At 36.9% G+C, this 72,089-nt stretch overlaps 1 protein-coding gene across 1 annotated transcript; it reads right to left on the bottom strand.

Annotated features, from left to right (window-relative positions):
- Positions 1 to 31,315: 31,315 nt before the first annotated feature.
- On the bottom strand, positions 31,316 to 32,265 carry LOC119815271 (S-methyl-5'-thioadenosine phosphorylase-like). The gene is given in 2 exon segments (XM_038331417.1): positions 31,316 to 31,471; positions 31,473 to 32,265. Coding segments are annotated over 2 exon segments (930 nt in total). The 5' UTR covers positions 32,247 to 32,265.
- Positions 32,266 to 72,089: the final 39,824 nt, after the last annotated feature.

The raw sequence follows: 72,089 nt of genomic DNA on the forward strand, positions 1-72,089 counted from the left end.
ACTTTCAGGGAAAGCAGTTTAAATAGACTGGGGAGTGGTCAAGATTTTGGCAGGCTTGTCTTGACCCTCCTCTGGGGAGGGGTCAAGGCTTGGTGGGCACAGGGATAGGGCCTCCAAAGATGGAGGTCAGAGACTGGCGCTTACATTCCAGACTATTTGTATAAGTGGTAACAGGAAGCTGAGGTGATATTTTGACTAACATTTAGGTTCTCTTGGGAAAAAGGGGCATTGACTCAAGTCTGGCTACTTCCTGTGGGCATAGGACAACATGGGGAAGGGAAGAGTTAGGTGTTGGTGGGTCCACACTCAACCAGAGGTGTGACTGGAAAGGCATCCCAGAGACATCAGGCATTTGTTCCTTGGGGGAAGGTGAGAAGGTAGGTGTCTAGGAAAAAATATTGTTATTACCAAAGATGAGTGTGTCAGAATGAGGAGCGTGTAGCCTCTTCGTTGTGGCATTCTGGAAAACCAGAGGGTGAAGGTCCTGTCTTCTAGACAGACCAAGTGTCCTAAGTAGGTGCCTGCTTGAGACTGGACCAACATGGCTATCCCAGGAACGTGGCAGCCGAGGGGGTGGTTTGGATGACTGGATGACTGTGTGATGTCCAATCCATGGAAGTTTAAGAAACCTAAGAGTTAGTTGTTTGAGGAGTACTCTGTGCCCTGGGGCAAGCGGGGCAGGTTTAGGAGCATTAGCATCCACTGGTGTGGGGGCAGGGAGGCAACTGTCAGTGCATGAATGGAGTAGGGACCTTAAAAGGGAAAAGCGGGGTAGGTACCCCTCCAGTGGAGGAGCTTAGACTGGGAGGTGATGGTTAAGGAGAAAGGGCCTGCCATAAAGCAGTGCAAAAGGGCTCAGGCTGGCAGGGAAACATGGGGTGGCCCTGAGGCGAGTAAGGGCAATGGGGAGAAGGGAGGGCCAAGATAACCTGAGTTCAATGGAGAGCTTGGTTAGTTGTTGTTTGGTGAGTCCATTGTCTGTCTGGATGGTTTGTGGGACACCAAACCAGGGAATTATTTGGTCCAGAAGTACTTGAGCCCCCACATCTGCCATTTCCCTGGAGGCTAGAAACACTTCTATCCATCCTGTAAAAGTGTCCACAAGTGTTAAGAGATAATGGAGTTTTTTTATGAGTAGTCATATGAGTGAAATCAGCCTGCCAATCTACACCCAGTTGGTGTCCATGAAGCTGGTGTAGAGACTGACGTCTGTGGAGAATCCCTTGTGGGTTGGCCTGGGCACACATCTGGCAGGAGGAGTGAACCTGTAAAATAGAATCTTGGAGATGGGTGGGGTCAAAAAGGGGCTTCAAAAAGCAGAACAAAGCTTTGGAGAAGCGGGTAAGACTATCTCTACCCAGTAAAGGTACAAGAAGGTATCACTAAGAAAGAATAAGAAAAACTGTTCTGCAAGAATGCAGGGCAGTGGCAAAGTCTTAAGTGGGGGAGGAATGAGTCCTGTCTACCACCATAACTGAAATTAGTGAGGGGAATATAAGGCCCGTGTGAGATGTTAGGACAGAATAGGTACATCCCATATCCAAAAGGTAATGGACTTAGCCACTACCTGCAGCTTTACCCTAGGCTCAGATAGGGTTATGGGGTATACCAGGTCTGGGTAGCATCAATTCTCTGCAAGGCTGAAAAGTTTGAAGGCTGGCATGGTTTCACTTGCTGTTTTTGGTGAGGCCTGACCTCCGTGGCATGGCATAGAGGACAAGCCCGCAAAGGGACATTGTGATTTCCAGTGTCCAGGTTACTGGCAGATAGGGCATAACGTCTAAGGAGGCATAGAGCAATATTGTGCCACATGACCATTTAGTTCACACTTGAAATAGCTTGCCTGTGAGGTCGACTTAAGCTGGGTTCTATCAGGACTGGCTTTTCTTGTCTCACTTCCTGTGACCTTAGGGCAGCTGCTAAAGCCTGGGTCTGTAGGGTAGCTGCCTGTTGTAGCCCTGCCTTTATGGGAAGACTCAGCTGATTCTCAGTCATTAAAAACTTTAAAGGCCATTCTCACCAATTTCCATATAGGAGTTTGGGGACCCTCCTCAACCTTCAACCTTTTTTTAATTTTAAGCAGGATTAGTAGAAAAGGAACTTAGTCACTTTTTTTATCTGAAAGAGATCTGGAAAAGAAAACGGGGCATGAACTTTTATAATGCCATCTACTCCTACCACTTCCCAGAGAGGACAGAGAAGGGTGATGCTTTGGTGGTATCTGGTATGGAAGGAGACTGGAGAGGATTGGGAGGGTCTAGCCCAGTGTGCAGAGGGGGTCCAAAAAGGGGAAGCGGAGTATGAAGGTGGGTAAACTGGAAGTTGACCTTGAACCTCCAGATTGGGAAGGGAGTGGGTAGACAAGAAAGGAGAGGAATGTGGAGAATATTGCTCCACAGGAGGGGGTTGGGTAGTGTGGGCTTAAGGGAGTCAGGGAGGGGCCAGTGCCTCTGGCTGCATGGTTCAGCTGGAATTGTCAGGGTTCCAATTCCCAGATGACCAAGATTTTGGAGGCGTTGCGGCCTTAGTGACCAAGATTGGTGCTGCGAGACTCTGGCTACTAAGGGAAAGGTGAGAGTGCGCAGCCCAAAAACCATGGATATATGTACAACCCCAATTTATAAAGATTTTGTAAGAGGCATCCCGGGGTGACAGCAGATCTGGCTTTGAACTGCAAGTGCCTATGTTAAAGTTTATGCCCAACCAAGTGACCTGAGTGTGTCTGCTAAAATAGCTCTTAGGCCTAACAGGGTCATGGAAATTGAATGCTAGGCGTCCCTGGAGCAAACAAAGCCCACCTCAGTCAGGCCTGGTCTTGCCAGTCAGGCTGCTGCTGAGAACAAACTCTTGCATGAGCTCTCAGCTTCAACAAGAGTCAATAATAGACAAAAGTAAGTGTGAATGGGTCCTCCCAAAACCCTATAACAGAGCCATGAATAGGGGACTCACCAAGACAGAGTCGTTGTAGACCAGGAGCTGGTTTTAGAGTGGTGTGGAGAGCTCAGATTGTGAACTAGGGGGCTGTCGACATGTGGCCTAGGGTCACAAGGAAAGGCTGCTCTACATAATAATAATAATAAGTGGGCCCTCCAAAATGTTAGGGATTTTTCCTAGCATGAGCTCTCTGCCGACGCAAAAATCCTAATGAAGCCAAATCACAACAAGCCAAATTAAAAAATATCCAGGATTAATGGTATCCCTGTGCTCTCAGGTGGCCCCAAGGGGGAATCAGGATGTCACTAATGCAACCACCAGGGGGAGGGGGGAGAGGAAAGAGTCCACGTGGGAACTTTCCAGGGAAGTAGTTTAAATAGACTGGGGAGTGGTCAAGATTTTAGCAGGCTTTTTTTTCTCTCCTCTGGGGAGGGACCAAGGCTTGGCAGAAACAGGAACAGGGCCTCCATCTTTGGAGGCCAGAGACCAAGGCTTACAGTTAGTAGTTGCCAAAACAAAGACTTCCTAGAATAAAGTTCCACAGCATTTTTTTCCGTTTTAGTGTTTCATCTTGAATTATGTGGTTCTCCTTACCTTGCTCTTGGATTCAGACAAAGAAATATCTTGTGCTGAGCAAAACCCACAACTCCCTTGAGTTTTCACCCCTTATTTCCAGCCTCAAAGCTTCTCTTGAATGCCCAGGCTACTCTTTTTTACTATTAGTGGAAGGTAGAGAGGTATTTTTTATTGCTTATGCAATCTAGTTTGAGGAATACAACATACAAAAACAGTGTATTGACACTGTTAACTCATTCATGTCTTTTATATGATTCTTATTTCTAGGTATTATTATACCCAAAACATCTTATTAGAGTTATAGCCAACAATTCTGTCTGGATCATATTGATTTCCAATGGTAGTGGAGACTATAAAGTGAGGAAAATATTTTAGCATTTTCACTGTGCTCAAAATTGATGTCTCTAAGGTATCCAAAGATACTGATCATTCAGTAAGTAGATAACTTTGTTACATTCACTTTACAGAAAAGAAATTAGCCAACTTTTTAAAGCCTCGCATAGTAAATATGGAATGACCGACATCCAAATCTTATCTAAAGACTCCTTCTAATAATTGATTGACATACATTAGGTTCTATCACAAGGACATAGGGACTAGGTAAGATTCAATAACAAAGATACAATAGAATATTAATACCCTATAACAAAAGACAGTCCTATAACTAGAATATAATTGGACATGAAAGAATCCAACTATGTTGTTGCAAAGGAAGGGCTATTTGCTGAATGGTGAAGGGTAGAGAGACAGTTCTGATTTTTATTAAATTTCTGAGGTTCATTGCTCATCATTCTAACAAAGAATCTGAGGCACTTATCTTATAAAAATGTTGATTTTATGTCAGAGATTTTGACGTCCCAGTCCATATTCTCTGAGATTGATTATGGTGGACATGTATGGAGGTGTTGCGTGCTTGAGTGAACAGTTGATAGAGAAAACCATTCAGCTCACATCTAAGGAACAAAGGAATGCAAAAAAAGCACTAAGTTATACACTTATTATTTTTGATACCTCTATTCCTATCCCTGTCTATTATCCTGGACACCAAACTTTTAACCCTTGACCCATTTAAGGGACATTAAAGGTCTATCTTATCTGTTGGTGAGTGATGCTAAAGTTATTTAGCCTTTTAAGGACTGTTTCCTTATGGAAACCTGATAGTTGATTATGTCACTCTTACAAGGATTCCATTGCTTTCTTTAAATTTAACTATCAAAATTGTGTCTTAAGTAGTAATTGAAGGATTATCATCTTCCATATAGTAAGAATTTGAGAACAATGCTCAGGAAAACTATACAATCTATTTTTATTTGTTGTAATTATATTAAAGATAAAAAAAATATACTTTAGATTTTAGCAGGGTGATTTTAGTGATTATTCTGATTCTTAAGGCTGGTGAGGCTAGAATTTAAGTAATTCTAATATTCTTTAAACTCAGCATCACTGGGTACAAGAATGATCATGTTTACTTTTCCATAGATCAAATATATGGGTTATTCAGAAAAGAATTTTTTTTCTCAAAATTACTTCTCAATGAAAAAAACAGACAGGTGCTATTAAAAATATTAAGGAAAACTTACTGTAATAAGTTTTCCATGTCTTCTGGCTTAGCATTCCTCAGCTGGTCAAAGAGAATGAGGCCAAAAGGAAATTAAAAGTGTTATTATGTGACTGGCACAATCTATACTAGTGAATAAACTAATTATGAAATTTTAGAATTTAAATAGTAACAAAAGTGTCTATACCCCTTTTGCACACACACTCTTCTAGATACACATTAAGACTCAAAAGGACAAGAAATATGAACAGTTATATTTTTAAAATGACTAAAATAATCCAAACTAATCCAAATATTCTGATTACATCATGATTTTGTATGTCTTGGTTATTATATCTGAAGACTACCCTTAGCATAACCACAAGAAAATTCAGCATTGTATGTGATATCTATTATTCTAAATACTTCTGCATTCATTTTTCTCAAACATAAACATCAACTGTAACAAAAGGCTGTAAAAGCCTAATTTAAAGACTTCTGTGGACACAGTTCCCTGTAAAAGAAAGGGTAGAATAGTTTCTCTTGCCACATTGTAGTGATACTGTAGGTAGGAGACTCAAAAATAGCGAGCAGATGTCATATCAGCTGCATCGACTTCACCTAGAATAGTTAAATATTGCACAGAGGTAGAAGGATGACAAGTGCATGAATAAAACTGTCCCAAATCAAAATGTTCAGTGCATTTTTATACATATTACATTTTGTCAAGTGATCTCTTTACCAGTGCCTCTAGTAGGTTGCTCTTGTCCCTGCCTCCTTCTAAATCAGACCATTAATTGGAAGTCTGTCACCCACACTAAAATAAGACACATCCTTTCTTATCCCCTGAAATACACATTTCCTATAGTGGACATAGCGATACTATCACTGTGTTACTTTAATCTTTCTGTTTAACTTATATAAAGTGAGTCTATCTTTCATTCATAATGTACTATTTATACACTTCTTGTTGGTTCATCAAATATTACAGAACACATGTTCCTTTATGACTAATTATTTTAACAGTATTTCAGTAATTTCAGAGAGATGGTGAGATCATCACATTTTTATTTCCATCACACATAGAAACTTCAATTCAAAGCAGGGCTGAAGATCAAAAGCCTTCCTCACCCAGTCACTATCTGATGACACCTCTGACATGACTAGCTATTATTAAAATAATTCTGTTTATTTCAAGCCTCTTAATGCCAGAAGGATATCTTTCTACCTTACTTTTCTCATGGAATTCAGTACCTTTGAAGGTTATTAAATAAATTTTGGAGATGGAGAGAGATAGAACAAAGTGGAGGGATTTTAAAAGAGGAAAATAAATACATCAGAAAACATTTCAAAATTACTAATGTGAGTCAGATTTGGAATCATCAGAGGACAACTTACAGGTGGTCAGAGAAAGAAGGTAGCATATCCATAACTACTAGTCAGTGATAAACGGTGAGTGTACTCACCTTACTGAAGTAGTAATCACCAAGATCCTCAAAGTGAGGCAGACTCTAAGAAATTCTCAGCTGAACTTATAGAAAATCGATTCTTATATATATTAAAGCTTATATTTGATTTTTCTTTCCAATGTTTTTAAATGGTAATTTATTTTTGAACTATTGGCTTGATAATGACTTAAAGAAAACTGGCCCTGAGTATAGCTAGGAGGGTAGTATTAGGAAGAATATGGAATATTTTCTCATTGAATCTTCATACTTAGCTATATATGCTTTTTTGAGAACTTGTTTTATGTCATTCACTCATGACATTTTGCAAGTTTCTATAATTTTTCCTTTATATCTTTTATATGCCAAGACATAAAACCAGGCTCAGTTCATATTTATTACTGGTAATTCCAATATTTCCACCTCTGTGAAATAAGTTAACTTTGTTATCCAATAGTATGGGTATCACATGGCATTGTTTAGAAACGTAGACTCTCAAGTTTCTCAAACAGAATGGGATTCATATCAGATCCCAGGTGATTTGCATGTACATTAGAGTTGGAGGTGCATAGCTCACTCTATTATGGAGACTGTCAAATATAAGGGAATTCACAGGGCTCTAAGAGTGATAACAACTATAGACATTATTGCCACAGCATTGCACTTCATTAGCCGGAGCTTCAGTTAACAAATAAAAATGCAAACACCACCTAAGACTTCAATTCAGTTTGATTCTTTTTTATTTAAATTTACTTTTTAAGTTTTATTTTAGATTCTATTCGCAGCTCTCCCCCACCCCTCCTCTTGCCACCCACCTCTACCAAGTCCACTCTCCATCCTCTCTGCCCAATGTGTAAGATGTCCCATGGGACGTTAACAAAGTCTGGCACAATAACTTGGAGCAGGACAAAGTCCTTCACCCTGAATTAAGTCTGAGCATGGTATTCCATCATAGTGAATGGACTCCAATAAGCTGTCTAGTGCACCAGGTATAGATCCTGGTCCTACTGCCAGGTGCCTCATAGATAGTCTAAGCTTTACCACTGTCCCTCACATATGGAGGATCTAGTTTGGTTCAATGTAGGCTCCACTATAAACAGAGACTGCTAGTTCAACTCCTGGCTGCTCAGATGTAAATACTTATGGAGAAAGTATATTAATTACAACACTTTTTGGTCTACTAGCTCAGGTTACTTACTAATTCTTACATCCTAAATTAACTCATTTCTATTCACTTATATTGTACCACAAGGCTTGTGTTTTGTTACCTTTTGCTTCTTGAGCTTCTATATAGTGTCTGCCTCCTTTGCCAGCTACATGGAATTTCCCTGACTCTGCCTACTCTCTCTCTAGTTCCTGCCTGGCTTTATTCCACTAAATCATTGGCCTAAACAGCTTTATTAATCAACCAATAAAAGCAGCACATATACAGAAGGAGATCCCACATCAGTTCCCCGTCTCTGTCTAATTAAGAAGGAAGGTTATAATTTTAACAAAACAGGTATCAAACAATAATTACAGTTATAATATTTATATCTACTTTATCTTTTAAGGTAACTAAGAAAAATTATATTTGTCTTCAACTCCATCAAAGACCCCACAGGGTCTTTAATACCCATGTAAACAGGAAGTATATTATAAGCAACTTCCAAAACTCTAGAATTCACTGAGACATCTATCTTCCTGGACAGCCTACAAAAGTTCTTCTGGAACACTGGGGCATCTATCTTCAGCCTACATGGCATTGTTGATTGGCTGTTATGATTAACCAGACTACCTTTAATATATAATATTCAGCTTTAATAAAGGAAAGAAAAGGGAACTTAAAAAAGCCAAGGTTCCAGCGAGGAGCGCAGGAAAACAAAGAGAAGGCGGGCTGCACATCCGCAAGATTTTATAAGTAAATTTTAGCCTAAGGGGGACACACCTTATAAACAAGGTGATTGGCTGGGCTGCCCCTTCAAACTAATATACTTTCTGTGTGATTATTTGAGTCTGGGCAGCCAGGAAATGAATGAGCAATCTCTACTTACAAATAGTGTCCAACATGGGGCTAACAAGCATAGCCTGAATCCACTTTCGATCTGGGTCCGTGTATGCCCTGCTCAGGATTAGGATGAAAGTAGGTAAGAGCACACCAGCACTCAGAACTCTCTGTCTGGGCAACCAGCCAGATCACATCTGGTAGGCATGCCCAGGCAGGAGAGCATGACTGATTGCCACCACCATATACAGAGATATTTCCAGTGCTGCAGGGCAGATTTAGATTTTACTTAGAAAAAAGGGGGGGGTTATGTGCTGCATGCTCCTTTCCAGAGTTGAGGTGGTGAGCACAGCCCCTACCCTTTTGTTCCAGAGCTGGCAGTAAGGTACCTATACCATATTGAAAGGCCAAGGGGGATGAAGTCAGAATCCAGGGTCTCTGTGACCACACTACTTACCACTTTTAAATGCTCCTTGTCAGAAAAGGATTTCAGATGTGTAATAGGACAGACTCAGACATAAAAGTCCAAATGTAAATCACCCTGGACTTTTTCAACTTAATAGAAACAGGCTCAGCTACCAAATATTAACCTCTGTCTCAGGCACATGGGAATTATGCCCAAAAAAATCTTCCTGATCAGTTTTCTTCTTAGTTGGTTAAAAGAATCAGACTATGGTTTAAAAAGCATGAATTGAGCATGCCTTTGAAGAATTCATAATCCCATATATCAACTGTAAGATACATTAAAAGACTGATCATTATTAACTTATTAATTCCGGAAGTATTATTTCTTCAAAAAAGGATTATAAGTTTAAAATGGATGGAGCTGTTTTTCTAAATATCAGTTCCTTAAATTTATCAAACAATAGTAATTCAACTCATGTCATCTATTTCTCTACATAAACTTGTCCTTGAATATGTTCTCATTGTAACTTTTCCCGTCTCCTAGACAGTCTATATAGATGAGCTAAATATCCCTAGTAACTTCTATAGAGAAGTAATATTTTATTGATTTTCTAGTTCTGCCACCTATCAGCTATGTACCACTGAACAATTTGTATATGTGTGCATATGTGACTTTATGAATGAATTCTACATTTATAGATAACAAAATTATATGATGATAAACCAATGGCAATGATAGCAAATGTTAGGTAAATTATACTTTTAATTATTGTGGAATTATGATATATACATGTATGATTGCATTTGTGTGTGAATACAATGTTTATTTGGCTGCAGTTTTGGCCTGCATGAATTCATTGCATCTAAATTACCTTTGACATGGACATTTATTGGAAATAATTGTAGAAATTACAGAATGGGGTATGTGAAATAATGATTTAATAAGTTATTTGGTCAAAGGAATAGATATTAGTTAATTGAAATATATTGGTAGAATATAATATACTCAGAATTATTATTAAGTATTTGAGGCAATATGTTTTCATATATGCTGTAATTGCTTTATCTGGCCACAAAACATTCTTTAATTACAACTTAACTGTCAGTTTCTTTCATTCTGAGAAGTCTTTTCTGAATATACCAGGCCATTTAAATTTTCTCCTCTATCAAAATCTACATAGTCCAATTCACAAATGACAATTCTACCATCATCTGAAGCATTGCATTTAGAGTACCCCTAGGCAAGTACATTGTAACATTTTTGAAAATAATCTGAAAGGCTAACAGATTTGTTTGGGAAAGTAGGGCTTGTGCTATGAATTAAGTATGTCTGTTATCTAAGTAAACATCAATAATATCTTGAGACTAAAGTATCCTAACATCATTATAGTCCAATTCTTGCCATTTTTATCTGACTTACAGGTACAGAAAAAATATGATAAGAGATACCAGGATTAGTGTCACCATTTCAACAGACTGTGGCTCTTTGAAATTAAGAAGCTCATAATATTATGCAATAGCATGAAATGGAAATATAAAAAAGTAGATATCAATTTTGAAGATAAGCTGCTAAGAGACAATGGAAAAGATAAAAAAGGCTTTTGGGAGTCAAAATCCTAACAACAAACTGCTAGTATGGAGAAACCAGGTAGTACAGAAGGAAGAGGAAGGCCTGAAAGCAAAGGAAGGAAGAACTGACACTCTCGTTAGGCACTGACAGCTTCGCTTTGCTCTTAAGCACTGATCTGAGTACCTATGCTGAGAAATCATGCTTGACTCAACTTAGCTACTCTCTAAAATATTGTGTTTTTATTTTGATGTTTGTTGGTGCTAATTACTGATTGTAATTCTTTCTGCTCTGAATTTCAGGATTTTATCAAATACTCTACCTCTACATCTTTCCCTTGTATTATGCTTCAATTAATTTTGAGTAATTGCTTTTAATGACCCGTTCTCACCTTATTACTTTTCCTTGACTAAAATGCTATAATAATTGATGGAGAAAATGTTCTTATAAGTCTTGAGATAGTGGAAAATTCACAGATAATTGCAAAGAGTTAGCTAGTAGACATGCTTTGTCTTCTTTGGAATTATAAGGATACTATCAAAGTACAAAAGCACCTATACCAATGTGATGGCTACTAGTCATTGTCAGCAACATGGTTTTGGAGTCAATTAGGACAAGAGAAACATCTCTGGACATAACTGTAAGTATGTTTCTGTTGTAGGAGGCTGCTTGTTCATTTTCCAGCTGCCCAGAGTTGAAATAACCACACAGAAACTGTATTAATTATATCAGTGTTTGGTCAATCATTATAGCATATTCCTAGCAAGCTCCTAAATATTAAATTAACCCATTTCTATTATTTTATATTTTACCATGAGGCTTGTGGCCTACTGGCAAGTTGCCAGCTGGTGGTTTGCATCTTTCTTCTCTGGCAGCTCCATGGTGTCTCTCCCTGGTGGCACTACATGACTTCTCCCTAAATCTAACTTATTTCTCCCAGCACTAAGTTTAGTATTACCTGCCTACCTCTATTCTGCCTTGTGCATGCCAAAGACAATTTCTTTATTAAACAATGGTATTCACAGCACACAGAGGGGAATCCCACATCATATTTCTCAGAGAAGTTTACCTGAGGACAGAATACCTTACCTGATTGTAGGCAGTACTACTTAATGGGATGAACTCATTGACTGAAGAAAATGGAAAAAAAATGACTAAATCAACAGACCACCAACCCACCTTTATTTATCTCTGCTTCTTGAGTGAGGATGAAAGCTGATCAGCTGTTTCAAATCCCTTCCATATTTTTTCCTGCCATGATGGAATGTATTGTTCTGAATCAGAGCCCAAGTTTCTTTCTGTCATGTATCTGGTCATAGCCAGGAAAAAAAGAAATAAACAAAGACACTGTATAAACAAATGAATATAACTATGTCACAATAAAACCACCTTTGTAAAACCATGAAGCCTTCAAGTTGGATTTGACCCAATGTTAAGGTTTACTGGCCCTGTAGTATATTCTACATGCTTAAAAAAGGCAAACATTTTATGAGCTGTAACTTGCCTCCTTTTGAAATGGTATTCTTTCTGCCTTGTCTCTAGGGATTGTCTAATCATCTTTACATTATTATTCTTATCTGTAGGACTACATAAATTTACACTATAATTTCTGTTGCTAGAGTCCCAAAATTAGTCCTATTTATTACAATTTTATGTCAGTTACAATGCAATGCCTTTAAAACATTGTTTTGTCAACCCTTCTCAGCATGCCATGTGGTTGTCATCATCAGGCCAATTTTCATAGATGAGCCAACAATTGTATAGAAAGATTTAGTAACTCAATAAACCCCACAGCTTGTCAATACTCTTTCACGTGACTTCTTCATGACAAATATGCATGTGCATGCATCCTATAAAAACAGTTCCAACCACTAATGGACAAAAAATATTTGCAAAATATATTTTCTTTAGCTTGGTAGTATTGTGAAGTGACAGATGCAATTTAAAGAAGGAAGATTTTATTTGAGCACATGATTAAGGTGGACAGTTCATCAAGGCATAGAAAACTTGCTAGCTACAGGATATTTTGTCTCAGCACCAGTGGCTGAGAGCTCTAACCAGAAGTGAGACCTAGATATAAGCTTCAAGTACCTATTCCCAATTGGGCCTATTTTTTCATCTGGGCTTCATCTCCCCAAGATCCTACTAGTTTCCAAAATATTTCAACTGGTGGAGAACCAAGTATCCAAACAGAGAACATTATGGAGGACGTTTAGTATCCAAACAAGATATCCAAAGAGTGTTACATTTATGAATAGTTTTAAATTATTGAATTTAAATAGAGGTAATGAGTAGTACTATTAGAATCAACCCTAGTCAGCATTGAACAAGGGAAAATTCTGTCCACGAGTTGTAAACCTGAAAGTTACAAGACTAAAAAATTGAAATAATGAAGTTGTCATTATATTCAGATTTTATAATAATCTACTCAAACAAAAGAAGATTTAAAACCATAAAAGTGGGTGTAATTACTTTCTCTTGATATTTCTTGATATGAAATCAATATCAAAAGTACAATACAGACTGACAAAGGGCATTCCAGTTTTGCTATAATTTATAATGATTATATCTCAGCCTTCTACTCACTGCAACTAAAACTCTGGTGAGAATTAAAACTAAGAAGTAGTAACTTTCTAGGACCATGAAATAAATAAGCACAGGCAAATAGACTACAGAGTGAGAATGTAAACCAATAGCTGGCATGATCTTAAATTTGATTTTTAATTATTTTTCTGCTAGCTTATTATTGAAAGTGGATTGCAATATGGAGTGTAATGTCACAGAATCTTAGTCACTTTAGTCATATTTTAAAATCCATATTATACACACAGGCCAGGGAATTAGGTAATCCATCTTCATGCTTCCTTATGTCCTTCAACTCAAATTCTCCTGCCTTATCTCCCACTTTATAGCAGAGCACCAGATTCTGCCTCTCCTTCGTCTTTACTCCCACTCCCAGAGACTATGCAGATCATCATGTTTAAAACAGCTTTCTGTCCTCCTGTGGACCCTCTCAGCAACCGCCTTTGATTCCATCCTCATTCCTTTGTGTTAGTTCCCACTATCTAGAAACATGTTCTTCATTCAAAGGGTCCCTACCTGGCAGGGTCTCAGAAGCACTTCTTGTAAACAACTCATAGTCACAACACTCTCCAAAGATCCAGAAGAGTAACAAAAAATGAAGAAAATGGGACATCCACCCATCAAAGACAAGGCCAGATATAAATCCCTAGAATCATAATAATTTCAAACCCAAATGCCTAAATAACAGCATATAAGCACAGTTACTAAAATCCAGGATAGGCATCCATTAAGTTAGGTCCTGAGAAGTGTAATATAGATGGGGCAAAAGACAAGGACTACAATATGACAATACTACTCAGCGGTAAAAAACAATGACATCTTGAATTTTGCAGGCAAATGGATGGAAATAGAAAACACTATTCTGAGTGAGATAACCCAGACCCAAAAAGATGAACATCGGATGTACTCACTCATAATCGGTTTCTAGCCATAATTAAAGAACATCGAACCTATAAATTTGGGATCCTTGAGAAGATAATAAGAAGGTGAACACCCAAAAAAAGATATAGTAATCCTCCTGGATACTGGAAGTAGACACGATCGCCAGGCAAAATTGGGAACTTGAGGGTTGGGCAAGACTGGGCCAAGGGAAGACGGGGAGAGAAAAGTGTGAAGGGGAGAATGGGGGGAGCTCGGAAGAATGGGGTGCTTGGGATATAGGAAGGGTGGATATGGGAGCAGGGAAGCATATATCTTAATTTAAGGAGCTACCTGAGGGTTGTCAAGAGACTTGACCCTAGAGGGGTTCCCAGGTTTTCAGGGAGACGCCCCCAGTTAGTTCCTTGGGCAGCTGAGGAGAGGGAGCCTGAAAAGGCCAGTTCCTATAGCCATACTGATGAGTTTCTTGCATATCACCATAGAACCTCCACCTGACGTTAGATGAAGAAAATGACGGAGCCCCACATTGGAGCGCCGGATTGAGCTCCCGGGGTCCTGTTGAGGAGCAGAAGGAGAGAGAACATGAGAAAGAAAGTCAGGACCGTGAGGGAACCTCCATCTGGCGACAGATGGGGAAGGTGACTGAGCCCCACATTGGAGCACTGGACTGAGCTCCCAAGGACCTGATGAGCATCAGAAGGGGCGAGAACATGAAGGAGAAAGTCAGGAACTAGAGGGGTGCGTTCACTCATGGAGACGGTGGGACAGAACTAATGGGAGATCACCAACCCCAGTTGGAATGGGACTGATGGATCATGCGACCAAAACCGTCTCTCTGAATGTGGCCAACAAAGGGGGCTGACTGAGAAGCAAAAGACAATGGTGCTGGGCTCTGGTTCTTCTGCATGGACGGGCTCTGTGGGAGCCTTCTCAGCTTGGTCGATCACCTTCCTGGACCGGGGGGGAGTTGGGAGGACCTTGGTCTTGGCATGGAGTGGGGAACTCTGATGGCTCCTTGGCCTTGAGGGGGAGGGAGGGGAGGTGTGGGTGGAGGGGAGGGGAGGGAAGGGGGAGAAGGGGGGGAGGGAAGGGGGAGGAAGAGGGGATGGAAGGGGGAGGAGGAGGGAAGGAGATGGAAATTTTTAAATGTGAAAAAAATAAAAAAAAAATCTACCAACAAATTAAATTCATGACTTCACGGTTAGAAACGAATTCTACCAGACTCCCAATGAATACTTAAACCAGTACTCCTAAAACTATCCAACAAAATAGGAACAGAAGGAACATTGCCAAATTCATCTTATAAGGCCAGAGTTACCCTAATACCTAAACCACATAAATACCCAAAAGAGAAAGAGAATAATAGACCAATTTCCCTTATGGACATAGACTCAAAAAATGTTTACTATTTAGTTGCAAGCTTAATACAATAACACATCAAAAAAGGTATACACCAGATTAAATAAGCTTCATCTCAGGGACCTCGGGATTCAGGGTTGGTTCAACATACAGTACACGATAAACTTAATATATCATATAAACCGACTGAAAGATGAACCACACATTATCATCTCATTAGATACAGAAATTGTCTTTGACAAAATCCAATGGCCTTTAAAGATTAAAGTCCTGGAAAGACTAGAGATACAAGAAACAGGCCTTAATACAATAAAGACAATTTAAAACATGCTGGCACATAGAGAACATTAACATATATGGGAGGAAAATCAAAGTATTTCCACTAAAGGACAAGAAAAGTTTGCCCACTCTCTCCACAAAAGAGTACTTCAAGTCCTAGCTATAGCAATAAGACAACTGAAGGAGATCAGGGATATAAATTGAATAGAAAGAAGTAAATGTTTCTTTATTAGCAAATGATATGATATGATATGATACAAAAGGAACCTTAAAATTGGACTAGAAAACTCCCACAAATGATAAGCACTTTTAATAAAGTACTAGGATATAAAATTAATATACAAAATCCAGTAGTTTCATATATATAATATTGACAATGGGATTAAGGAAGAAATCCGAGAAATAATACCTTTCACAATTGCCTCCAAAGCAAAACAAAACAAAACAAAACAAAATCTTTGGGAAAACTCTAACCAAGCAAGTGAAAGACTGTATAATAAAAGCATTAAGACATCGAAGAAATAAATTGAAGATAATATCATAAGATGGGAGAATCATCCAGACTCATGAATCAGTAAGATTAATATAGTAAGAATGGTCATCATACTAAAAGCAATCTACAGATTGAATAAATCCCCATCAAAATTTCAGCACAGTTCTTCACAGAACTTGAATGAAAATCTTACCTTTATGTGGAAACACAAAACTACCCAGAATAGATAAATAACCCAGAATAATAAAAGAATTGCTGGAAGCACCATCCTCCCCAAGCTCAAACTGTATTAGAGATCTATGAAAATAATCACTGCATGATACTGGCATAAAAACTAACATATTGACCAAGGGCACTGAGATCAATAATTATTAAATGAGATCTCATGAAACCGAGAAGCTTCTGCATGGCAAAGAACATCATCATTTAATAAAACAACAGCCTTCACAAGGTAAAAGGACTTTACGAACTATATCATCTGATGGGGTCTAATATCTAATATATAATGTTTATACAGAGAACTTCAAAAAATCAGCTTGACATCAAGACAATCAACAATCTAATTAAAATGGGAGATTATTCTCAAAATGGGAAACTCAAAGGTTAGAAAAGTATCTACAGAAATGTTCAACATCCTTAGTCATCCAGGAAATGCATATCAAAACAACTCTGAGATTATATTTTACATCTGTTTGAGTAACCAAGCTGAATAAAACAGATGATAGTGCATACTGGTAAGCATTCCACTGTTGGTGGGAGTACAAACTTTTACAGTCTCTAAGGAAATCAGTGTGAAGATTCCTATAACGTAATATACCTTATGACTCTCTATACCACTCTTGAGCATATACCCAAAGGACTCTATATATTACTACAAAAGACACTTTCTCAACCACATTCATTGCTGAACTAATCATAGTTTACAGAAATTGGAAACATCCTAGATATCTGTAAATAGATCAAAGAATAAAAAGCATTATACAGCAATGTAACAGCCAACATCAAACTAAATGGAGAGAAAAACAAAGCAATCCCCCTAAAATCAGGAACAAGACAAGGTTGTCCACTCTCTCCATATCTATTCAATACAGTACTTGAGTTTCTAACTAGAACAATAAGACAACAAAAGAAGATCAAGGGGATAGAGGTAGGAAAAGAGGTTAAACTCTCACTATTTGCTGATAATATGATAGTTTACATAAGTGGCCCCCAAATTCTACCAAGAAGCTTTAACAACTCGTAAACATCTTCAGTAATATAGCAGGATACAAGACTAACTTAAAAAAATTATTAGCTTCCCTTTATGCAGATGATAAATGGGCTGAGAAAGAAATCAGAGAGATATTACACATTACAATAGCCACAAATAACATAAACTATCTTGGAGTAACTCTAACCTTATCTAACAGAAAGACCTGTATAATAAGAACTTTAAAATTTTGAAGAGGGAAACTGAAGAAGGCATCAGAAAATAGAAAGATCTTCCATGCTCTTGGGTAGGTAGAATTAACATAGTAAAATTGCCAAGCTTACCAAAAGCAATCTACATATTCAATGCAATGCCCAGCAAAATCCCAGCAAAATTCTCTGCAGACCTTAAAAGAGCAATACTCAGCTTAATATGGAAAAGCAAAAAGCCCAGGATAGCCAAAACAATCCTGTACAATAAAGGAACTTCTGGAGGCATCGCAATCCCTGATTACTAACTCTACTATAGAGCTACATTACTGAAAACAGTTTGGTATTGGCATAAAAACATTCAAGAAGACTAATGGAACTGAATCAAAGACCCAGATAACAATCCAAACACCCTTGAAAACCTGATTTTTGACAAAAAATGCAAATGAAAAAGCATGGGATCAAACTAGTCCCTCTTAATGTGGTTGACAGTTGGGGCAGACAAAGGGGCCAATGACAAAGGCACTGAGATTTGTCTCTACTGCATGTACTGGCTTTTTGGGATCCTATTCTCTTTGGATGTATACCTTGCTCAACCTGAAAGTAGTAGGGAGAGCCTTAGACTTCCCACAGGGCAGGGTGTCTTGCCCTCTCTTGTGCATTGGAGGGTGCACATATGAAGGAGTGGTAGGGAAGTGGGAGGAGGGGAGGAGGGGAGAATTTGGATTGGTATTTTTAAAGTAATAAAATAAAATAATAAAAAAGAAAAAAGCATATTAAACAAATTGCTGGCATAACTGGATATTCGTATGTAGAAGAATGAAAATAGATCAATATTGATCACCATCCACAAAACTCAGGTCCAAATGGATCAAAGACCTCAATATAAAACCAATCACATTGAACCTCATAGAAGAGAAAGTGGGAAGTAGACTTGAATGCATTGGCACAGGATATCACTTTCTCAATATAACCCCAGTAGCATAGACACTGAGAGAAACAGTTAATAAATGGGACCTCCGGAAACTGAAAAGCTTCTGTAAGCAAAGGACACAGTCAACAAGGCAAAACAGCAGCCTACAGAATGGAAAATGATCTTTACTAACCCTATATCAGACAAAGGTCTGATATCCAAACTATACAAAGAACTCACGAAATTGGTCATCAAAAAAATAAATAATCCAATAAAAATGGTGTACAGATCCAAACAGAAAATTCTCAATAGTTAAATCTAAAATGGCTGAAAGACACTTAAGGAAATGTTCAACATCCTTAGCCATCAGAAAACTAGTTGCCTAACAACAGCAAGACTTGAACAACCAAATATAGATGAAGCAGAAAAAAAATGACTTAAAAATAACTTTAGGAGAATGTTTGGGACCCTTAAAGAGGAAACGAAAAATTCCCTCAAATACATGGAGGGAAAGACAAATAAAAAAAAAATGGAAGAAACCAACAAATCCCTTTAAGAAAACCAAGAAAAAGCAATCAAACATATGAAAGAAACTATTCAAGACTTGATAACTGAATTAGAGACAATAAAAACACAAACCAAGAAATTATAGAAATAGAAATTATGAGAAAATGATCAGAAGTCACAAATGCAAGTATAAACAGCACAATACAAAAGATGGAAGAGAGAATCTCAAGTGCTGAAGATACAATAGAGGAAATAACATCATCAGTCAAAGAAAACATTAAATATAATAAAAGATTAATACAAAATATCCAGGAAATATGGGACGCCATGAAAAGATCAAACCTAAGAATAATAGGTATATAGGTATAGAGAAAGGAGAAGTCCAACTCAAAAGCACAGAAAATATATTTAACAAAATTATAGAAATAAACTTTCCCTATATAAAGAAAGATCATACCTATGAAGATACAAGAAGCTTACAGAACACCAAATGGACAAGAAATGCAAATTAAAACAACTTGCAGATTCCATCCTATACTTGTAAGAATACCAAAGATCAAAAAAAGTGATGACAGCTAATATTGGAGAGGATGTGGGGTAAAAAGAACACTTCTCTATTGTTGGTGGGAGTGCAAACTTATACAGCCACTCTGGAAACCAGTATGATAATTTCTCAGAAAATTAAGAATCAACCTACCTCAACACCCAGCAATACCAATTTTGGGAATATACCCAAAGGATGCTCAACATACCACAAGGACATGTGCTCAACTAGGTTTATAATATCATTATTTGTCATAGCCAGAACCTGAAAACAATCTAAATGACTGAAAATGGATAAAGATGTGTGGTACATTTACACAATGGAGTACTTTACAGCAGAAAAATAATGACATCTTGAAATTTGCAGACAAATGCATGAATCCAGAAAACATTATATTGAGTGAGGTAATCCAGACCTAGAAAGACAAATATAATATGTACTCACTCGTAAGTGGTTTTTAGACATAAAGCAAAGAAAACCCAGCCTACAATTCAAAATCCCAGAGAACCTAGAATACAAATAGGACTCTACTTCCCATATGGATCTAATCTATATGGGAAGTAGAAAAAGTCAATATCTCCTGAGTAAATTGGGTGCATGGGGATCATGGTAGAGGGTAGAAGGGGAGGGATGAGGAAGGGAGGGAAGTGGAGAAAAATATATAGCTGAATAAAAACTATTAAAAATGAAATCTTTAGGTAAATGGATGGAGCTAGAAAAAGTCATCCACAGTGAGCAATCCAGGCACAAAACAAAATCAAATATGGTATATATTTGTTTGTATGTGAATGTTAGCTGATAAGACTTTGATAACCGTACTTCAGAGGTCAGGAATAGAGTAAGGGTAGAGGGATGGACCTTCCTTAAAAATGTGGGTGTACAGAGGTGGAGAGCATGTAATAGAAAGGTCAAGTAGGGCAGAGTAAGAAATACAGGAAAGAGAGAGAATATGAGAAAGAAAGCTAAACCTGAGGGACATTTGAAGCTAAGAAGATTGTAAAGAAATGCCCTACTTGCTCTTTCTATAACCAAACACCACTGCCTGCAGGGGCTAATCCAAACGGCATTCAAAGGAATGAAATCTAGCAGATGGATGTGTTTCACTTTGCAGAATTTGGCAAATTAAAATATGTACACCACACCATTGACATTTATTCAGGTTTTCAATGGGCAACTGCTTTAAGCTCAGAAAAAGCTGATTCAGTAATCACTCATTTACTAGAAGTTATGGCCATCATGAGTATACCTACACAAATAAAGATGGATAATGGTCCAGCTTATGTCTCTAGGAAAATGAAATGGTTTTTTGCTTATTACAATATTAAGCATGTTACAGGTATACCATACAATCCTACAGGTCAAGCAGTCATAGAAAGATCAAATAGGACTATAAAGGATATGTTAAACAAACAGAAAGGGGTGAAAAATACCACCAGAAATAGGTTACATAATGCTTTATTAACCTTGAATTTTCTCAAGGCTAATGAGAAGGGGACAACGGCTGCAGAAAGACATTGGATAATGGAAAAGTCTGCTGAATTAAACCAACCAGTTTATTTCAAGGGTGTGCTGACCTTGCAATGGAAGCCAGGAGATGTGCTGCGTTGGGGAAGGGGTTTTTCTCTTGTCTCCACAGGAGAGGAAAAATTGTGGATACTGTCAAAATTAATAAAGGTTCGGTTTGAAGAGAAGCCCCTTGGAAAAGAAAAATAATTCATTCACGTTTGACGATCATACTGATGATAAGAAAAATATATAGGTTGGGGACAGGGTTCTTTTCTTATCTCCACAGGAAACCACTTATCTTCAGAGAACTTAAGGGATCCTGGATATTTAATTACCAATGGACGGACACTAGTTACAACCCAATATGGATCAACACGGAACCCAAATAGGTTTAGTAAGTATAAAACATTTTTTACATATATATATATATATATATGCATTACTGTGCTTTTATTTATGCATATGTAGAGCTGGTTTTGGAGTTGGACTATAGCTCAGTCCCTCTTCAGTTCCAAGCCTGTTGATAAGAGATATCTCAGAGTTTCTGTCTCAGGTCAGGAGCCATGAAATGGGACAGAATAATAATAATAATAATAATAATAATAATAATAATAATAATAATAATAGTAATGATAATGATGATGGTGATGATGATGATGATACTTGATAAACTTTCTTTTCCTTTCCTCATATCTGTGTCTGTCTTTATTACATCTTCCATTGAATATATATATGTCTGTATATGTCTTTGTAGATAATGTTTACCTTTTCTGTAACAAATAACAAATTTTACTTCAGTAATCTTTGAAGTTTCCAGGAAGAAGATGGGGCCCCACAAAATCAATTTCACCTGGTTACTATGACATCATTTTTTAATAGCGCTAAAATTAGACCTGTTTTTTGGTACCAACTGCACAAGACAATTTCGAATGGTGCACAATTTGACAACACTCTGGCCAGACCTTCTCAAAACTCTCAGAGGCTAGTTCCAAATTTCTTGACCAAATGTTAATCTGGGAATTTTAGCATCATTTGCTTTTACAGGACTCCCTGAGAAGAACATCGCCCCCATGTCAGCTGGAAGCAATCTTAGAGGACGACGCCCCCTCTCCCAACAGCGTTTGCCTTCAGGCACTAATTGATAACTGCTTGCAAAAGAAAAATTATTTTTTCCAGTGGGGGCTCAAGGAGTACACAAACCAATCGTAAGGGTAAGCCTCATGCTCAGCAGTAGATAGCCAACACTAAATGAACTCAGTGGTATTTGGGGAGTTTCTTTGTCTCAGAATTTTTTGTCAAGACTTTTAATTATTTATTTATCTATCTATCTATTTATTTATTTTTCATTTATTGCTTTACTAAGGTCCTTTTTATAGTTTCCTATTTGTGTTTCTATGACATTTCTGTATGTGTGCAAATGTGTGTGTTTGTCTTTATGTCTTTCTTACACCTTTTTTTGGCTTTTTCTTCTGTTCATTCACTTTATTGTCTACTGGTTTCCTTGTTTCATCTTATATTATTTTATCATAAATATATGTGTCTTGTGTTTTAATGAGTGCTTAATGAGTTTAAAAGGATGTAGTTTTATGTAGGGGAGGAAGTAAGATCTAGTGGGAATTTGGGGAGGGGAAGTCATAATCAGAATATATACTATGAAAAACTCAATTTTCCATAAAAAAGCAAAAAGAGAAATACTGTTCTATAACACTAGTTTACAAACTTGTATATGGTTATAATTGCCATGAATCATTAAAAGGGCTAAAATGAAAAAATACATTATTTTATCTATTATACTTAATCATGTGTATGCATGTAGATGCACACACACCCAGAAAGAATAGGGAACATATCATGTGTAGGGGAACACACAGACTAACCTCTCAGTTATACAGGGATTTGACAGAGGCAGAATTAGTGTAACGCAGGCTTAGACAACTGAACTAATATTAGAACTGCCACCCAGAATACAGAACACAATTTGTCTTCCAATACCAACAGAAAAAAAAAAAAGCAAAGTTACTGTCTTCTACATAGCACTGCAATAGCATGCAGAACCTACACAACAAAGAAACTCACAATGTCCAGGATACAGTCAAAATTTTCAGCATGCAAAGATTCCAGGAAACTATGGTTAATTTTAAAAAAAAAGCTAACTTCAAAGCCACTTAGAAATAGTAACTGACAGAAACTTTAATATTTAATAAATACCTTTTATAACTGTCTTTAACAGGATAAAATAAAACCTCCTTTAGAATAGAATTTCTTAGAATTGTATATATGAATATCCAGTATTTACATCCTTTCTGTTACTTCTTTTTCTCACTTCCACTCCTCACATACAACCCTATACCCCCACAAACCCAATTCAAGACTTTTCTAAAGTAAAGTCACAGACACACAAGTGTGCACCACATACACACACATACACACACACACACACACACACACACACACCAAAACCCATACACAGACATTTTATGTATATGTATTATATTGGTTTAGGAAAATGAAAATAGTGGATTCTTCTATAGGGTCGAGCCATAGGTAAGTTGTTTGTGTTTAATAATATCAGACATGAATTCCTTCTCATTGATTGGCCCTTAAGTTCAATTAGCTCTTACTTACCTCAAAATAGAAATGTCCCTATTGCTGGGTACAATGTTAGCCCAGTCATCATTTTGCTTTGATAACATGGTAGGATAACTGATTACCTTTTCTCCTTTGGTAGTTTACACAATACCTTCTGATAATATGAGAGCATTGCAGTACATAATTCACACATTCATAAAACAGTTTTTACACATCTAAATACTGATATTTGTACTTTAGCATGGTAGTCTTATAACTAATTTATCCCAAATACTTGCCTTTGTATCTCTCCTGACCTTGCCAAAAGCAATTGTCTTGTTATAGAGGGAATGTGACACAGGCTATCTCACTGATTTCCTTGTTTCATCTGGTTGTTAGAAAGGGTGCACATTTAAAAATCCCAAAAATATTGGAAGATGTTGGGCAGCTAAATCTTTGGAATTATGAATCTTGATCTGTGTTATCTCATTCCCTTCCCATGTTTTAGAAACATTTTTAGAGGCAAGAGAATAGTGAAACCTTGGGCCCACACCATGAAATTATAAATTAGAATGTAATACCCTCCTCCCAGTACACACTGCCAAGCACTGGTGCTCACCACCCCCCTCTTCTGGCTGAAATCCCAACTTCTTGTTTTTGCTTCAGTCTCTTCTGATGCTTATTCCCTGAGTTACATTTCTGGTGCCAGGTGGGAACAATAGCCGAACACTGTGGGAATGATACACACAGGGAATGTGCTGAAATGCTAATGATGTTCTGCAGCGAGGCAGAGCCCTCATAAACACGAGGACAGATGCATCATCGCTTGAGAAAGCCCCACAGAAGTGGTTGACTTTCCTCTCAAACCTGAAGTTTCTCCTACAAATATGAAATTTTTTTCTCATTTTTTTATTAAAGATTTCCATCTCCTCCCCCTCCTCCTCCTCCTTTCCTCCCCTCCCTTCTACCCATACCCCCACTCCCTCCCTCTCCAGGTCAAAGAGCCATCAGGGTTCCCTTCACTATGTTAAGTCCAAGGTCCTTCCAGCTCCCCCTAAGTCCAGGAAGGTGAGCAACCAAACTGACAAGGCTCACAGTGAGCCCGTCCATGCTGTAGAGTTCATGTTCATTGCCATTGTCCTTGGTTTCTCAGTCCTCCTCCACCGTCAGCCACATTCAGAGGGTCTTGTTTGGTCACCTGTTCCATCAGTCCCATTCCAACTGGACTTGGTGGTCTCCTGTTATTTCTGTCTTGGCTTCCTACAGCAGTTGCGTTTACATAAGACATTATAATATTAAAGCAGACTTGGGATAAATTCCTTACCAAGACAATGAGAGGAAAGTCCTGATTTCATTGGTTTTAATCTTCTAGGGCATTATCTTAAGCATTGCCCTTATGTCTAAAACTGTATGCAAAGAAATTGTATTTGTTACTTAACTTATATTAACAAGGAGAGGGAAAATGTCATTCATTTTACTGCCAGTTAAATCTCACCATTTTTCCTGGGATAATTATTATTCTCCATCATGCATATTTACTTGAGGGCTGTTGAGTATTCTTACTAAATCGGAAATACACTTCTCTAAATTGTGATAAAAATTTTCATCGAGTTCTACATTACAGGAGGAAAATGGCATAATTCTCAGATATTAGTAAACTTTGTTGCTGAAACCAGCTAAACATAGGCAAGATGGCTTGTACATGGGAAAGGACAACCACAGTGCTTCATGACACTGTTGGTCTTTAGTGTAATTACCTCTTATCAACACTTAGTAATTGTAGACTGGAGTATTAAAGTGTTGTATTTATTGTTTAAAATCAAGTTTATGTAGAAATAGCATAGTTAAATCAAAATGGTAGCCATACAATCATCCACTTGTCGCAGCTGGCACTCAGTGGCAACTTGTTTAAATTGGTCTTGTTAGAGCATTTCAGCATCTCTAACACATGATAACCTAACAGCTGTAACAAGAAACCTTAGTTCCTCTGTTCTATTTGATGTATTGCCAATTTACTGTAAGAATAGAGGCTTCACAAAAGTGGTTAAGATAGATATCTACCTACAAGCAACACTTTAGTCATTATAATAAGGCTTCAGAACTAGAGAGCCTGTAGCCTGACAAATAGTTTTTTTCATGCTGTTTTTGTTTTTAAGATGTTTGTAATTTAAGGGAAACATTTGTGGGATTTGGCCTTAGAGGAAACATTTTCTCCTAAAATGTTGGAAATATTAACAACCATCAATCAGCATCTACCATCACTGACCATAAGTCAGACTTGAGGTTTGCTTTTCATCACCCCTTCCTGCTGTCATCTTTTCTCTTATCTCTCCTTAAACCACCTTCCCCCCTTTTCCATTATATCTTAATCCTTTTGCCAAAGCTGACATATTGATTGATGTTTAAGTAGACCGCTATATGGCAATGGTACCTGAAAACAAAATAGATCAATATAAGTTTTCCAAGACTGTGTCACTTAGCTCCACAGCAAATATTACTGCAAGAGATTTTCTATGATTGCAATTTGAACTACTTTCAAACTTTAGCTTGCAACCCATTATTGTGTCAATACTGTTACATAAATGATAAAATACAGAAGAGGAAAAAGAGGATAGATTTTACAATACAAGAAAGAAAGGATACACATATATTTTCTTTGTATGCTCCATTTAAAGCAGAAAGGAGCAACAAGTATAGAAATAAAACCAACTAAATATTTAGTGCATTTGGAATTTGACTAACTGCTCAGCTATATTAATTTTATAAAGGCAGAATAGATATTTAAAAACATTTTAGAAAGCAGATAACAAAAATATAGAATGTAAATTTTGATAAAATAATATCACCTCATATTGGTTTCATTCATCCATTTCTCTTGAAATATATCTCATCATTATAGATCTCTCCTTCTCTTCCCTTGTTATCCATCCCTTACTCCCTTCTGCCCTGTCTTCCTTACTTCCAGATACTTATTGTTTTCTCTCTCACTTTCTTTTAAATTCATTGTTCTTCCACTCTACTGGAGATTTTAAGTTGAAATGGTGTCATTCTGAACTTTATACAGGAGTTGACATTTTATGTTTATGAATTATAATTGTGTTTTAATCAAATCCTAATAGTAAGGACCTCTGAGATATAAATATGGAATCTCCACCCTGAAAAGATGAAAGCCAGTGACTCAGAAAAGGAACCAAGCCTTGACTTCTCAATAAGAAGTGCTCTTAGGAGCTGGGCGATAGCTCAGCCTGTTAAGCACGCGGCGCTGGCACAAGAGAGGTCCCGAGTTCAAAGACCGGGTCCGTGGTATGTGAGATTCTGTCACGGAGCGGTTGAAAACCTCAGAGGAATTGCTGAAACACAAGTTGCAAGTACACAGGAGGACCAAGATGAGAGGACCAAGAGACAACTCTGAAGTACAAGCTGTGACTGCAGAGTGGATCAAGAGAGCGAGCCAAGAAAGCAGACCAAGAGACGGGGACAAGAGAGACCTCAGTGGCTCCCTGAGACACAAACAGTGACAGTACAGAGCCGACCAAGAATAGCTCCTAAGGACACAGACAGCAGCAGCAAAGATTGGACCAAAAGGCAAATACTCTGTTGGCATCAAATTAAGGAGAGATGGGTAGGCGTCCATGCAAGAATTCACCCAACAACTAAAAAGCAACATGGTAAGGTAGTCACACAGCAGGAAGACTTGATCATCCTTACTCAGAAGAAGCAGAAGAAAATGATTTTAAATGTAACTTTATGAAGTTTATGGAGCCCTTTAAAAAGGAAATGGAAAATTCCCTTATAGAAATGGAGGAAAAGAAAAACAAAATATTGAAAGAAATTAAAAAATCTATCAAAGTAACCTAAAAAAATAATTAAACAGGTAAAGCAATCAGTTTAAGACTCGAAGTATGAAATACAGACAATAAAGAAAAAAAAACAAACCTAGGGAATTCTGGATATGGAAAATCTGGGTAAATGAACAGCAGCTACAGAGGCAAGCATAACCAATAGAATACAAGAGATAGAAAGAGAATCTCAGGTGTTGAAGATACTATAGAGGAAAGAGATTCATTGGTCAAAGAAAATATTTAAATCCAACAAATTCTCAACAACGAAACATCAGGAAATCTGGGACAGCCAGTAAAGACCAAACTTAAGAATAATAGTGATAGAAGAAGAAATACAGTTCAAAGGCACAGAAAATATATTCAACAAAATCAAGAAAAAAACTTTCCCAACTAAAAGATAGATACCCCTATGAATGTACAAGAAGCTTAAAGAACACCAATAGAAAACAAGTTTTCTCATTGTATAATAATCAAAACACAAAACCTACAGAATAAGGAAAGAATATTTAGCAGCAAAGGAAAAAGACCAAGTAACATATAAAAGTAGACCTATTAGAATTATATCCAACTTTTCAATGGAAACCATGAATGCTAGAAGGTCCTGGACAAATGTACTGTAGACACTAAAAGACCACAGATGTAAGCCCAGACTTCTATACCAAACAAAGCTTTCAATCACCACCAATGGAGAAAACAAGATATTCCAAGATGAAACCAGATTTAAACAACACTTGCCAACAAATCTAGCCCTATAGAAAGTATTAGAAAGAAAATTTCAAACCAAGAGAGCTAATTGCACCTCCCCCCAAAAAAACAGAGGCAACAGATAATCTCACACCAGCAAAACCCAAAGAAGGGAAATGTACACACACTACCACCGAAAAATAACAGGAATTAACAATCACAACTCATTAATATCTCTTAATATCAATGGACTCCATTCACCTATAAAAGGGCACTGGCTAAGAGAATGGATACAAAATCAGGATTCAGCCTTCTGCTATATAGAAGAAACACACCTCAACCTGGAAGACAGACATTACCTCAGAGTTAAAGGGCTGGGAAAAGATTTTCCAATCAAATGGATCTAAGAAGCAAGCAGGTGTAGCTATCTTAATATCTAACAAAATAGACTTCAAAATAAAATCAATCAGGAGAGATGGAGAAGGATTCATTGTATTCATATCAGGAACAATTCCATCAAGATAATAGTCCCACATATGTAAAAGAAATATTACTAAAGCTTAAATCACACAGCAAACCCCACATACTAATAGTAGGAGACTTCAACACCCCCACTCTCCCAATGGACAGGACAACCAGACAGAAACTTAACAGAGAAATAGGGAACTAACAGATGTCATGAATCAAATGGACTTAAAAGATAGCTATAGAACATTCCACCCAAAACACAAAAGAATATATCTTTTTTCTCAACACCCTCATGGAACCTTCTCTAAAGTTGACTACATACTCAGTAAACAAAGCAAACCTCAACAGATACAAAAATGGAGTAACCATGATTTAAATTTAGAGTTTAATAACAACACTAATCTCAGAAAGTCTACAAACTCATGGAAATTGAACAGTGCTCTATTGAACTACCTCTAAGTCAGGGAAGATCTCCCATGTTCTTGGAGAGGTAGGATTGATATAATAAAAATGGTAATCCCACCAAAACCAATCTTTTTTTTTTTTTTGGTATGTATACACAATGGGATTTTATTTAGTCAGAAAAAAGCGAAGAATTATCTCTCCTTTAGGAAAATGGATGGAGCTGGAGAGCATCATGCTAAGACAGACTTAGAAAGGCAAACACATTTCTCTCATATACAGAATACAGATTAGATGACATTAAAGTACGGGGAGCATTATTTGGGAGGATTGGGGGAAGCACTTGAGAATATAATGTGGGATAAATGATGATGTATATGATTTGTATATAAAAATGACAGAATAAAACCCATTGTTTTGTATTGAATACACCCGAAGGAAAAAGACAATACAAATGTACTTTCAGCAACACTTAAGAGCTAAGAAGGTGGATTGTGTAAGTTTATATGCAATTCCATTCGCAGTGAAGGATTCAGGAAGAAGAAGCCTGCTTATGACGATGCTGGAAAACGCACTGAAGAAAAGCATTCTTCCACACTGGAGAGAACTGCATTCTCCAAAGGCGACAAGACAAACGCCCACTTCCTAACTACACTCTCAGACTCCTAAGAGTGGAGGAACGAACTGGGCACACCCCAGGGAAGTAAAAACTACCAAGAGCCGGGTCAGGACCCGCGAAGTCTCTACACATTGTTAATAACCAGAGCAGGAAGCTCTGCAACATGGGCCCCAAAGTTACAATGGCACTTATGAGGAGCTCGACATGACGGCTGGAGCAACTGGTTTGTTTATCCTTACTATCAGTTGCTTACTTTCCTGAAGTCAGCTTCAGACACAAGCACACTTACTTTACAAGAGCTGCAGGGCACCTGTGATAGCCCATGGCGGCAACAAAAAGTATCCTACGACAAAACCCTAGGCTTCCGGTTCCTTACTTCCTTTCTTGTTTTCAAATACAACACTACCAACTGAGAATGGGTCAACTTTTTTTTTGTTTGTTTGTTTTTTTTTTTTCGAGACAGGGTTTCTCAGTGGCTTTGGAGCCTGTCCTGGAACTAGCTCTTGTAGACCAGGCTGGTCTCGAACTCACAGAGATCCGCCTGCCTCTGCCTCCCGAGTGCTGGGATTAAAGGCGTGCGCCACCACCGCCCGGCAGAATGGGTCAACTCTTAAAACGGAGTAGAAAGAAATGGTAGTGTAAAAATGATCTGATATATGGGAATGAGGCACACTAACAATCCTTGAAGCAGTTTGCCTTTGACACACTGCAGCAGTGAACACCAAGCCTTCTGTCACAGTCCCAAGTGGTTGCTTGCATCTGTGTGATCTTAAAGATCTATGTTTCTCACATAGCTCGTTTTTGGTTTTTTCTTGTCTGTTTGTATTTTTTTAAAGATTCATTTATTTATTATGTATACTGTTCAGCCTCCATGTGTGCCTGCTGGCCAGAAGAGGACATCAGAGCTCATTACAGATGGTTGTGAGTCACCATGTGGTTGCTGGGATTTGAACTCAGGACCTCTGGAAGAGCAGTCAGTGCTCTTAAACTCTGAGCCACCTCTCCAGCCCTCTATTTGTATTTTTTTGAGTGCAGGCATGTAGGGGTATGCATGATATCTGGATTTTAGATCCTGCATCACACATGGCGCTTCTTTTATAACGCCATCTTTGTTTCCCCACCAAGAGTTTCAAAGAGTTTGATTTCTCTAAGTTCATTTTAAGTGTTACAACTTTATTATTTGATTATACTCACATTTAAAAAAAGTAGAGAAAAAGATCAAAAGAAAGTAAGAAATATCCAGCATCTCTTCACAAATAAAGTAGCAGGACTATATATATTCCCTTCTAGTCTTTTTCTGTACACTTATGCACCATTTAAAACAAAAAAACAGTATCATAGATACTTATACCTTTTCCCCTCATTTCACAGTATGAAGTGACCATTTCTTTGTGAGAAAATATGATTTCTACTTGATTGCTTCATAACATGGTACATCTAATTTTTCCATATTGTTTAGAATATTTTGCCTTCTTTACATGATTCTTTGAATGAATCTCCCATAACTTCTTAAAGAGAAACTCCTAGCGTACCAAAGTGCATTCAGTATTTTTAAGCCCAGAAGGATGGTGCAATTTACCACCATACAGTCTCATTTGAAGCTCACAGTCATTAGTAGTATAGGGAAATGGACATTCTCACCATTCTTCATTGTTGCCAGTGTAGTAGGAAAAACGATTGACAAGGTTTTTGGCTTTTTCCCTTACATTTCTGCAGGCTGTTGTTTTCCTTCCCGGTTCCGGAGGAATCTGTATCTCCGTGGAGTGCACTTTGTCTCTTTCTTACCACATGCTCTTCTTTCCCAGCAAAGGGACGAAGCCACATTAGCTTTCCCATTTTTTTTTAAAGCAAAATCTCCCAAAGACTAGAGGCAGCAAGTCCTCCTCGTTGGTACCGTGCTGTTTCAATGTCTGGTGTAAAACAGAACACTGAACCATGTTTCTTAGATTTTGGAGCGTTTCTGACCACTCCATCGACCCCTATCTGTGGAATGGTAGTAAGCAGTAAGCTTTTGGCTTTGTTGGCATTTTCTTTCATGGTCTTTAAAACCCCATCCACTGATACTGCTTCTTCATGCTCCTTCCAACAATCATAATCGGTTGCCATGGCAAAGCTTGCATAGCAAATTCCAGCCTCCTTAGCAAGCACCACCTCTGGAACCGTAGTCAGATTGATAACATCTGTACCCCAAGTACGGAATACAACACTTTCTGCCCGAGAGCTGAAACGAGGCCCCTCAATTGTGACCATTGCCCCCTTTGAATGGCATCGAAGACCAAGCTTCTTAGCTGTTTCTATGAGGACCTCTCTTGTTTTGGGGCAAAACGGTTCAGCCATTGGGATATGGCACACTCCTCTGGCGCTGCCATGACTTCCATCATAGAAGGTCTGAGGCCTCAGGGATGTCCTGTCAATGAACTGATCGATGATGACCATGTCACCATGCTGGATCGCCTCTCTCAAGGACCCGCAAGCTGTGGTCACTATGACATGTGTACAACCCTCTTCCTTCAAAGCCCAGATGTTGGCCTGGTAGTTGACTTTCAAGAGCATGATGGTATGCTGTCTCCCATGTCTTGCAAGAAGTACACAATCAACGCTCTTTATCTTTCCCAAAATTAAGGCGTCGGATGGCTTGCCAAATGGAGTATCCACATATTTTTCAGTCCTTCCTTCTAAAATTTCTGGATCATCCAAGCCTGTTCCACCAATTATTCCAATCTTCACCATTGCGCAGGCGGCGCCTGAGGCCATGTCTGCACCAGGGGAGTTGTCTATGAGCGAGAACGCTGAACCGGGAGAAGACTGCAGGGCAGTGCCGCGCGGGAGTGCCCAAAATCAATCTTTAGGTTCAATGCAATCCCCATCAAAATCCCAACAAAATTGTCCACAGACCTTGAAAGAAAAATAATCAACTTCACATGGAAAAACAAAAAATCCAGGATAGCCAAAACAATCCCATACAACAAAGGAACTTCTGGAGGCATAACCATTCCTCAAATCAAGCTCTATTATAGAGCTAAAGTAATGAAAACAATTTACTATTGGCATAAAAAGAAACGGGTTAACCAATGGAAATGAATTGAAGACCCAAACATTAATCTACACACATGTGAACACCTGATTTTTGACAAAAAGCTAAAATTATACAATGGGAAAAAAGCATGTTCAACAAAAGGTGCTGGCATAACTAGATGTCAACCTGTAGAAGAATGAAAATAGATCCATATCTATCCCTAAGCCTAAAACTCAAGTCCGAATGGATTAAAGACCTCAATATAAATCTGACCACACCGCACATGATAGAAGAGAAAGTGGGAAATAGCCTTCAATACATGGCCACTAGAGATACTTCCTAAATATAACCCCAGTAGCACAGATACTGAGAGCAACAATATATAAATGGGTCCTCCTTAAGCTGAGAAGCTTCTGTAAAGCAAGGGACACAGGTAGCTTAATGAATGGGAAAAGATCATCATCAACCACACATCAGACAAATAACTGATCTCCAAAATATATAAACAACTCAAGAAATTAGACATCAAAATTCCAAATAACCCAATTAAAAAAGGGGGTACAGAACCAAACAGAATTTACAACAGAAGAATCTCAAATGGCTAAAAGACCATTATGGAAATGTTCAACATTCTTAGCCATCAGGGAAATGCAAATCAAAACAACTCTGACATACTGTCTTACAGCAGTCATAATGACTAAGATAAAAAACACCAATGACAGCTTACTGATGTGGGATTCCCCTCTGTATGCTGTGAATATCATTGGTTAATAAAGGAACTGTCTTAGGCTTGTGATAGGGTAGAATAGAGCTAGGCAGGGAAAACTAAACTGAATGCTGGGAGAAAGGAGGTGGAGTCAGAGAGAAGCCATGCAGCCACAGCCTGATACAGACAGCGAAAACCTTGCTAGTAGGCCATAAGCCTCATGGTAAAATATAAAATAATGGACATGGGTTAAATTTGTTGTGATGGAAGCGGCTAACTTTACCCGAAATAATTACATGGAAACTGTAGTCATTTAAACACTGCCTGGCCCATTAGTTTCAGCCATTTATTGGCGAATTCTCACATCTTGTTTAACCCATTTCTATTAATGTGTGTAGCACCATGAGGTAGTAGCTTACCAGGAAGATCCTAACCTGTGTCTGTCTCAGAGAGGAGAGTCATGGCGACTGCCCGAGGAGTCTGCCTGACTCCGCTTTCTGTCTCCCATAATTCTGTTCTGTCTACTCCACCTACCTAATTTTCTGTCCTATTAAAGGGGCAAGGCAGTTTCCTTATTAACCAATGAAAGTAACACATAGACAGATGACCTTCCTCCATCATAAATTAAGACGTAAAAGCTAGTCAATGGGAAGTTAGAGCTAATAGGCCAAGCAGTAATATAATTGATACAGGTTTTGTGTCGTTATTTTGGGAGTCTTGGCAGCCAGGAAAAAAAAAAAAAAACAAGCGGCCTCTTACACAGCTTATGCTAGAGAGGATGTGGAGTAAGGGCAACACTTCTCCATTGCTGGTGGGAATGCAAATTTGTACAACCTCTTTGGAAGTCTGTATGGTAGTTTCTCAGAAAATTGGGAATCAACCTACCTCAGGATCCAGAATACTACTCTTGGACATATACCCAAAAGGTGCTCAATCATATTACAAAATCATTTGTTCAACTATATTCAGAGCAGCATTATTTGTAATAGTCAGAACCTTGAAACAACCTAGATGCCCCTCAAATTAAGAACAGATAAAGAAAATGTGGCATATTTACACAGTAGAGTACTACTCATCCATAAAAAAACAATGACATCTTGAAATTTACATGAAAATGGATGGAGCTAGAAATAATATCTGAGTGAGGTAACCCAGACTCAGAAAGATGAACATGGTATGTACTCACTCATAAGTAGATACTAGATGTAAAACAAAGGATGTTGAGCCTATATTTCATGATCCTAGAGAAGATATACAGCAAGGTAAACCCTAAGTAAAACATCCATAGATCCACCTGGAAAAAAAAAAGCTGTTTATTGTAATCAAGTTGCTTTATTTTTCTTCTAAGTCCCATGAAAGCAACGTTTTACAATATCACAATTTTGAGTAAATTAAATAAGAAAATTCTAGTGAGTTAAAGGGTAAAAATATGCAGTGACAGGGTTCAAACTACATGCATCCAAATCATTGCCCAAAACTGTTTTCATTATCAACTCCACCTTCCTTTATAGCGTTTTCATAAACTACAGAAAGGATTCCAATTAAAATATGGTATACCTCCTTATATTTTGAAAATAAATGAATGGGTAGATATGTGGAAAGGATTCAAAACATAATTAGTACTAAGACCTGCTTTAGTTGTAATGAATATAATAATTCATCTATACAGAATGAAAGGAAATGACAGAATATTTTTTAAGACTTGGGTCAGACAAAAAAGATTTTGTAGTGCTCAAATATATCTTTATTTAGTAATTATCTAGACTTTGGTTAGTTGGTATCCCAGTGTCTTAAAGCATACTTGGTAATAAATAAAGATGAAAAAAAATCTCTTGCTAGCCAGGGCAGAGGGTGATGTCAGGAGTGAGACAGGGAGCACAGCTGGGTGTTTGCTCTGATGAGACAAATTTGTTTGCAGCAGAAAGCATTTGACTGTAGGCTCATATTTTAAGCCCCATTTTATATATTTATTTAATAGACTATCAGATTGTAGCATAGACTCTCCTTTGGTGCTTTTTTAACATAATGAGTTTTCTAAACTATGTTATAAAGGCATCTACTATAAGTGTTTCTTTCCTTTCAGATGGAGATTTCACAATAAATGGGAGCTTTGGATACAAATGCTATCATCATAAATGAGAAAAAATAAAACATATTTTCTTTGTTTTCTCTTGAGGATGGAAAAATGATAAATTAATAATGACTTGCCTTAGGAACACATCAATCAACAATATTGCCAGGCCACCTGAATTTAAAACCCTTTCTGATAGTGCAATCTTGATTTATTTATTTAGCCTTTATAAACATATTTTTCACCCAGAAAGTGGGGATTATAAGAGTCTTAGTTTATAAGATTCTTAGAAACTTTAAAAGAGTTAATAAGGCTCGCAAAGCATCATATCCACTCATCACTTCTGCTATTGCATTCTTAGCCTCCGTTGCTTTATGAGAGAATGACTCATGTTGAATTATTTCCTATGAGAAACCTTATAACCAGTTTCATGAATATGAGTGAGAAGAGACCAGTTCTACAAAATCGAATGGAAAACAAGTTAATATGTGTCGGCTCCCTCCTTATAAAGACATAAATATCTGTAGAGATGGGTAGCCATTCTCTTCAGTGCTCCATGGAGTATACACTGTAGTCACAACAGCCACATCTTTAAACAACTAATAAAACAGTGTTCCCATCTGCAGTTGTGAAGGTGACTGTTCATTCCTATGGAGCAACATGTCTGTTCTCTCACGCTATTGGCCTTAAGGTCAAATCTTCTATTGGGAACACTTGGGTTCTGGCGTGCTTTCACAATAGACACATAATTATGTGGCAGACTTTTTAGAAAACTGTCCAAATATAATAATAAGAAGATCATTTATCTGGAAAAATCCAGTATTGCCATCGATCTATAAAAATCTCTGTCTAAAACTTATGTTGGGCCCAATACTGGAAGTCCAAATAAAGGGGAAACTTACTTGCCTAAATACCTCTGTGTATGAGTTCCTCCAGGCACTTCCTATAATTAGTCTCCCAGGACATGCTTTTTGTCCTGTTTGGATTAGATTAGAGTGCAGATACTTTGCTAGGAAGAAAAATTACTGAATCATGAATAAGTCAGATGACTGGAACACAGTTGTCTTTGGTTTCCCTTACATGTAGACACATATAAATGAATCTCATTTAGTATTTCATAGAATATGGACTTCTAATTTTTTTTTTTTGTTTTTCGAGACAGGGTTTCCCTGTAGTTTCTAGAGCCTGTCCTGGAACTAGCTCTTGTAGACCAGGCTGGCCTCGAACTCAGAGATCCGCCTGCCTCTGCCTCCCGAGTGCTGGGATTAAAGGCGTGCGCCACCACCGCCCGGCTGGACTTCTAATTTTATTTACTCATTTAGATTTAAGTGAAGAAGAATCACTTGATGTTGTTTTAAAAGGTATTTATATAACACTAGTTAGATAATAACTTTTGAAATTGTGGACACACATTAGTTGAGCAGAATAATGTTTCAGATAGGTACCTAGATTCAGCCATTTTGGAAGGCAATATTTTATGGTCATTTCTTTTGCAACATGACATTATATTTTGGCTATAAATTTTTTATGGACCTCCATATCTAAAAAAAATTGATGTCTCAGACATCAAACAATGGATTTGACTGGTTTACACCCATTTTCAATTTTTAGTGAATTGACCTAATTTCAACAGAAGCATTTGTTAAATACTCAATACATTCATAAGCCAATACTGGAATCCTTACTTTGCCTGAGGAATGTCCTTCTCATACTTTAGGGTTTTATTATTTCTTAAGGGTCAAGTAAATTAATAATAGTTTAACTAGGATCTCCTAGATTTTAACTATTCTATATAACTATTATATAATTGCCAGAAAGGAGTCTCAAGTTTTTTGGTCAGATACTGCAGAATTACCTAAAAGAATTAGAAAATACCTACGTAATTCAAGTGTGTTTATCTGGAAAGAATTTTACTCACCCAACATTGATTTGGTCTTTAATTTTACAGTCAGTTTCTGACTCTCAGAACTTCTCTGTCTAGAAGGGTATATTATAGAAAAAGTTTAAATTTTGAACTAATTGAATATTTAGAGTCTCATTTTCTTTCAACTCTGCTTGAACAGTATACTGTATAACTTACTTATCTTATATCCTATTAATAAATCAGCAGAGTTGGAAAAGCGAAGAGTATGAGAGTTAGATTCCAACATTTGTTAAAGAAGATCACAAATGTTAGAGAAGAAGAGTTTCCATGACAGCATCTTTTCAATGACATTACACAGGTAGATCCAAAATTGCCATAGATAATAGTTTCCAATGGATTGAGGTCATGCAAAACTAATTGTTATTTTTTGTAATGCCCAAGAGAAGTTTGTAATGTGCTCAGACTTTACTAAGTATCTTCATCAGCATCTTTTAACCTCGTTCCAAAGGTGATATAATTTATTCCTAGTTTTTTCCCCACACATACTCACATTTGTACAAATTTCATTTATTACTACATGAAGAGCAACCCCAGAAAAAAAGAAAAAAATGTGTGTTTTCTGAGGTTTTAATTTTCTGGGTTGCCTTTTGGAGAAAATTATCCAAGCGGTTCCTCTGCTGGTTTCTGAAGCCACTATAAAATGATGTAAATCAAGGCTAAAGTTTTTCTGCTTGCTTGGGACTGCACACTCTAAAATGTCCACACTGGTATACCCATCCTCTCAAGAATCAGCTCTGGCATCACTAGTCTTTATTTTGAGGCAACTAATGCAGTTCATTCCCATTTTTTCTCTTACTGTGGTCTCTTACTGTTTTCTCTTACTGTGGTCAGACACTCTTGTCTCAGAACTTATTAATGGACTGATCCCTTGATGGATGGATTCACGATATGATAGCATTTCTAGGAAGTTGTAGAAAGTGGGAGATGGTACCTAGTTGGGAGAAGTAGGTTTCTGGTGCATGTCCTTGAGGAGTCTTCCTTATCCTGACTCATTATGTGCCTCCTGTCCACAAGGACATGAGCAGTCACTGTCACATGCTCTTGTCATCACTTAGTTCTCCCTCAGTTTGAGCTCTATATCACTATAGTCAAGGACTAAGAATGAGAACCTCTGAAACTACAAGTCAAAATAGAAATTTTTCCTCAATTAGATTTTACATGAGGTAATTCTTCATTGTGATACAAGAGTAATTACTACATGCCTTTATAAAATGTGGGCTAGGAGCACCAGTGTACAAGCACCTCTCAAACTTCTGCTCATGGAATGTCTGCAATATCATAGTGATAAAAATTCATCTAAGAGGACAGAAGAAGCTAAAGAAAAGATTTTTTTCTGCCCGGAAGTATAACAGATGTGGAACCAAATGTGGAAGGGAATGCCTAGGAGGATGGAAGGATGTTGTACATCATTTTGAAAAGATCCTACCACAGATTGTGGACAATGAAATACAGGCTACTTTAAAAGTTTTAGAGGCATTTGCATTCTTCTACATATTGTCATCCAGTTAGACCAGCAACATTTGTTGAAGATGTTCTCTTTTTCCCTCATGGTTCAATTTTGGCTTCTTTGTCAAAAATCAGGTGTTCATGGGTGTATGAATTTACATCTGGGTCTTCTATTCAATTCCATCGATCAACCTGTCTGTTTTTATGCCAATACCATGCAGGTTTTATTACTATAGCTCTGTAGTAGAGCTCAGAATCAGGGATGGCGATATCTCCAGAAGATCTTTAATGATGCAGTATTGTTTTAGCCATACTGTCTTTTTGTTTGTTTGTTTTCATATAAAGTTGAGTATTGTTCTTTCAAGAAAGAATTGTGTTGGGATTTTGATGGGAATTGCATTGAGTCTGTAGATTGCTTTTGGTAAGATTACCATTTTGTTATGTTAATCCTACTTATCTGTGAGCATGAGAGAATTTTCCATCTTCTGATATTGTATCCAATTTCTTTCTTCAGAGATTTGAAGTTTTTGTCATACACTTACTTTGTTAGAGTTAACCAAGATACTTTATAATATCTGAGACTGTCATAAAGAGTGTTAATTACTTGATTTCTTTCTTCTCCCATTTAGTGTTTATATATAGGAGGGTTAGAAAAAATGGTACATTTACAGAATGAAGTTTTACTCAGTTGTTAAAAATAAGGACACCAGAAAATTTGAAGGCAAATAATTGGAACTAGAAAATTTCATCCTGAGTGATGCACCCCAAACCAAGAAAGACAAACATGGCATGCACTCACTCATAAGTGGATATTAGCTGTAAAATAAAGGACAACTATGCTACAATCATCAGACCCCAAAAGACTGGGTAACAATGATGGTTTTCAGGGTACACTTGGATCTCGGTGGGAAGGAGAAATAGAAGAGATTTTGTGTCTGGCGATGGTGGCGCACACCTTTAATCCCAGCACTTGGGAGGCAGAGGCAGGTGGATCTCTGTGAGTTCGAGACCAGCCTGGTCTACAGAGCTCGTTCCAGGACAGGCTCCAAAGCCACAGAGAAACCCTGTCTCGAAAAACCAAAAAAAAAAGAGAGATTTTGTGAATGAACTGAGGACACATGGAGTTGGAAACATGAGCAATCAGGTTGGTGGAGGCAGACGAGGAGAGTACTGAAAGAGAATACTGGAAAGTGGGACATTTAAGGACTGGATAATAACTTGGTTCAAGGGAATCTCCCAGAAATTTGCAAAGATGACCCCAGCCAATACTCCTAGCAATAGCAGATATGTAGCCTGAACTAGCCATCTCCTGTAACCAGGAAAGAATACAAGTGGGACAGGGGTGGGAATCATCCCGGTCATATAACATTTGACCTGTCTGTCCTGCCTATGGGATGTGCTGGGATTGTTTCCTATCCCAATTGCTTTCAGAGAGGCTTCATTCAGCTATTGATACAGAGCCAAAACCAAACATTTGGCAGAACTTGGAGATTCTTGCAAAGAAGGAAAATGGGTTGTAGGATCTAGAGGGATCAAGTACAGTCCAAGAAAACTCACAGAATCAACTAACCTGGGCACACAGGGGCTCACAGAGATTGAACCAACAACCAGAGAGCCTGCATGGGACTGACCAAGGCACTCTGCATATATATGACAGTTGTGTAGCTTGGTCCTTTTGTGGTACTCCTAATAGTGGGAACAGTGGCTGTCTCTGTCTCTTTTACTGACTTTTGGAACTCTATTCCTCATACTGGGTCACCTTAATACATAGGTAGTTCTTAGTCTTACTGCAACCTTATATGCCATATTTTGCTAATACTCATGGGCGACCTTCATAAACAGAAATCAAAGAGGAGTGTATTAGGGAGTGGGAACAAGTTAAGGAAGGAGGAAGGTATTGGGGAGAGAGGAGGGAGATGAACCTGCCACCAGGATGTAAAATTTAAAAAAAAAAAATCTTAGAGATTCTTTGTGTAGCAGTGGATTCAATGTTGCTTCTGAAATACATTACTTCTCACCTTTTTTGAAACTGAGTTTGTTAGAGGTTAGAAAGAAAAATGGAATCCTATCTAATATCTTGTTATTATTGTAAATTTTGTTGACTGAAGTCCAATACAGCTTGGAAAGGATATTGATAACGTATAGTTTCCTAGGAGACAAGAGGACTAGGCTTTAGAGCCCACACAAATAGAAGCAACTGAAGAGACTGCAATACACAAAGCACAACAGGACATTAGATTTCATCATGTGCACACTGAGTTAAAACAAAATCACAACCATTTAGGGTATTTTTCCCCTTCCATTTCAGTTTAGTTTCCAAATGACAATAACTTAGGCTTAACGGATCTTTCACCATATATTGCTCACTATGTAAGTGATGGACAGAGTAGTTAATATGTTTTCACAAATGATGCTCAATAAAAATTGTTCCTTTTGGTCAAATGATATTGAGTGTTTTGTGAGGAGAGAGAAGTATATGCTGGCCACTGATAGGAACGAAGGACAACTCAATCTGATTAATGGAGTTTGTCATGACTGAGATAGAGACGGTCATCTAACTAGTCAGTGACAAACAGAAAACCAAGTTTTAGAAATAGTTCTTTAAATCAATGAAAAGCGTTTGATACAGCAATTTTAGATGTCAGAGATAGTTCTTCACTTTTTTTCTGACTCGGTTTTGGAGGACTTAGGTCTTGGTCATGGAGTAGTGCCTATACTGAGCAGAAAACCTGATAACCTTTGCTTTAGTGCCAGCCATCTGAATCATTTTCCCTCTGAAGGCATGCTTGTCACTCATCCCAGGAAAGAAGAAGAAGCTGTATGATACTGGTAAGTTAACGAGTTGTCCCTTAGAGCCTAGCATACCCATGCTGATGTTAACTGCCCCCTCCACAAAGCCAGCAGAGATGGGGGTCATAACTCTGCCTCCAGCTGTGGAGGTCTGTTGAGCATGGTGGTTTGGAATCTGATGACTCAAAGCCACCATCCCAGGTAGCAGCTGGCTGTCTTTGGATTTCTCTCTTCTCCTAATGTTTCATTAACCTCTCACAGCTGGTCTCCCTGTGCAAAATCAGCAGTTTGACTAATCTTTCCCTGATCTCTCCTCTTCTTGCAGGAGGATCATCATTAATACATTTTCCCTCTGTGTCTTGCTTCCTCTCAGTCTACCAGTGCTCTCTATTAGTACATGCTGTGCCAGAGGCAATTCACTCTGCTGTCTGCACAGAGCTAGTTCTGTTGGGTTTCAGCACAGTGGGGCCCTAAGGCAATGTGTGTCCAAGCCCATTAGGCACTGGGTGGAAAGCAATGTGAAGATACCAAATTATATAGGAACAGGTTGAGGTGCATTTCCTGTTTGTACACCCCTCGATGCTTCTCCCACATCTATGGCTCAAATTAATGACAATAATAAAAACTGCAGTGACAATGGTTATATAATAACAAAAATAGTGATAGCATAATAAAAGTAATGGTCAATTTTATATTTATAGGCTATTAACTGATGAATCTGGGCAAATATCTCATGTTCCTAATAGTTTCTTACGTACTCTGTGAGTTAGGTAGTATTGGTGAAGTTACAAGGTCAATGAAAGTTGACCAAAGTCATACAGCCAGTACAAAAATAAATGTTTGTAATTAACATTCACTTCCCTGATTCTTTTGAAGGCTTATAGTTTAACCATTATGTACAATGAAAAAGTCACAAGTTTTTTTACATGGAATTTTGCCTTTATTAACATATTGAAAATACATACAGCTTTGAAATTATTAGAGATTAATATTAATTATTCAGGTATATTTATGTACATAGTATTTAGATTTTGTATTAATTAAAAACAAATTCTGAAAAAATCCAAGTATGATTCATTAAATAACCAAGAAAGCCTTCTGCCTCCGTCAATCTCATTAGAATGGGAAGATTTATGAGGCATCAGAATCAGGAACGAGGCAGATATGTGTTCTTAAGACCCTGAAATGGCATGGATAAAGTTTAAACACTTTGTTTGTCTATGTCTATGTGTGTGCTAACACATGTGGGAAAGTGTGTGCACATGTATACATGAGTGTATGTGTGTTTGCATCAGTGTGTGCATAAGTGTACATGTGTATATTTGTGCTTGTATGTATGTGTGAACATCTGTCCCAAGGAACTCAAGAGAGACTGCCTGATGTAGGTGCTGGGAATGGAAGCCATGTCTTCTGCAAAAGTAATATAGAGCCTAACCAATAAACATGTCTGCAGACCTCATAACTAGACTTTGTTTTGAGATCAGGTTAGTTTATTTATGTTTAAAGCTGATGGTTTCAGCCAAACTATCCTTTCAAATACCCTTTACTGTTTGGTTATCCATGTTATTTCTACTGTTTTCTGAGATTAGAAGATGAGATTAGAAAAAAGACTTTCCTTTTTTTCTCTGGTAATTTATTTTTACCTTTCAGAGTTCAGTTGATAGGATCCATTCCTGTAAACTTGACAAATGCAGGTCAGTACCATATTAAAGGTTTCTTCACCTTTGTCTATTCTCTGGACATGAGAGTATTTGTTCCTACTTTAGTGGTTCAAATGGAGGATAGAAGTGTTGTCTCAGGAATGGTGACCTATGAATGAAGAATTCAGCTTAGTGATTCTGTGCCTCAGTTATAAAACATGCTCGTAAATGTAGTTTTTATCTTATATCCATTGCCCTCTCATTTTAGCATATTACTTCTGAATGGCTAATTCTGACATTCCTACAGTTCTGCTTTTGGAAAACCAGTACAAGTGGAAGAGAGAGACATTATTTGGAGGGTGGAGGAGAAAATATGTAGAAGAATAAAGTAAAAGAGGTAGAAGAAGGAAAGAAAAAGATAAAAAAGTCAGAAAAGAAAGAAAGAGAAGGAAGAATGGAAGAGAGTAAAAAAGGAAACCAGAATCTCAAAGATGAAGAAAAAGGAGAAATAAGTCTTAAAAAATTAAAACTGCGACAGTGAAAAAGAGGAGCAGAGAAAATGGGGCAGTAAGAGCAACAGGAGGGAGGGGAAGAAAGATAAAGTAAAGGAAGGCTAAGGAAAAAATGCTCTCCTGGTACAAGAAGTTGCCATGTAAGCTTGCAGGGGAGGAAAAAACCAACAGCCCCACCCATCTTTGACACCTATGACCCACATCACTGACCAGCATGGTATGGTAAACCTAAGGGTGCATACCTTACCTTGATATCTGCTCTCTTACCAGACTTAAGACATGCTCAACAAGAGGGAACTTATACCTGGTAATGAAAATCTAGCCAACTACCCAGGAATAATAAATCTTGGACTCTGGAGGAGAATCTACAACTGGCACTTTACTAACGCAGCTTAATCTCTAACTGTATTATACTGATAATGTGCTTATACTCACAGAAAAATGTGGTTCCAAACCCTCGCCAAGGAAAATTCACCTAACAACAGATAGAGACCATCACAGAAAAACACAACCAATTGAAATGCAGAGTTGTGGACCCTAGTCCCAGTAAATACTTCTAAAATGTAACTTCTGTATCTAAAACTCAGGGATCAATGTGGAAAACAGAATGGAAGGAGTCTAAGAATCAGAGGAACAGGAAGTATGTTGTGAGACTGTGTTACCTAGAAATGTCTGAAGCTACACTCCTAAAGTCTCACCAACAGGGTTGCCTAGACATAAGCTGAAAATGATAGCAATAATAGACATAGTAACATGGAAAATGGGGGGGATTATAAGGATCAGACATAGAGAAAGAACTACAGACAACTAAAGAAAGCTAAGAGCAGGAGAAATAGTTTTCCTCAGGGGAAAGAAAGACACCAGTTAACAAAAGATCAGCACTGAAAACGTATTTACAAATAACACTATATGGACTGGACAGGTTGTATCTATCTATCAATCAATCTATTTATCTATCATCTATCTATACCTATCTCTCTGTGTATGTGTATATAGCATCTCATAGAGAGAGAGAGAGAGAGAGAGAGAGAGAGAGAGAGAGAGAGAGGGAGAGAGAGAGAGAGAGAGAGAGAGAGAGAGAGAGAGAGAGAGAGAGAGAGAGAGAGAGAGAGACTATAAATCAAACAAGAATGGGATTGGTGCATATGCAAAATCTATAGGAAAGTGTGAAAAAAGGAAATGATATAATTCTAACATCAAAATTATTTTAACTTATTTTAAAAACCCTAACAAACATCTACCAAAGAAAATATCAAAGAAGATTGGGCAGAAGGCAAGAAGAAATGACTATAGAAGAATGAAAGGAAGTAAAAATTAAAGATGCAAAGATTGAGCAGAAAACAGATTAATGACTGGGCTTTTGGTTGCAAACGTAGGAAAATAAATAGTGATTAAAGAGTAAAGCAAACTTTACATCTTGTAACAGGAAGCTAGGACAAAAGGTAAAAGATATTCACTTAGATAGTTTAAATACTTTCCTATGAAATATTGACTTCCTTGCCTACCACAGTGGGAAAGGGGATGTCTTCCTTCCAAGTTAGAATGTTCATGAGGGCCTCTACCAGTGCATGGGAAGGTCATGCCTTTCTTGTATCTCCAAGGTCTGATTTGCTATCCCCCTGTAGGCATTCTTGGATTTCTCTGCACATTCACATACCTGGTAGTTCCACAAATACAAGGAAGTTGGCAAACATTGGTTGAGGCAGGTGTAAAGCAGAAGAAGGCTATGAATGTGCCACAGAATTCTCAATGTGTTTCAAATGACCAAGAACAGGTATAGTGTGCTACCTAAGAGAGGTGCAAGAAAGAACTCAAAAACAATTTTACTCAGGCAAGATAATAGCCCATCATGGGCATGGCCTTTATTAAGCAATAATATAAATCCTTGTTTTATAAGTTCTTGGACTTATTCTGTCACAAGATCATTACTGACAACTCAGCCATTGTAAATTTAATTCGTTTAAATTGCTTTTCAGTAATTTTCATTTTCAGAATTTTATTTTGCTAGAAAATAAAAAGTTTGGGCATAGCCTCTGGAAAAGAATGATATAGCTCTGTCACCAGCTAGTGACACTGCTTTAGGGTTAACTTCACTCCGCTGTACTTCCACAGAGACATTTGGATAAATTCAACAGCATTCTACAGAATCTACAAGTGGTCTTTCTAGTGTTCCTTCTGGACTGCAAAGAAGCAAAAGGGGTGTAATTTCCCTCCAGCCACTTTTCAGCCAGAGCAGTCTTGATTATCTATTTTTCTATGTTTGTGTAAGTCTCAATTTCAAAAAGTTCTGCTAAATATATTAACAAAATGTATTGATGGCTACAGGTATGCATTTATATACTTTTGTTAAAATAGGAACATAATCACATGGTCATATAATGAGACACAATTACCATCATTGTAGGGTCACTTTCAAACAGAATGAGTAAGCATCCCCTATTACAAACCTAAAGCCATTATAGCATTTTCTTTGATATGAACCAGACAGAATGATGAAATAGGTGAATGTTAGAATAGATTACAGAGACCTTATCACCACATCAGCAAATGTGTTTCTTTGTGTCTGATTGTTCTCATAATTATCTCAACTTTTCAAAATGCCAAAAGGGGACCAATTGCACTTTCTAGGAAGCATTCTAAGGTGTGCCTTGAAAGGGCACCTTGGAGGACATTGTGCCATCCTCTCCTGGTGTTCTTATTTAAGTGTTAGAGGAGTACATGCAGAGAGAATTTCTTATTAAGCAGTTAGCACTGGTCTGAATTAAAAGGGGTCCCTAAATAGACAGAAAGCATGTGAAAATGAAAGCCTTCCTGGATACTGATGAACCCGATCAAACTTTTCACTAGTTCTGTGAATGAAGGACAGAGGACTATGGCTTGTGTTTTTTTTGTTTTGTTGTTGTTGTTGTTGTTTTGCTACAGGATTTATAGTCACAGTCTTTGCCATCAGCCTTCAGTTCTCTGTCCCAGAATCTTTTTCTTCCAACTTAGATCTAATCATTCACACTAATGTTGAGACATTTGTTTTCAAGTAGACTGCCCCTAGAAAGGCAATTGTATAAAGTACTAGCCTTTAAAAAGTCACACTGTAAGTTCTCTTATTAATAAATAAAATGAAACAATAAAATATGATGAATTTAATCATTTTTAATATTACATCCAGCCTAGCTGGATGACCGGAGACAGATTAGTTTTGTTAAATTTAGTTTCCTTTCTGGGAAATTTGTATGCCAAAATTTTATTATTAGATCTAGAGCTCCAAACAGCTTACCACATTATCTAGTAATAACAAAAGTTAAAATATTCATAGGACTAGAGAGATGATTCAGTACCTAAGAGTGTCTGTTGTTCTTTCAAAGTATCTAAGTTCTGTTCTGAGCATCCATATCAGGTGACTTATGAATGTCTGTAACTCCAGTTCTAGGAGGCCCGAATTCCTCTTTTGGTCTCAGTAGACATCCACACATCCATGGAATGTGCACTCTTATAAATGTTAATAAGATTAAGAATAAAACTTAAAGATCATACACCCTTGTAGTAACACCATAGAAAATTATGACAAAAATATGAACAATTTCAGAACGTCTCAGTTAGTCATATTCTTATTCAAAGTTTAGTCTGATTGACAGATTGATTGTGTGTGTGAGAATGTGTGTGTGTGTTCATTTGTATAAAGAGATAATCACAATGGATGATTTGAATGCTCAATTAAATGTGTTAAGTAACAGAAAACAAATATTTCATCATGGGATCATTAATTCATTAAACAAACATTTTTGTGTGATTGCCATATGACATAAACTATTCTGGAAACAGACAATAAAAAATGATACAATAAGTAATGTTCATAGATTTACATGTTCATGGTTATGAAATGACTAGAAATGTTCTTCAATGATTCACAATTTCATATTTCTTGACCAGGGATTTAATAGTAAGTAGAAAATTTAGATAGGGACATTGACAAAGTGACAGTCAACCAAGAAACACAAGAAAAAAGGAGGATATTGAATGATGATGGAAAGGGGAGGAGGGGTTTTTGTGGTGGAGTTAGAGATGGTGATGAGCTCTGTTTTTTTCTGACATGATGGTACTTGCCTGTAAGTCCAGCTTTTTGAGATGCTGAGGTAGGAGATCTAAAGTTCAAGCCCTGCTCACCTCCACAGAGACCCTTTTCCTTCTTTACAAAACAATGTTCTCCGAGCCATTGAAATTTTGTAAATAGGAGAATGAAAGTGTGGTTAAAAATAAATCTGTCTAAAGTATAGAGTTTGAGTAGAGAAGAAGAAAAAATGCACTTGAAACAAGAGTACTAGTTTTCAGAATGGTTACTGTATGACAAAAGACTCACACTCGCCCATATTCTCATGTGCACTGACATTAAGTGTGAACATCGAATATGCCAATATTAACTGAGCTTTATTAGGGAAAATTTAATATCATCCACCTTCTGTTGAATACAATGACCTCTCTCTGTAGTCAGTGTCAAGCCAAGAACACAGAAGAGCTTAGGCTTCTGCAGACAAGTGGCACAGATACTGGTTTCCAGGACAAGTAATTCCTATTTACAATCACTCTTTCATCAGTCTTTCATTCTATAAAGTAAACTTCATAATAATTCACTTATTGTAAGTATATCTTTAATAATAATATCTATCTACATCATATATATATATATCACCCATATAGTAAATGATGAATATAATTATGTGTTATTGTTTTTTTTTTATAAAGAACCAACACATGCATGGATGAGATACATGACTACCTTCAATAGCTGTTATGAGTTGAATAAAAAATGTCTTCTCAGATTTTCATATTTTAACACCTGGATCCTAGTTAGGGCCTATGGTTTGAAGTGTTCTGAGATCTTTGGGACATAGGCCTATTTTGAAAATTATGCCGCTTGGGGTTCTGCCTCAAAGGTAATATCCTTGCCCCTTTTTGATCCCTCTCAGCATCCTGTTTCCCCCATTCAGGTATCATGTACATATATTGATAAACTTCCATGTGATGTTTAAATTTACTGAGAAGCTGGCTCTAGGAATGGGTCTGACCTCCAACTTTTGACCCAATCATGTTAAGTGTCCTTCAAAGCCCTGTGTCATGAGTCATACTGACTCTCTGTCTCTGCAAATGGACAGAGGGAAATCTATAGGCCAATAAGGGTGTTAAAAAACACTGCATCCTTGAGAAAGCTGGAAGGCTAACCACTCCAGCAGAGGCCACTATTGTCTATGCCATAATACAAAAATATCTGCAGCAGGAAAGAAAATCCAGAAGGTCATTCATGGAGATAGTGAAGAGGATCCATTGAATCTGGAATCCCAGTTGACTGCCTCAGGTTCCTCAGTCACTTTCTGACAGATGACTGTCATTGTGTGATGTGATGAAGTTACTTTTTTCCTGTTATTTTTTCTTTTTGTAGACGCTTCCCCAAAGCCACCCACAGTTCCACCTAGATGTCTTTCTAGTGGGAACTCTAGCTCACTGCCTGAACTGGCTTCCTTCTAATTCTGGAGGGCTGCCATTTTCCCTTCTTTCATGGTGTCCACTTTCCTCTTTTGTGGCGAGAAAGCCCTTTCTTCTGAAGTTCTCATGCCTGCAATTACCTGAACCACTTCTATGTTTGTACTATACAGAGGTCTACTGTGGTTGAGCTTTCATTGTTGATGATCCAAAGTCTTTGCAGAATCTCACCAAATATTGTTCAAACATTATTACAACTTGAATCATGTCACACAGAACACTTGATATGTTCCCTACTTGTCTGTACAATCCTTTCAATGAAAGCAGTGTTTATGTTTTGTTTGTATGTTTACACTCAGTGCCCCTTCAGAGTTGTTGAACTGTTTTACAAATTCTGTACATTACTGGTGAACAAAGTAACACATATCTAATGTTATTTTTAGAAATACATTCAATTTGGTTTGAGCATCCTGTATCACAACTATCAGATCAAAGTGTAATATCTACCCAGTTTATATATATATATATATATATATATATATATATATATATATATATATGATGGAAACAGCAATTGAGAATCCCTTTTAAATAAGAAGCTCAGATAAATGAAATTATTTAATTTTAAAGATAAAATATTGAGCAAGTTTGTTTCTAGACTATTTTTAAATGTTTTTATCTGTATAAATAAATTATTTTCTCTTTATTCTTCAAATATAAATTGTAGGTGATTTAATTGTAAGACATTTTCCACAATTTTTTCATGTATTCTTTCTTTTCCCTTGTATCATATTTATATGATAGTATTCAGAACAGATGTACAATACAACTGTGGCATGCTTTAGGAGGCCGTGAGATGGCTCAATGGATAAAAATGCTTGTACTGCAAGTATGTTGTTCTAATTTGTGGAGCCCACAGTGGGTAGAAGAGACTGACTTCCCAAAATGTCTTCTAATGTTCATGTGTGCTGCCATATGGAGGCCTGCACTCAAAAACAGGCAGATATCACACACACACACAAACACACACACACACACACACACACACACATTTATAATAGAAGTAAATAAGATAAACTTTAAAAGTTAAGAATATTTTAGGTGTTTTATTTTTTTGTTTTTTTTCGAGACAGAGTTATGCTTCAAAATTGTCTTAAGATACAAATCCTTTGAGATTTTATTTCTAACCTCCCCCCCCCCCCGAATAATAATACCTATGTATTCTTCCAAACTGTGCCTTATCTGGTCTTATTTCTACCCACTAAATGCTCTTCTGGGTTATATATACACTAATGGTGTTCATAATTGTCACGTTTCTCCCTAATAGCTTTTAATTGATTGGACTCTGCTCCTCCAGGGGCAGGGTTGAAGAGACGAAAGAAAGAAAAGGCTTAGAGAAGAGGTGGAAAGTCACAAGTAATATTGACTGAGAAGGAACAGAAAGATTTTTCTTTGCCTCCTGAAATTGACTCAGATTTACTTTTGAAGTCATTTTCGGCAGGAAATAGATTACAAATTCAGAGTTGTCTTGAGAGATAGCCTCCTTTTTCTCCTTTGCGCGTTTCAAGGAAACACAAAAGGTGGGCGGGACCATGAAACTGAAACTGCTTTCTTAAGTGGGAGGATGAATCTTGAAAGGAAGCTCCTTCAGGGGACTATGCAGGACCAGAAGATTGAGGTTTATTGATGTGGAGTGGATTTCGTCTTTCAACACTCTGAAGTACTGAAGAGGAATGGCTGTCTGAACACTCCACCCTTGCTTACAGGCCAGCCCAGTGTGTATGATTTCAGGGGAGAGAAGTAAAATTCAGTGAAGTGCCAACAGGAAAAAATACATATATACACTTGAAGCAAAATGACTGGGTCAGCAAATACCCAGATCGGAAGCATCTCAGTTTGCAAGAAATTAGATCTAAAATGAACAGCAGCCTCAAATTATTCCTGCACTTTCCCCACATACATTTTTATTTGTGGAAAAGATACGATTGAGACATGTCACCATATTTCAGAGGAAGAAATACATTCCAAAGCAAAGCACCAGCAGCAAGCAGACTGCAGCATCGTTCTTCTGAACAATCAGCCTTTTTCTTAGGATTTAGTCCCCACTATTCCTGTAAATTTATTCATTAATAAAAGGTACCAAACCCTTGTCAGAATGAAGGGATATGAGTATTTGTATGGTGTTGATGAGAACTTACTCAAATCTGCCTCTTTTTAATTTTAAAAGTGAAACATTCACTATTTTTTTAATCAAACTGATGTCAAAACAAAGTGAACTCAAGATTGAAGCAAATACTGTAAAGGGTGTAGACACAGTCTCATGCAGGGAAACTGACAACTTTATATGGAGCCAGGTGACTGCATTCTAATCCCAGAATACTAAAAATGTGCAATATTCTATACTATAGCCATGCCCAAAGCCTTTATTTCCCTTTTCTACCAGATCTATAAAAACACAGACTATAAAATAGTGATTGTAAGTTTGCTTCTTAGTGAGACACTTGAAATTTCTACAATAGATTTTCGGGAAATATACACGTGCACAACAATTTGTTTTTAAATTCAAAAGCAGATCCAAAGAAGGTGAAAGAGAATAAACCTGTCAGGTTCAGACTGGTTAAGAATACAAAAATGTACAACTGACTGTAGGTCTTTATCTTTAGTTGAAGACTCATGAGCTTTTCATCCTTCCATGTGAGATTAATTGGTTTTGTCCTCTTTGGCTCTTGTTTAAGCAGTCATGCTTCAACCTGGACCACACCTTCTGATGGCAAAGGTTAGTTAGATTTGGTTATTGTCCATCAACAGTGCTGCATTTCTGTATGCGAGAACTATATATAATGGTGAGTTTGTTAATGAAGAAGAGCCAGCTTCAGGGTTAGGCAAATGAGACACTGAGTAAAGTGTCTGCTGCTCCAGTACGAGTACCGGAGCTCAGATCCAGAGAAGTCACATAAAGCAAGAATGGTAGCACACATCTATACAAATCCTACTGTTTCTACCACAAGATGGGAGGTGAAAACAAGAAAAACCCCAAAAGCTCACAGACCAGCTAGCCTGGAGTAAATAGCATAAAGCAATGATAGACTGTGTCTCAGAGTGGAAGAAAGACCAGGATTGACACAAGCGGTTGTCTATCAACTTTACAAGCAAGCTGTGCCATTTGCATGCTGGTCCCTAACATACATCATACACAAACACACAGGACTAACAATCAAACAATATATTACATTATATTAGCACAGACAGAGAAACATACATTTGTGCAAATGTACATATGCATATAGATAAGCAAGCACACAAATATACTTACCCATAAACAAATATATGCACACATATTCAAATTTACACACACACACAAGTATTTCATCTTAGCTTCAGCAAATGTGACCTTGCCATTTCTTCATTTCTTCTAATTTCATTAGGTCATTTATGCCTTCTAATACCTTCCTAATCATCTCTTATGTTCCTGCCTCCAATATTTCAATGGAGACTTTGATGGGGACCTTCATATTAATAAATAACAAAGGACCCTGTGATAGCTAACATGATAGCATATTAGTTTTGTGGAATTTGCATGCATTTCTCGTATGGCTTTTTAATTGACTGAATAACTTATTTGCTTTAATTTCTTTCCATTGCATTGGCATTGAGTTTCTCTTCTTAACCTTGTGTTTTACAGTAAAAGGACCATTGTACTTCCTGGGAGAAAGTAACTTTTTGTTGTTAAACACTGAATTCTGTTTCACTCTTGCTAAGTATCTTCCAGGCCAGGATGTAACATGAGAAGTTGGTGTCAGGATAGTCTCAATAGTAATAGTTCTTAGGACAGACTCTTGTTTTCTTAAATCATCTGGCATTCACCATGAGACAAGAACACCCACCACTGGGACCTAAACTTAAGGACCTAAACTTTCCTTATGGTCCACATCCAAGAGTTTATAGAATGAAAGAACATCAACTCACAAAGGGACTTAATCCAGTGATCTGCTGAAAATGACTTAAGAAATAGTCATCTGAAAGGTTTGAGCTGGATTTGGTTATTGGTATGTTGTTTGTATGTAGACTGTGTTAGTATGTGTTTGCATGTGGTATGTGGAGGGAAAGATATATTTCTCACAGAGACTTACAGCGTAGTTGTCTACTTGATTACAAATGTTTGTGGGTTTCCCTCAACTAGATAAACCTTTAAACCCCTGTGCATATCTGTATTGATGGGCATTTCTTGTTTGTTTCTCTCTTCAACTATTTATGTAGGTATGATTTTAACTCTATGTATGCTTTGACTTCTTTTATGTTACCAAAAGCTATTTTGGGGTACACACTGTCTGGTAAGAGTTTGTCCTATGGATAAATTTCTCATGCCAAGCATGTTCTTGTTTAATTATGGAATGTATTGAAGTCTTACATGGAAATGGAGTCTCTCTATTTTTTACCTATCATGCCCTATGACCTAAAAAGAGGTTGGCATTGTTGGCTTAATTCAAGCTGAAATTTAGAGAATAGCCCCCACCTCAAATGTTCACACTACAGCTTTTCATCAGAAAGGCACACTGCATACACTTTGGGTTTTGCTATCTCTAATCTATCTTAGTATTTTTTTAAAAAAATTATAATTTGTGAATAAACTGGAAGTTAACATAAATTGCAAAGATCAGAATGTTAGTAAAGATATCCAACAACTGTAAAACTGCACAATTAACTTTAGTAAAATTTTAGACCATAGCTGATGTTCCCACTGTACATATCTACAAGAGCAGCTGGGGGCTCTCTCTCTCTCTCTCTCTCTCTCTCTCTCTCTCTAGTGTGTGTACTATCACATTCTATCTTTAAACACCTCTGTGAAACAGTGATTTGTCACCACTAAATTTTACCGTTAAAATGAGTGAATATTTCAATATTGCTTAAATGTATGTTCATTTTCCATTCCTGTTATGTGTTGATTATGTTTTATATATGCAAATCCACTGCAAGTCACAGGGCTTGGTGTAAGTTTATTAATATCCTATTGATAGCTGTATAAATTACACTGAAGCGTAAAAGTAAGCAAATTCATTATTGACAATGCCCAGTTTTATTAAGCCTTTTACTCCTCTAATGCGGTAGAGGTTAAAATCTCCCTTTATTACTCTGTGTTCTAGGAAGGGAATTACTACACAACACTACATGTGAGTAAGTTTAATAAGACTTAGTGGTGCCAGCTGTTTGGGGATCTGGAAAGACCAGACACATTCTTTACTTCACAATGGTTAGTTGAACCATTCCTTTCATCCATCCAAACACACTCTAGTTGAAAACACTAAAATTTACTCCTTTCTAAGAGTCCCTGAACTTCGGCCCATACTTCTACTCTTACTTAACCAGATAGATTTTATTTCATCAAACTTGACTTTAATTAAAATACGGAAACAATCTGCCTCAAGACCCAGCAATAGTGCTGTTGGGTATATACCCAAAGGATGCTCAATCATATTCAAGGACATATGCTCAACTATATTCATAGCAGCATTACTATATTCTGTATATTAATATACAGAATCTGGAAGCAACTGAGATGCCCCTCAACTGAAGAATGGATAAAGAAAATGTGGTGCATTTATACAATGAAGTACTACACAGAAGTAAAGAATAATGACACCTTGAAATTTGCAGGCAAATGGATGGGTCTAGAAAAAAACCACATTGAGTGAAGTAACCCAGACCTAGAAAAACAAATATAATATATACTCACTCATAAGTGGCTTTTAGATATAAAGCAAAGAAAAACTAACCTATAGTCCACAACCCTAGACAACCTAGACAACAAAGAGGACTCTAAAAGAGACATACATATATCTACACAAAAAGGAGAAAAAGGTAAGATCTCTTGAGTAAATTGCAAGCATAGGAGTCATGGAAGAAGGCAGAAAGGGATGGGGGGAAGGGAGAGGAGCAGAGAAAAATGTATAGCTCTAGAAAAACAATGAAAAATAAATTGTTAAATAAAAATTGATTAAGTATTCTGGCTTAGTCAATGTTTTCAATCCAAAGAGTTGACTTGTATCACCATTTCCCACCACAACGGAGAATTCGCTAATTTCAAATGAACATGGAAACATAATAAATGCATCTTTAAAATAGTAAACCATACACAACAAATTTCCAGCAGCTTCTGTCCTCTTATTGGCTACATTTTCTTTTGTCTGAAACAACAGTGAGGCCATGGTAGAGATGTACAAGTGAAAATGGCCGTAAACTCTAGGCTGTATGACAAATGCAGGACTGGAGAGATAAGCAGTGCATAAAGACTTCTTGGTCCGGGGTGGTGTGGGGCATGCATCCCAGAATACACAAGTCTCAGAGCATGAATCAATTGAGCTGTTGCTCAATGGGCTTGAAGGAAAACCAAAAGAACTTTCATACGAAGAATAATTAATTTGGGAAGGAATTATTGTGAAGAAGAATATAATAAACCCAACCTCTTGCTTCTGAAGTGGATTTAATACAATTTACCATTTTAAAAACTATATTTAAAATATGCCAAAAAAGGAGGATGTTACATTTCTACTTTTCATTTGTTTTTTAATAATTTAAGTGTTCTCTTAAACATCTGAAAGATAAGGAAAAGAGAAAATGGATCATAGACAAAGGAGAAAAGACGGCATTTTGTTCTACTGAATTAAGCCATACCTTTCCTCTCTTACTCTAGGAGGGAAAAGATCTAAGCTTGCTTAGTTTCAGCTCAGAGCACATGCTGTAGCTCCTCAGTGATTTCCGTATAGTCAGATCAACAATTCTACGATTAAATAACCATTCCATTGAATATTTCATCAGTACCTCGTTTGCTTTGCCCATTTGTCTTGTCTAGATTCAATTACAGCTGCTATCATTCTTTTATGGGTAGCTGAATATAACTTTTAAATCTGTCTTGAAATTTTCTATTGTAAAATTGACATGTTTTGTGAGAAATTCTCAGAATATTACTAATGGTGAGGATAGAAATTCTTTTCAGTTTTATTCTCATCATTAAAGTCAACATTTTTTCCATTAGTATCAACAGTTGTTAGGAAAAGAGGTTTCAGAGATGTCAGTGGTGATATTCTCACGACTATTGCCAACTTAATATATGATACAACACTCAGCCACTGAATTAAATTATTTAACTTCTTATGTGTACGTTGTTGAAAGATTATGGGGCCACTCTGCAGGGAAATGATCTAGATGACAAAAGAATGTAAATCAGTTAAGGTTGATATTGGCAACTGCTGCTGGGCTGAGACATTTTGGAATCTGACATCAGCTCATTTATTTTTGCTGTATTTAAACATTGTATAAATTTAGAAAAAAAGTTTTCAGGTAATAATGAATTAAGCCCTGTGAACATAGCAAAGCTTAAGCTATGTTTACACTGAAGCTCTTTGCAAAGTACACATGGTTTCATGCATAAGATGGGTTCTTCTTGGCTTAAAAAATTGTTCAAGATAAGAGTGTCTAGGAAGAATGACTGGGGTAAACATAAATCCTGAGCTGGGATGACATAGAAGTCACTTAAAGTGATACTGAGTACAAATAACATCTCTCACAAGGATTAGTTTTGTGACCTAAAAGTAATGCTCACAGTTTTAGGGAATAAGGGTCTAGGATAAGTAAAACAATTTCTGAGAGATATGTGTAGAGCCTGAGTCATGGCACAGCAAGGGATACAAACTCACTCATTCCCAGCATTCCAAGAGAAGGACAGGTTAAACATCTCTTTCCTTTGAAAGATGCCTGCCAATTTAACTTTCCTGGCTCTTACAGAGCTTGTCTGTGTGCACAAGCACTTTTTACCTTCTACAGGTCTGTGCCAGAGAAGACCCTCTAAACGGTAAACAATGAAAGATTAACTCAAATAGTTTATTACTTAGATGTTTCTATTCAGGCTTGCAAAATAATTGTTTTTAAAAGGAAAGGGAAATCTCAAAAAAGTGTTTAATTTAATGTATAATGTGCAAAAGGTAATCTGAAATACTTTTCCAAGATGATATAGTAACTATTTTATTGCTAAGTATATTATTTAGCTAAGAAGAAATTACAGTTAAAATGTTAATCAACTGGACTTTTCACACTTAGCTTAGTCTTGCTGTTACTGGTCATGTATAATAATAATATATACGTTTTTGGTGTTTTCATTGCTATAGGCCCCTCCAACTAACTTCCCCCATTTACCTCTGAGGTATTGTCACCTCCCATTCCCAACTTTTATTGCAAACATTTTCTAATAATTCTGCAAACGATGTTCTCACTGACAAAAAATAGTTTATACCTTTGTTTATCTCATAGAAATAGGTTCCTTGAAAGAAGGAAGGCTACATTTGTGTGTGTGTGGCAGGGGGGTGGAATGTACCATTAGAGTGGCAGGGAGCATGGTTGCATTCAACTACACATGATGTTGGAGAAGGAACTGCTACATGTTGATATGCGGACAACAGGAAGAAGATTGTGACACTGGGTAGCATCTTGAGCTTAGGATACATAGGTATCTTGTGCATATGCATATGGAGGTTGCAGGCTGATGTCAAGGGTTCTTCTAGTTTTCTCTCTTCCTTGTTTTTTGAGGTGGAATGTTTCATTGGACCTAGAACCCACTGACTTGGCTAAACTAACTTATCTATGTATTTCAGTGACCTTACGTGTGGCAATTTAATTATAATTGACCCCCCAAATTTTATAATGAGTGACACCAGTAGGAATTGTGGCTTTGTTGGAGGAAGTATGTCACTGTGGGAAAGGGCTTTGCCCACTCTTATACTCAAGATACCACCAGTGTCACAGTCGACTTCCTGTTACCTACATAGCAACATGTTTCTGTTCCTTCTCCAGCACTATGTCTGCCTGCACGCTTCCATGCTACCTGCTATTGTGATAATGGACTAAACCTCTGAAACGGTAAGCTGCCAGCCCAATTAATTATTTTCCTTTATAACAGTAGCTGTGGTCGTGGTGTCTCTTCTCAACAATAGAAATTCTATGTTTCTAAGACACCCTATACATACCATGGTGCTGAGATGATAGGATCATGATGAAACCTAAAATCAGGTTTTTAGCTAGCAGGACTATAACTTTACTTACAGAGCCATTTCCAGAGTCATGGAAGTCTGCTTTTTGTCCCACCCATATGCTTCCAATTCCTAGAGAAATATCTGGTCAGTAGCAGGAACATGAAAAATAGTTGCCAAATGCATGAATCCATTAGTTTCTTTCTATTCAGAAGACTGGGTCAGGCTATAAGCCTTTCATTCTAAATGGCTATTAGCTAGTCATGCTTTGGCATTGCTCTGCAAACTACTTTCAGTTTTGATCTTTTTTCATAGTTAAATAATATGTTTGATGCAGTGGGAGCCCTGAATATCACAGAATATAAATATTTATATCTTATATCACTGATTCTCTTTTATAAATATGTCACATCAGTAGACACAAATTCTCTCTTGCTTTTATTTTTCTAGATCTTGAAAGCACATTAGTATATTGTTATTTCAGAATTTACATTTCTTATGCTTCCACTAATCTAATGTTTTCTCATACTTTGAAACAATTCCTTACCCATTAGCATCTGTGAGCTATGTAGATTTTAGGGGAAGAAAATAAACAGTTAACAAATCTGAATTATTCCTAATGCCAAGGAAATTTTAATCTAAAATAAGAAAGAGCATAGGAAAAAAAATAAAAAAGAAAATCTTAGAGCAGTAAAAACTATGAAAACAAGAAAAAAATGAGAAACTTACAGAAAAGAAAGATTTCATTAAAGTAAAGCTTCTGATTTCAAGTAGGTTTTAATTGAATTAATTTTAATTTTAATTTGAAGGATTTTCCAGTGAATGTTTTATGTAATGATGTACTGAAATCCACTGTGGTTGCTCAAATGAGAACGGCTCCTAGATCCTCATTTATTAGAATATTTTGAGCCCAGTTGGAGAAGTTTGGAACTGGAGATGGGCTTTGAGGTTTCTAAAGCCATTCCTAATGTTCTTTCTAGTGACTGTGGCCCACGATGGGAGCCCTCAGCTCTTTTTTCTCTCTGCCATCATGGATTCTAATGCTCTAAAATCATAAATCAATACAAATTCATTTATAACTGGTGTTAGACCTATCACAACAGCAGAAAAGTTGCTAAGACATTTACTTGTGACACTGCTGTGATGGACATTAATCTATCTTAACCTCCACAGAACTTTAGAAAGTGGCATACAAATACCTGGTGAAACAGTCAATTGCTTCACTAATGTTTAAAATAGTGGAAAGCTGCCCTGCACATTATTTCATTAATTTGATTTAATTTTAGTCCGCACTATGAGAAAAATATTAAACATTAAATGGTAGTAGTTCATAATTTTTGTCAGGCATTTTTTTATCCTCATAGGTTTTGTGCATATATATTATGGTTTCTAATTTTATGTTCCTATGAATTTCATTGTGGGAATGAATGTATCTTTGGGTATATCCATTACTTGTGCTTTTTTTCCCACAAGGAAACAAATCATTTTATAAAAATTAAAATCTTAATTTGACACATAAATCATAGAGGCATTTTTATATGATAATAATAAAATGCAAACATACATGTAACTCAGATATCAGTAAAATGGAAAATAGAGATAATAAAGTAAAAAATACACAATATTCAGAAACCATAATAGAAAAACAATTTTTTATTGATTTTTCTTGAGCTCTACATTTTTCTCTGCTCCTCTCCCTGCATCCCCTCTTCTCTTCAACCCTCCCCCAAGGTCTCCCTGCTCCCAATTTACTCAGATCTTGTCTTTTTCTACTTCCCATGTAGATTAGATCTATGTAAGTCTCTCATAATGTCCTCATTGTTGTCTAAGTTCTCCGGGATTGTGGTTTGTAGGCTGGTTTTCTTTGCTTTTTGTTTAAAAACAACCTATGAATGAGTACTATGATAATTGTCTTTTTGTGTCTTAGTTACCTCACTCAAAATAATGTTTTCTAGCTCCATCCATTTACCTGCAAAATTCAAGATGTCGTTATTTTCTTCTGCTGTGTAGTACTCCATTGTATAAGTGTACCACAGTTTCCTTATCCATTCTTTGGTCGAGGGGCATTTAGGTTGTTTTCAGGTTCTGGCTATGACAAACAAAGCTGCTATGCTAGTTGAGCACATCCTTAGTCATCAGAGAAACACAAATCAAAACAACTCTGAGATTCCATCTTACACCTGTAAAAATGGCCAAGATCAAAAACACCGATGACAACTTATGCTTGAAGAGTTGTGGGGTAAAGGGAACACTTCTGCATTGCTGGTGGGAATGCAAGCTGGTACAGCCCCTTTAGATGTCAGTGTGGTGATTTCTCAGAAAATTAGGAAACAACCTTCCTCAAGACCCAGTAATACCACTTTTGGGTATTTATCCAAAGGATGCTCAATCATGCTACTACTGTCTTTAACTAATCAATTTCCTTTGCACTGTTTAAAACAGACTCTCTGTCTCTCTCTGTCTCTGCCTGCCCTCCCCCCTCTCTGTGTGTGTGTGGGGGGGGTGGGCGCGTGTTCAAGTAAGTAAACATATATGAGGGTGTGGTACCTATAGAGGTCAGAAAGTCAGTGACAAACTTCTAAATACTTTTGAGCCATCCGTTATTGCAAAATAAGTTTTGGTCCTCTGATATAGCAGGAAGGGCTCATCCTCTGAGCCATCTTGCAGTCTTGCAGTGCTTTCAAACTCCTTATTTCAGTATTAAACTGAATCCAAAACAACCTTTATCTGTTTCTAATCAGCATGGTACTTGATTTTGAAACATAGAGGAGAGTTCATGATCTTCCTAAAGCATCTGGATCTTGTATGCTACCTTTGTAAAATGTGGATAGTGGAGCTTATTCACTCACTTCTCATGAATTCTAGCATGTGGATTCTTCTCATAATCAATGAAGTTCCTCATATTGTGTTTTAAAGGAGTTTTCTCATAGTCAATGGGGTTTCATATATTGTGTTCCAATGTGATACACTGGTCTAAAGAGGTGAGAGTTTTGGAAGTATATACCATATAAATGTCGGATGAGTAAGACTGTTGACAGGAGTCAATCTACAAGACTGAGAATGTGATCAGCATCTTATATAAGAATGAACAGAACTGAGAAAGTCTCCTGTAGGTGACCATCTCTCACAGGAATAGGGCTAGAACAGATACCTAAATCTTATGACTTGATCCTATCAAGTGTGACCAATCCACGCCAAATCTTGCTTCGGAAGTTGCCATGAGATGTGAGAAATGCTTTCCACATCCTCACATCAGTCTGGAGACAGCGGAAACTGGGATTTTAATGCTCCTGTTACTAACTGAATATGTCAAAACTAATTGAAAAGGACAAAACCTGAGACAGCTTTTTAAAGTAAAAATAAAGGTGTCCTGATAAACATCAGGGGAAAAACAAAGAGTATTTCCTTTAAGGAAATAGACAGGGACAACATTAACCAACAGGAAATATTTTCTTTAAAAAAAACCCAATAGATAAAACAAATAAACAAATCAGCAACAACAACAACAAAAAAGCCTGGAGTGTCAAGAACAGAGAGAATATATACACAATAAAATTGGAGCTTCCATCGTTGTTTATGATTTATAACTCTTTCTTGGTAGGCAATCTGCAAGAGTAGTAGCTAAATAAATTTCAGAAAGGATATATTTTAAAATAAAATTTAATTTTTTCATTAAAATGTGTTGAGTTTCATCTCTGGAATATTAGCAGTTGTGTTGAGTTCAGCAGTTGCTCTGCTGTTGATCTCCAATGTCAACGTAGTTAGACAGTGCTATATTCGTGTCATTGTGGTTGATTTAGTGAACACACACATACCACCACCAAAATCACCACCTCCACCTACAAAGAATCAAGTTTATTCAGCTGACAATCAAGCACTGTAATCTGTGATGAGTTACACTAACTGGAATGTGTTTTAAACTCTATCTACCAGGACTCATGTTGATTATAAAATGGGAATGTTCTACAGAAACAAACTTACCAACAGTATGTAGTATTCTACCTCACATCCTAGAACAATGATCAAAAAACAAGACCAAATATATGAACTTTGCTTTATCAACACTTCCCCACTTCTAGTTCTCTTTTAGTTTTGAACAGTAAGAAAAAAAAAGACATTTGGAGCAAATATTTGGCTTTCTTTTTCCTTGCCATTTAATGGCCAAATGTGTAATTGCAAGTTTCCTAATCAGAGTTGCTGCTTGTCCTGTCCACAACATGGGATGTATATATATGAGTGTGTGTATGTGTGTGTGTGTGTGTGTATGTATTTGGGTGTATACATACACACACACACACACACACACACACATATATATATATATATATACACACATATATATATATCCCAAATATGCAGTACATATATGTATATACACACATATATGTACACATATATAGTATATATATTGTGCTAGACACTGTACTAGTGAACAAGCACATATTTGACAATATGGCTGCTGGCACATTAGTGTGTTCAGAAAATTGGTAGAGCAAACACCATTTTCTGAAACTGCATAATCTCAGACTCTGCATGAAACATATTTCATGTGACAAAGGTAATAACATCATGTCAAGGCACATATTTCTTTCATGTCTCATAGATGGGGCAGAAATTTGAGATGGGTTGACATAAAAATAGATTATTTGGTGGTGAAAAATGTCCACAGTTCCATTTGTTCTTACCTACCTATTAAACAGAATTATATCATATTAAATTGTAGGCATAGTGTAAGATAAAACTTTTTTAGTATAACTATGATCATGCCACTACTGAAAAATAAATGGTATTTGAACAATATCAGTTGATTTCAACTTTTCAGAACAATACTCTACTCCAAGATACTGATTCAAAAACAATTTACAGTGATTCCTGATGTTTTGATGGATGCCTCTCAATTTATGGTGGGATTTCACCTTGATTAAACCTACAACAAAATGAAAATGTCATGTCATATCAAGTTTCTTTCAGCACACCTGCCCTACTAACCATCACAGCATAAATCAAACATAATGCAGACTGGAGTATCAATAGTATCCTTTTGTCATCACGAGATTGACTGTAACTCATTGCTGCTTCCCAACATCTGTAGGGATTGTCAAGTCACATACTAACAGGCTCAAAAGACCAACATTTCAAACTCCCAGGATCACAAAGTAAGGATCTCATTCTTACGAAAATAGCTCAACTAGACTCTATTTAAAACTGAGGGCTCTATTCAGGAAACTAGGGTCTAGTTTAGGAGTGAAATAGCTTCATAAAAATTCATGCTGATGCCATGGACATCCAAACATCAATGTACTAACTCACTACGGTTATTTATTTGATCATTTATTTCCAAAATACTTTGCAGTATGCTCTCTTTTTTACATGAAGCCAATAGCAAAACAGCATATACTAACTTGCTAAAGAAACCATTCCTTCTGGTTACCAATTTTATTTCCCCATTATTACAAAGGCTTTTTGGCATACCTCTCCAGACTTCTATTAATTTGGTTGCCATAACTCCAGCTGTAAAAGTATGTCATGACTGTGAGCCCGTTGATCAAAATGATTTTGAAAACAGCACAGAAAGAGGAGAGGGGAGAGAGGAGAAATTGGATGTTTGCAATTTGTTACAAGAGCTTCATCCTCAATTTTACCTTTACAAGATGCACAAGTCCTTCCTTGTTTGATGAAGCAAAATATGTTCATAAAACTATGCCTATCCTTTTAATCAGTATCATTCAGACACTTACTTCTGGTCCAAAACTCAGGCAGGAAAAGGTAAAAGCAGGGTGTCTCATCTCTCCTCATTGGATTTCCAGATTGCATTGTGTGCTTGGATATTTTGTTGAACAAATAACCTCTTCCATCAAAATGACAAGTCTTTTTGGTTAACTTGTTTTCATAATATATATCTCATCACCTACATTTATTTTTATTAAACAAGGTGTGGTGAGGAAGGAGAAACAGCTTCATATAGTAATGGGAACTTCTCTTTTCGGCAGGTATTTTATTTTTAATTCACATTTTATGTCATGTTAGAATAACATGTAACAAGTTATTAATGCCAGTTTTATAATAAGATTATTTTCCACTGTCATAAAATCTCATAAGAATTCATAGACAGGTTATACCACTTGAGTCCCACAAGCATTTGATGCCACCTAACTTATAAATTACTCTGCCCCTTCAGCTGATGATTGATTTCTGGACATAAATAACAAAGAAAATGCCAAAGCAATAATTCATCCATTCTTTGTGGTCTTGACTTGTGTTTCAGAAACATTGTTTATCTTGCTTGGATTCAGACTGGAGTAATAATTTATCTCCCCCTGTCCTCCAACACACACACACACACACACACACACACACACACACACACACAGAAGCACACAGATATATACACAAACATACACATACACACATATACACAAACCAACTGCTTTTGCATCTGACTCTTATTGGAAGCAACATGAGGGGTCACATGGTCTAAGACTGTGGAAAAAGAGGAGACATCTAAATGCTTGTCTTCTAAGAAGAAGAACTGGACTTTTATCCCTAGGTACCATGTGAAAAAAAGGCATGGTGGCACTTGTTTGTAATCTGAATGCTAGGAAGGCACAGAAAGGTTGGATCCCTGAGCCTAGAGCTCACTGGACAATTAACCTAACCTACATGGCAATACCCAAGATGGTGAAACACTAGCCTGAAGAATCAAAGCAGATAATACCTAGATAGCCAAGGCTGTCCTCTAGCCTCCATTTACACTTGTACATATGTATGGGTACACACACACTCACACACACACACACACACACACAATGGCATCATGTGTTTCTACAGCTAAAGCCAATGCTCTAAATACCTGTGATTATCATTTTACAACTTTGCTGAAGAAAAATATGACATAAAATCATGAAAATAAAATAGAAAACCAAACAAAACACCTGTCTCTTTCCTTTCTATCATGTTTTCTGACCACATGCCTTTTCTGTCTTTCTACCTTTCTTAAAGTATTAGTATCTAGAAAATATGGGGAAAGTCGGTCATCTCTGCCCACCATGTGGATCACTGGGATCCAAGTGAAAACAGTAGGCTTTGTAGCAAGAGCCTTTGCCCACTCAGTCATTGCCCACTGAGTTATCTCACTGGCCATGGGCAATGTTTCTTTGTATACTCAGCCAAAATATTCTTCTTGGGCTGTATTATCGTTCATTATATCAAGACTCCATGCTCTTGCTCACATTGTAACTTCTATTAAATATGCTTTCTTTTCCAGTCTCTATAAATACAGAAAGCTATTCTTTTTCTAAAGCCATTGAATATATGTATTTTTATACCAATGCCTTTTTAAAATACTTGAGTCTATGTACAACTCTTCATTAGTTCCTTGCTCACCTGACATAAAAAGTCTTTGTTATTTTAGAAAAAGTTATATACACACTTGTACCCTACCTGAGATGCCCTGCACGGAACGCACATAAAAGAAACCTTACTAAACTAAAGCCATAATGACAGCAATGCCTAGTGTTGCAGAAAAGCAAGACACCTGCAGACAAACATCAGGGCCAAGATTCCCCTGCTGTTATCTACTGGCTTCTGATTTACATGACCTTTTACATCTCAATTGCCTTATGTATAAATGCCCTGCTTTTTCTTTTCCTTATTTCCTTGCAATAGTCACAGCATCAAATTTTATGACTGTAATGCATACCTACTGTTAGATTATTCAACATCAAATATATCAGAGGGTCACACTATCAAAGGCAGAGGTTTCAAATCTTACTCTGATAACTTGGCAGACTCCCTGGATAGAAGATCAACATATCAAATTTCTTCAATGGATTGATAGCACATAGTCATTACTGAGTATTTCTTAGATGGCAGACACTGTTCTAGCTTCCAGCATTACAGTCTTTATTCCTACCCAGAAGAGACAGACAAGCGTTTCCTATGACACTCTTCTTCGTCTTGCACACTTTACTCATGAAGACACTGACATGTAGGTAGATTAGATAAATTAGTCTGCTAAGAACCTGATTCCTAATCCTTTTCATAGTGGTAACAAAATCTGTGTTCTTTTTTTTTCAAAGGTAAGTCCGTGACTCATGGGTAAGCTCTATTTCTTTCAATAAACTTTTAAATTCAAAGTTACAGACATTTTTTATAAACTTGTCATTCACTCCCAAATAAATACATTTTAGCTAATTCTAAGCATGCTTCATTTGCAGTGCCACAAAGGGCTCATGAACCAACAATGCACTGTATGTACTCTGTCTGCATACTCTGCAGCTGCTCCAGTCCTGACCGTGGCTTTAGTTCCAGTCCAGTGAACTATTGAACCATTTTCACTGCTCTTTTTTAGGTACCATATTTCCTTAAAATCTAAAGGCTGGGATTAGTGGTATAGATTGTCACAGAATGCCACATGCCTAGAGACCCAAGATGAAGAGAATCAAAGTCTTCATGTACAATTCATTTAATTTCATGAACACGTACTTTTGGCCATGGCATCCCTTTATGTAGCCCTTTGTTCTGCTGAATTTCTGTTCTTAGTAAATATTTACTGAGCAGTTCGGCACAGTATAGACTGATGTTCGCTTTATCTCAACATTCATTATTATTTTATCTGCTATGATTATGCCTTTTTCTTTTTCTTTGCATAAGTCCTAACAAGTTCTGGATAATTATAGCTCCAAATGTGGACCAATATAAATTGTTAAATTTACTTAAAATATTATGTTTATTTTAATTATTACATATATTTTGCTATTAAATTTCACAGTTCTCAGTGTGAACACTGACAGTGTCATTATGCAATGTCAAAATGTTAGATTGTCTTGAAACACAAAGCATTTACAACTTTCACTAAATATTTTCTTATAATATGCCATCTTAAGTTTTCATACTTTCATAAGCGTAAAAATTCATCATTTTGGTTCAATCAAATAAATAAAATACTTTCTTATATATTTCTTTTTCTGTTACTACTGAGAATCACTTCCCAACTTTTACAACATAGGCATGATCATTACCCTTCCCATTTAAAAAAATTGATAGAATTAAAATCATAACTCATGTATCACATACTCATTTTCTTAGAGAACCTAACAGTTGTGTCTTTTAACTCTGTCTTCTATTCTGGTAATGGATCTCTCTCTCTCTCTCTCTCTCTCTCTCTCTCTCTCTCTCTCTCTCTCTTTCTCTCTCTCTCTCTGTCAGACACACACACACAATTACACAAAGGCACATTGATCAGTGTGCTTGAGATACGTTTGATGGTATTATTGTGGTCTCTTTTCCTTTGATTTGTGGCATATGGCTACAATTACCGATATTTACCATCTAGCAAGCTGTTTACGTGCATTTTTCTGTTTGGAGTTATGTTTCCTTTCTGCATCAACCCACTGTTTTTATTTTCACACAGTACTCTATTATTTTTTATACCATGATTTTGCGACCTGTCATCCTTATTTCAAAGTATTTTTCCCCATTCAAAATTGGCATGCCTGTTTGCTGACTGTCACATCACAGGTAGGTATGCTAGCTTTCTATTGTCAATAACACATTGACGCAGTTTAGGTAACATAGGAAGAAAAGACTTTTGTTTCAGTTCAGAGTTTGTGTCCAAGGACAATGGCAACATCTAGTGATATATTTCTGAAAAATGAGCTCCCAGAAAATGTTTTACGTGGCGTTGAAAAGGGTTTACACCTGTTTATTGAGTTCTCCTGGTCTCTCTTTCTCTTCTTACAAAGTCACATTCTTTTAGTTACGAGAACTCCATCCTGAAAACTTCATTTAATTCTAAATGCTCCACTTCTAAACACCACAGTCGAATTAAGTTCCCATCATCTAATATCCACAACAGGGATTAACTTGAACATGAATTTGGAGACATGAACCAAATTTAAACTAATCTAACAAATCTTCAGTGCTGGGGCTGGAGAGAGGGCTCAGAGGTTAAGAGCATTGCCTGCTCTTCCAAAGGTCCTGAGTTCAATTCCCAGCAACCACATGGTGGCTCACAACCATCAGTAATGGGGTCTGGTGCCCTCTTCTGGCCTGCGGGCATACACACAGACAAAATATTGTATACATAATAAATAAATAAATAAATAATATTAAAAAAAAACAAATCTTCAGTGCTACATAAAATAATGATGTTGACTGTACATTGAGCTGGTAGTACTAGTATCTGGACTAAGTCCTTTGTTAGGCTACATACAAAGTCCTTGGAATTGTTTAGGCAGAAACCGTTCTTCTGTAGATAATTACCCTTATAAAGCCCAACTCATCTTTAATTACAAAATAGTTGCTAATGGTTTCTCAAGTAATAATATTTTGCCACAGGATTTTAATGAATCTCATGTAAAGGAGTTCTCTATCCCAATACAAGTGAACATCACCCATTGAAAAGAAGACATTTCTGTAAACTGTATCATTAATGTTTTTCTGTCACAATAAGGTAGGCTTACACAAAATCAGATAGACTAGTTCAAACATAGTGGCAACTTGATATAATCACAGTTTATCAAAGATGTAAGATGTGTCCGGCTACAGCTGGTATAACAGTATTTATTGTTTCATATTAATGTTTTTATAATAAGTAAAAAGCATATGCCAAAATTAAAGATTTACTACTTATTATCAAGCATGTGGACTATATATAAGGGTGTGTTCTGCACATTTTAAAACCAAAGCACATTCAATTTAATTATGCAATAATCCCCAAAAGTAAGTGGCTAATTTTTTGGAGCTATGATATGCTGAAGGGAATTTTTTATTGACACTGAGAATTTCTGGTTCAACATCATATATATGGTTGGACCATCCCTGTTGTAATATGTATGATTGTGTTCACATAGTGCCAAATAACATATTTAAAAGTAGAAATTAACCCAAGCATGGGCTCGTACTCTTATAATCCAAATACTTGAGAGATTGAGAAAGAAAGACCCTTTGTTGTAAGTTGTAGGCCACCTTGAGCAATATATTGAGGACTTAAATTTTAAAAAAGAAAGAAAGAAAGAAAAGGAAAAGAAGAAAAGAAGTTAGTGGTAACTTTCCTTCAGATGTTACTTACATTGTTAGAAAAATTATAATTTTCTCTTTTTTCTTTAACATGCAGAGTATTTAAGTCAAATTGATTACTTGCTCAGAAAATAAAATCTTTAATCTCACATCAACTAAAATTTGACATTTGTTGTAATATGTCATCATTATTATCTGAAATTATATTTGGCTTGTTTGTGTCCATATTAATAAGTTAAGTGGAATTTTAATTTAATTTTATTCTTTGTCCAATCCTACAGTGAAGTTTTGCCTAACTTTATAAAATAATACAATTTCCAAATTATTTCTAATGCAATAAACACTTTGAACAAAATAGGCATTTTTGAAAGTCCCCAATCATGTTTGACTTTTTCTGCAGAAAGTAGCTTCTATTGAGGACTTATGCTTATTGACATTGTTTGTTAACAAAGAATCCTTCAATTTCCCTTACTTTACAGAGAACTCCATATGCTTTCTAGATTTCTATGTTTGTTGTTGTTGTGATTTGTCCATAAGGACAATGTACAAACATTGTTAGTGAGTAATGGTATTGTGGCATGTGCCTCAGAACATGTGAATTTGTTGAACTTTGTCTATAAGTCACAGTTAAGTTTTTACTTAATAACTTTATGATGAAAACACATTCATGGCTGGCATTCATTAAAGATTCTGTGGAAAACAAAAATCAAAATTGGTCTCTTTTGTCATTATTTCCTTCCAAAGGCTAGATGACGTAGGGTCATGCCCTCTCTGGAACGCACTTGCGGTTCCCTTGCATTTAAATGGTGTATGACAAGTACTTTTACCACACATTGGAAGGTGTTTGAATTGAACTGTTATATTTAAAAATAATTTAGACAAGGCCCTGGTTTTAAAATTCTTTCAATGTTTTGAAGCAAAGATTCATCCCAGACACATTGTTATTATGAATTTGACATCAATTTGGTGTTTACTCCTGTGTATGAGATATGTCCTCCTCAGAACAATAGAAATGTATTTTCATCTTGACATTTTAACAATTTTTATAAGGTGTATATATATGAAGAATTTTGCTAGTAATCTTGTGTTCTTATTTCTATAAAACAAAGCCTTCATTTTACCCATCTATTCTCTTTCATTTGGTGGGTTATAATACAACTACATGAGTTATAATACAGCTACATGAGTACACACACACACACACACACACACACACATATATTGATTTTAACCTTACATATGTGTATAGACATAACTGTGCACATATATACATGCATTTGTTTTCTTACTTAAAATAATATCATTTGAAAATATGACAGTATATTTTTATTATCTAAGTTTCCATCCCCTACAACCCATCTATTGTTAAGTTTTTCACTTGAAATTTTCAGCTCACTGATTTATTCTTCCTCTGAACTCACTGCTCTTTTTCCTATTTTCTATTGATTTTTTCCATTTTAACTACCACACTCATTTATAATTTCCCAGTTAGTTGTTTATTCTTAATAGATATTACCTTTAAAGATTTTCTTTCACAGAATGACTTAGAGGGAAAGTAGTGAGATTTCATGCCAATGTCCTTTCTTCATCCTTTGGATAACTATATATGAAAAGAAGTATAGTCGTCATAGACTATAATATAATAATATATTTTTTATAAATTATGGTTTATGTTTTACATTAGGACCCACTGATTTTTTAAAAATTTTCTAGAGCATTGGCAAACTTAAAATGGTATGTTTTCACAATTTTTATAATAGTTATTTTCTTTAGTATTAGCTATTCCTCACTTTGTTTCTTTTTTTTTTTAATCTATTTTTACTATGTATACAATATTCTGCCTCGAAGTATGCCTGCACGCCAGAGGAGGGCGCCAGATCTCAGTACAGATGGTTGTGAGCCACCATGTGATTGCTGGGAATTGAACTCAGGACCTCTGGAAGAGCAACCAGTGCTCTTAACCTCTGAGCCATCTCTCCAGCCCCAAATATTTATTTATTTATTATGTATACAATATTCTGTCTATATGTCTGCCTGCAGGCCAGAAGAGGGCACCAGACCTCATTACAGATGGTTGTGAGCCACCATGTGGTTGCTGGGAATTGAACTCAGGACCTTTGGAAGAACAGGCAATGCTCTTAGCCTCTGAGCCATCTCTCCAGCCTTCACTTTGTTTCTTGAAATAAGATCTCATTATGAAAGCATCTCACTATGAACTTGTAATTTATCATGCCTAAACCTGCCAATAGGTGGGGTTATATGAGAATTACAGAATACAAGGGTCATAGTCTATCAATAAGTGGGGTTGCAGAAAAGTTCCATGCAAGGCTCATAAGGAGTACTTCTAACAGTTTAAAGCTTGCCTATGCTACCCCAACTTCTAGAAACCACAAATTCCTACAGTTTGAATCTCAAATGATTTCTACAAGCTGATTTTTAAAAAAATTCAAATATTTCCTGTGGTGATTTCAATGATAGTGGTCACCAAATGCTCATATATTTGAGTATTTGGTTTCCAGTTGATGGAACTGTTAAGGAAAGATAAGGAGATGTTGTAGTATTAGAAAAGCAGCATTGCTGTGTTGGCTTTGAAGTTTTAAAATCTCATGCCATTCCCAGTTAGTTCTCTCGTAGATATGATTGTTGTTTCAAAATGTAAACTCTCGAGGTAGGTTGTTTGTTTTCTAATTTTCTGAGAAATAGCCATACTGATATCCAAAGCGGCTATACCAGTTTTATTCCCACCAGCAGTGGAGGAGGTTCCTTTTACCCCACACCCTCTCTAGAATAAATTGTCATCAGTGTTTTTTATTTTGGCCATTCTTACAGGTGCAAGATAGAATCTCAGATTTGTTTTGATTCGCATTTCTTTGATGACTAAGGATGTTGAGCATTCTCTTAAGAGTCTTTTAGCTATTTTAGATTCCTCTTTTGAACATTCTCTGTTTAGGCCTGTACCCCAATTTTTATCGGATTATTTGTTCTTT

This window comes from Arvicola amphibius, chromosome 5 (genome assembly GCF_903992535.2).
Source record: "Arvicola amphibius chromosome 5, mArvAmp1.2, whole genome shotgun sequence".
NCBI classification, from domain to species: Eukaryota; Metazoa; Chordata; class Mammalia; order Rodentia; family Cricetidae; genus Arvicola; species Arvicola amphibius.